This window comes from Hibiscus syriacus, unplaced genomic scaffold (genome assembly GCF_006381635.1).
Source record: "Hibiscus syriacus cultivar Baekdansim isolate YM2019G1 unplaced genomic scaffold, ASM638163v2 tig00001478_pilon, whole genome shotgun sequence".
In the NCBI taxonomy this organism is placed as follows: domain Eukaryota; kingdom Viridiplantae; phylum Streptophyta; class Magnoliopsida; order Malvales; family Malvaceae; genus Hibiscus; species Hibiscus syriacus.
The window spans coordinates 4563247-4634198 of NW_024061874.1; the positions used below are offsets into that span (position 1 = coordinate 4563247).

The following is a 70952-nucleotide window of genomic DNA, read 5'->3' on the forward strand; positions in this document are numbered from 1 at the left end:
TAAATTTAAATTTTTTATTTTCGCAATTAAAGACAACCGATAAATTAATTGGTACCGAAAGGGCGGTTCAAGGGTGCTAATCCTTCCTTGACCATAACCAACACTCGAACTCGACACGTTTCTAGTACAATGCAGATCAGGTAAGATGGTGTCCGACCCACCTAAATTCATTTTAAATGGTCGGTGGCGACTCTAACCCAATTATTCAAGTCGAAGTCCAATTTCGGGGCCCAACCGAAAGACGGTTGCGAAAGTTTGGCGACTTCACTTGGGACAGGTAAGTGAATCAAGCCGAAATTAATTTCCGGTTGTCTTTTTGAGCGAAAATTACAAATTTAAGTTTTAATTTATTTATTCGATTCTAATTATTCATCTTTGATTATTTTTCAAATAAATAGTTGTACTGACTTTTTTTCAATGATTTTATATTTTCAAAATTTTCATCTGAGGCTCTATACCCGAGCTCCAAACCCTTTTTAAGTGAGGGTGAAAACGACGCCTTCGTGAGAATTTATTCTCCGTGCATGCCTAGCAAGTAGCCTTCAGGATTCATATATCTTATGTCTTCGTGCGAATTTATTCACCGTGCGGGCATAAGGGAATGTTTCCTCTCGAGTTTAACTTAGTCCACACAAGCTTGTAATGGGTTTAAGACTAAGGGTCTGGCAAGCCTAAGGGGGCACCAACAAGGAGAACTCGGGTACCGTTTTTAGAACCTAAACTGGGAGACTACAGAGAATTAGAGCCCACCCTAAAACCTCATTTCAAACCCTAGGATGCTTGAATTATTTCCTGCTTTACTTTCAGTTCAAAGCATGCGAACTAGACAAATATACGGTTAGGATTTGTTTGAAATTAGCATGCGGGATAGAGAGCATGTCTGGGTAGGAATTAAAGCATGTGGGGTAGATATCATGTGGGGTAGGAATTTTTATTTTTCATTATTATTTTTTCTATTATCCTTATCTTACTAACATTTTTCCTTTAATTTTTATTTTTTTACTTTATTTATTATTATTTTTTTATTTTTGCATCATTCAAATGTGGTGTTGATCCACCAAAAACATGTTTGTTAAACGTGAATAATCTATATTAATGGACAAAGGGGTTATAATACAAGAGATGAAAAACTTAGAAGTCCAACTATGGTCAAAGAATACTCAGGATGGACTGGATTTCCACCAAGCACGTCAAAAGTCAATTTTTCCAAAAAGGGATGGCAAAAGTTGTAGGGGCAAGACAAGAAAAATGTTACTGACCCTGAGAGTCATTTTCGAAGACTACGAGAACAAGATGATGAAACCCTAGCTGAGTTAGATGGCATTGCTGACGAATTCAAGAAACAAACAAATGAACTTCAGATAGCTCCTATCGATGGAGGACTCCAATGGCGCTTTCGTTAGGAACAAGCTTAGTAGAGAGTGAAAGTCAGAGATACAGTCATTCGAGACTTTTTTGGGGCAAGCAGCTCGTCACTTGCACAGTTTAGCCAAAGGAGCCAGAACGGTTCGACAGGATATTCAACCGGTGACAAAAAGACGGAAGACGAATCAACTTGTCAGAGGCTGTTCGGGATCTATACCATCAAAATATTTTTTGTCTCTTAAGATGTAACACTTTTGTCCCAATAAGGATTATTTATAATAACAGGCACATTTTTGGATCAATGCCTCGAACATTGCATGCATTATGCATTTTTTGCATTTTGTTATTTTCATTTCTTTACATTCGCATTAACTAACATAAGCATGTCTCCTTAAAAAAGGAATAAATATAGGATATACCACCTCAAGCATTTGACACACCTCATCCACATAACACTCGTTCAAACATAAAAGAGCGAGAATTTTATGATGAAAGCAAGGACACTCACAGAGTAGAAATTTGTACGTCTAAGGGTATTTCAAAAGAAGCCATGACAAGTAAAGCAATTGAGAAATGGGGAGCAAGTGCAAATGAAGGTCCTAATCTAACTAATGGGGCATCCTAACGAGGCTTTATTCCATTTTGTAGCATCCTGTTTGATTTTGTTTTTTATAACTTTATCATATATTTTTTTTTGTAACTTGCTTTTGAACTCTCATATTTTACTTTTTAAGGATATTTCAATGAATTTATGTTGAGCATTGAATCAAATTTATATTTTGGAATTCTTTGAATATCAACTGAATTAAAAAACTCTGTAAATGATCGGAGTTACAGATCTTTGACATCGTGACCTTTGATTTTACCCCAAAAGACACACCCGAACACCATACCCTTTTTCTTGCAAGAACCGATATAGCCTTCTCCTCTCATAAAAGAATGAAAAGAGGCATGGTATTTAGATGTGTATAAGTGCGGACAACATGGGGCATCTTTTGCATATAACAATTAATATACTTTTTATTTAAGACGTTCAGTGATAATAATGATCTTTACAGATGGAATAGTCGAGTAGGTGAATCTAGTTTAGGTCATTTGCTTGGAAATTGAACTCTAAAGATGAAATTGTTGACTTTCAACAAACACCTAGACTATAACAGGTTCTTATTGACAATCTTAAGTAAATTCGTAAAGTTGAGCTATTCCACTAAGGCAATTGGTTATAGAGGAAACTCGAAAGCCCTGGCTTTATGAATAGATTGCGTTCAAACCATGACATTACTCGGACACTTGGAAACTCGGTGTTTGATCCACTGCTATTGTCAGGCCAAAGACTTTGTGATGAGATGAACCCTTCAGTTAACCTGATAAAGGTGATTATAATATATATACAATGATATTAAGTTGTCCCTCTAAAGCAATTGGTTAAACGCCCCAGCTTTATGGATTCAGCTAGCCAGATAACGGGAAATTAAATCAAATTTATCTAAGCGAGAAATTTTCAGTAATGATGGACTAAGGGAGTTAAGAAACACCTGTTATAGTCAATTTCACACGAGCACTCAAGAGTTTCATTTTTAGACCGATATTTATACACTTCCTTTGTTAGAGGAGCTTACAAAACTTGAACAAATGGAATATTTTAGAGAACCGAAATAGAAGGTCTAGTAATTGATTATGCTAATTGCGTTATTTTGTCCGCATCCAATTAAAATGAGAAACCAAGAAATAGGGTCATGTTGCGGTATGCAAAAAGAACGAAAAAGAAAAACATTTTGGTGGCCAAAATCTTAGAAAATAAGAAGCCAACCTGAAACCAACTCACCCATCTGAATAATTGTCAAAGAGCTATAACTCTGAAAGCATTAAAAGAGTATTGATTCCTTTGATATACTTTGAACTCATGTTTATGATTTGATTCGATTGCAAGCTTGAATTAAGGGGAACGTTTTACAAAATTCTTACATTTTTATATCTTTTTTCTTCCCTTCTAAAATAAGATAAAGGAGAAAAAAATTTCAAACAGGACTGTCTCAAATGTGAAAAGTCTTGGAAGCTGTTGAGGCTCATTTTACCTCCATTAAAAAAAGAACAAACAATGCTCTTGAAAACTATCAGTTCGAGAGACCAGATAGAACTTGTGACATCGTCAACATCTTGAAAAGAAAATGGGGCATGATCGATTCCAAGGATCTAGGTCGGCAGGCAAAGTACAAGACTCCGTCCAATATTAATTCATGTTGCATGCATCTTAGACATACTTAAGAGCATCGCATTGATCATATTAGCATACATAATTTTTTGCAGCCTTTTTGAGTCAAGTTTCAACTTCAAAACTAAAAACACTTGATTCAAAAGTTGATTGTGGTTGCTCGACCTCACAGCGAAGGGGCGACTGTCTGTCAACAAACAACTTTCCAGTTTTATTCGGAGCCAATTTCAACTTCACAGCAAAAGATATTGAACTCGAAAGAGATGCAATTTACAAGTGTGGATTTTAACTTCACAACGAAGGGCATCCAATTAAAAGCTCAATTTCACAGCGAATGAGCCATCCACGATTCCAACTTCATGAAGAAGAATATCGTGCCCGATGAAGTGATTTAGTGTCACAGCAAACATGTCATCCACAGATTTGACTTCCTTAAGTCAACGATTAGAGCTTCTAAAAAGATTTCTTTAACATGCAGGAACAAGCAAATTATCGATCACCTTTGAGATTGCTTCTCTCGAAACAAGGGGTCGTCTCGCTTGAGACTAATTTACTCAAAACAAAGTTTTGTCTCTCTTGAGAAAGTTTCTCTTTAAAAAACAATTGTCTCTCTTGAGACAGTTTCCTTTTAAACAAATTTTGTCTCTCTCGAGACAGTTTCCCTTGAAACAAAGTTTTGTCTCTCTTGAGATAGTTTCTCTTGAAACAAATTTTGTCTCTCTTGAGACAGTTTCCTTTGAAATAAATTTTGTCTCTCTTGAGACAGTTTCCCTTGAAATAAAATCTTTGAATCTGTTTTCCTTGGAACAAATTTTGTCTCCCTTGAGACAATTTCTTTTAGAACTAAGTTTTGTCTCTCTTAAGACAGTTTCTCTTAAAACAAATTTTGTCTCTCTTGAGACAGTTTCCCTTGAAACAAAGTTTTGTCTCTCTTGAGACAGTTTCTCTTGAAACACCAATCTTTGAATATGTTTTTCTTGAAACAAAATTTTGCCTCCCTTGAGACAGTTTCTCTTGAAACACAAAAAGAAACCTTTGAAATTGTTTCCCTTGAAACACAAAAAAAACCTTTGAAAATGTTTCTCTTGAAACACAAAACCTTTGAGATTGTTTCCCTTGAAACAAATTTTGTCTCCCTTAAGACAGTTTCTCTTGAAACAAAAAATCTTTGAATTTATTTCCCTTAAAACAAAATTTTGTTTCCCTTGAGACCGTTTCTCATGAAAAAACAAATATATTTGAGATCGTTTCCCTTTAAACGAATTCTATCTCGTTTGAGACAACTTCTCTTGAAGCATCATTTGAACCGTGTCATTCAACTCAAAGGCAAATCAAATTTACAGCATAGTTCAAGGCAAGAAGAGATATCTGTCAATAAAAATTATCGAGTTTGATTCCATTCAGCTCGATGACACATTAATCACACTACTGTTCGGTTACAGTCGAGGTTCTCAAGTTGAGAAGAATACCTAGGTTAGCCGTGCCTTAGTGACAATAAATCATTTTTCTGACAGCATAGCTTAAGTCGAGAAAAGCTATTTGTCAACGAAGACCTTTCGAGTTCGGTTTCATTCAGCTCGAGGGCCTATCAACCACATGGTGGAAGAATTATTTTCCAGTCGAATTTTCAAACCAAGGTATTTAAACCGAGAAAAAGACAGAAACGGACTACGATGAGAAGCCACATTCCGATTCAAATTTCGGACTACGGTTTTAATTCCATATCATTTCAAGATTGACTCAACTTCGTGACGGAGGAGCCATCCGCAACTCAAAATCCGACAGGGAGTTATTCTTCAACTCCACCGAACGAAAATTTATGTCTTTTTATGTAATACCCCAAAAATTGAGATAATAACCAAAATGAAAATTTTGAAAGTTTGATGGTCAAAGTAATAAATTGGGAAAAGTTTGAGGAAATTAAGTGATAAATTTCCTAAAAAGAATTTTATTCCATAAATAGATGGTTTACTCTTGAGAGTGGAGTTTTATGGAAATCATATTTTTGGAATTTGAATTTTAGTAAAGAAAAACTAGAAGGGGTTAAAGCCGGTAAGGAAATCGGTATTTCAGATCAAATTGGAATTTTACAAAAATTGGAAGGATGTTATAAAATTATTGGAAATATTATTTTAATATTTTGGATCAGAGAAATTTGGTCTGGAAATGTGCAAATTTTAAGGTTTAACCGAAACAGTGGAATTTAGTGACTAAATCGTAAATTTTAAAAATTCAAGGGGAATTTCAGAATTAAAAGTCAAAATAATTCAGCTTTGACTTTGAAATATGATAAGGATGAGTTGTCATGGTTTTATGGTGAATATGGAGATTCATTAATGGCAAAAATGGAATTTCCTATTGAATTGAATAAAATGATTCTATTATATTATATTAAGACATGTGCTAGATTAATTTAATATTAGAGTATTATGATGGGGGAGCATTTTCAGCTCATGTTCTTCTCCCAAATCAGCCGTGGGTTCCTATTAAGGTAAGAGAAAAATTCCAACTCAAATTTTCAAGCAATTTACTTAGGATTTTGAGTAAGTTGTAGATAGGAAATTGTTATACGCGAAAAACTCTATCTTTTGGTACCAATATTGCATGGTAATCTTGTTGGTGTTCAAAGATCCCAAATTTAAGGGTTTGTGTTCATATAAAGGATCATGAAATTGATGATGGATTTTGATGTTTGTGAGGTAGTAGATTCATATATCAAACATGAAAGATGATTAGAACATGTTTAATCTTTTTAGAACTTGTTCTTTAAATTTCGATCATGAATGGTTTGAGTGAGAAAAATTATGGAAAAATTATATATGGGTTGGAAATGATGAAGGAAGTATGCTACAAGCCTTAGAAAAATTGGGGACCATTTTGTAAGTTTTGAAAAGTTGGAGATCAATTCGTAAATTTTGGAAAATTGATGAGTTATTGTGAAAGTGTTGTATATTTGACGTACTACACTGGAAATTGTGTTTGGGAATTTAAATGGGTGTTATATGTGAAATATGACTATTTTAGAAGTTTGAAAATATTATTGATTTAAGTACAACAATTTCATAGTTGGGGTACTTAGATGTAATTATGCTTTTGTAAAAGCATTTGAATGGAAATAATTTCAATGCTGGAATTATTGGTATTAATAATTTAAGTGGTAAAATGGTGAAGGACCATTTTGTGTAAATTGGTAAAGTTGATTCCAATGTTAAAGGAATTATTAAGAGACAAGTATTTTGATAGATAATGTGTTTCAAATATATTATGGAGTTATTATGGGATATGTTTATGTTAGTAGAATACTAACATATGTATCGTTATGAAATTGTGAATATTACAGATTATGATTGATTTGCGATTTGAAGTAAGTCAAGTGGGTTTATTGTGGACAATAGTGAGACACAAATTTGGAAAATTATAAAGTGTCAAGGTGAGTGCAATACATGCATGACATTATACATGGATGTTTTATACATCATCAGGAAGACTTGCGATAAGTCGACCTTGTTTATGTTGACATGATATTTATGTCATTTATCATATATTTGATATATTCTAAATATGTCAAAGGTTGAAAATATAATGCATTGATTATGAAAATTATGATATTTTACCATGAATGTTTTTGGGTATGAACTGCCCAATGTTAAATATTGATAATATACTTTGCCATGGATGAATTAAATAAAATAGACTATATGCCCAAATAAGTCATTGAGGGACAGGGTATAGTTGGCATGCCATAGAGTATAGCAGCTGCAGGTTTATATTAGCACTATAGTGTGTAAGAACACTAAGTGCAGGTTTATGTCCAGATTAGCACTATAGCGTAAGCTTAGTGTAGGTGGTGGGCACGACCTTATGTGTATTGTCCGGATTAGTACCATGGCGTAAGCTTAGTGCAAGTTTAGCACTACGGTGCAGGTATTTTACTCGAATACCCAGGGTCCTCAACGTTTAATATTGGGCTATTGGCTATGGATTTTGGTTTATTGGTTAATAAATGGTAACCATGCAAATAAGCTTATGAGCTTACGGAATAATGGCAAGTATATTGGAAAAATAAGCTTATGAGCTTATGGTATTAAATGGTAAATATATTGGTAAAAATAAGCTTAGAGCTTATTGAACAAATGGTAAATATATTGTTAAAATAAGCTTACGAGCTTATGGAATTTAAATGGTACGTATTTTGGTAAAATAAGCTTACAAGCTTATGGGATAAATGGTAAGAGATTTTATATTATTTTGATCATGGTAAAATATTGGATATGTTAGTAAAATGATTTTATGGAAAATTGATTTTTTGACATTGAAAATCATGCATGAATTGTATTGCATTGTTAAATGTTTTAATTGTCTCACTAAGTATATACTTAGCGTGTGATGATTTTCACGCGTAGGTAAAAAGCCAGTAGTCGAACAAAGAGTTCGGAATGACATAAAAGATCGAGAAGTAGATTTCAATATCAGTAAGACATCCTAAGTTGTAATGTTAGTTTTATTAATGTCATGTAATTATAAATGTTTTATTTGTTTTGTTAAAACAAATTTCGAAACGAAATGGAATTTTATTGAATTTATATGTATTTTCGAAAGTTACTGTAGCAGTTGCTGTAGCATGAACAGTAACCACGAATTAAAAGATTTTCCAGAATGATTTTGGGGTACTGATTCCCCTTACAGAGAATCGATTCCCCCACTGTTCATCGCCACTGCACATTGTTCACTGTTCACGGGTATTGTTTACTATTCAAAAAAAATCTTTTGAATTAAATTTGTTTATAACGTAATATAAATTATATGATATGATATTTTTATAATATCAATTACCAATTAAGGAATTTAAATTCTAAATCGAGTTTTGAAATGAAAATGGTTTTTCAGAAATTCGGGTGACATCCGTAATCTGTATAGGTATAATTATACGAGTTACGGGTGTTACATTTTATCTTTGTCTTATTTTTTATTCCACGAAAAACGACAAAGAGAGACAATTGTAGACAACCATTTTTTTCGGATCTACAAAAAAATTATATTATATTATTATTTATTATTATTATTATTATTTATTATCTTTTTGGCCCCATATTCAACCTCACTATCCCACTTTCTTTATTAATTTGTGCTGCCGGGTCCGGATTCCATGGGAATCGTTGTTATTTCTTATAGACGTGCATGTGAACTTGTGGGACTCGATCCCACTAGAGTCTCTGAAGTCCTTAAAGACCGACCTTCATGGTTTAATGATTCCTGGGTCGTGGATGAATGTGGAACCATTTAACTGCTTTATATGCAGCTCTATGCGCCAACAACAAGGGGGAAGAGATAAAAAAGACAGTGGAGATCAGTTAGTGGACTCAGTGGGACCCTTCTTCTCTCCCGTCTCTGTTTTGGATTTCCTTTGCTTTTAAAACACTCTCAACCTCACTCTCATGGCTTCATGTACTCACTGACTCCTTCTCTTTTTCTCTTTTGTTCCCTGTTCTGGGTTTCCGATCAAATTTTGGTCTGATCCCCGTTGTTAAAGACATTGCAACTCTCCAGTATGTCGCCAGGATTTCTCACGCTACTCTTTTGCGACGCATCGACCTCGTGGTTGATCTCCAACTGCTTCGTCAACTACTCGAGAGCAAAGTTCAACGAGCCGGGAAACAAGAACAAAGCATGAAAAAGACAAAAAAGGGGGGCATGAACCAAAAGACAGTAAACAACAAAAATTCCAGATATTGATAAATGCTTGGACGTGGTTGCCACTTTGGAGGAAGGGGGTACTGGCGAGGCCTTTATGGCTGATTTTGAAGTCTCTGAAGGCTTATATTCACGGGCTCGCATTGAGGATAACGATTCAGTTTGTTCATGGCTGGGAGAAAATCTCATGTTGGAATATTCATGTGAAGAGGCCACTTCGCTACTGAAAAAGAATTCGGAAAACGCTAAAGCAAGCCTGAAAGTTCTTATAGCTGATTTGCAGTTCTTGGGAGATCATTGAAAGGATTCATACTGCAAGCTTAATACATGATGATGTATTAGATGAAAGTGATACGAAGAAGAAAAGAAAAAAAATGAGCGTTGAAAAGTCAAAGTCAGTATCTAAAACACAACGAGTGACAGAACATTTGCATTATAAATTCAGTTTCTCTACACGTAAATCTAGATGTAAACTTATTCTTTTTATTTTATAATTTTTTTTCTTTTCATTTAATTTTATTTAATAATCATTTATTATTTCCTATATGACATTTCTTATATTTTATGAGTAATTTCAATCGATTAAAGGTAAATAATTTGAATCAGGTTTTTAAATTTAAATTTAAATTTTTTATTTTCACAATTAAATATAACCGATAAATTAATTGGTACCGAAAGGGTGGTTCAAAGGTGTTAATCCTTCCTTGACCGTAACTGACTCCTGAACCCGACACGTTTCTGGTACAACGCAGATCAGGTAAGATGATGTCCGACCCACCTAAATTCATTTTAAATGATCGATGTCAATTCTAACCCAATTATTCAAGTTGAAGTCTAATTCCGAAGTTCAACCAAAAGACGATCGCGATACTTTCTTAGTTTGTTGTGCGTCACTGTTCAATACTTTAAACCGAGACCTCTCTCGCCACCGATCGTGGTGTATCAATTTTCTGTGGCCGTCGAGTAGTTGGACTGCGCGTGAAGAAGGTCGCACCGGTTTGGTTAGGGTGTGTCTTACCTTCTTCGGCCATGGGTGGCCACTACCGAGTACCTTCCGATCGTTTGGGCTTCCTTTGGGCAGCCGAGGTTGTCGTTCCACCAAGCCATGGTTGTTTCCATGCTGCTTGTCACCGACAGTTGTGGGGCAGCAGTAGGTGCTGCCATCATTGTTCGGCATTCCCTTTAGTTCGAATCAAACCCCACTGCCCGGTTCCTAATTCTAACCGAGAATTATTTTTAATCGTCGTTAAATTGCTTCATTAATCTGAAATTCGTTGAATCGAGATATTAAATTGGAAGTCGTGATTTTTGCAGGTTATATCGAATCGGAATCAAATCTATCGCCTCCTCCACTGTTATCGGTTAACTTTGAACCGACAATGAGTATTAGTTAATACCTTAGATTTAGCTTCAGATTTCTTATTAAAATTAGAATAGTAATTATTAATCAAATTTTATGTAGGAACCGATTCGATTTGATCCATGGTTCGGGCCGATCATGGGAAGCGCTATTGTCGTCGTTGGCTATTTGTCGAGGCGTGTCTCTATCTGGTGCTAAATTTTGTCTGTGATAATTGTTTGATTGTCTGAATTTGAGTGGAAGCATGATTGTTTTGTTATATTGTTGAATTATTTATTGGATATCATGTTGATTGAAAGTTGATTTCGAACATGATGATTATGTGACTTAATGTATATGTTGGAAATCAGAAAATTATGTTATGTGACGTGTGATATTTATCAGATTCAGATTATGCTTTGTATTTGGATTCTGGAATCAAGTAATTGCATTCTCATTCAGATCGAATAGGAATTCGGATATATATAATATTCGAGTATGTGTTATTCGAATATATGTTATTCGGATCGGATATCATATATGTGTGCTATTTGCATGTCATATTGAGTTTCGATTGATAGGGAAGTTCAGTTTTTTTCATTCGACGGGGTGAATTTCACTTCGGATTCAGTGACCTCTGCCTTTGTGGCGGACCCCACTTCTGATGTTGTTAGTAGTTAGAGTGGTTCTGGGAACCTACTCTTTAGATGATGTAAGGTGTTTAGGTGCACATTCATTGCATATTTAGTCGGATCGTGAATATTTTATTGAATTGGATTTTATGTTGATTTGTGATGTCTTGTTTGAGACTGATGCACTTTAGAGGCACACTAAGCTTTATAGTTGACACTCCATAATTTCTCTCTTTTAGATAATCGGATTAGGAGAATCGGTACTTGGAGTTGCGATATTACCCAAATTTTCTTTTATTTAGTATGACATTTTTATTTGGATTTTCTATTGTACATTTAATTAATATTTATTTTGGGACATTATTTATTATGTTTAATTATTTTGGGACATTAAACATAAATTTTGTTTTGGACATTGATGCTTGAATTTTGAATTCGATAAATATTTGATTTATGTTTTTAATTACTATTTATTTATTTCGATTACTTTAAGTGTTTGAAATCTATAAATGCGGGGGTAAATTTTCAGTGTATTTTAAATAGAGAAAATCGCCTCAGTGACCAAAATTTCCATATAATATACGATTTTAACCAACTTTTTTCGTATTTGCCAAAATGACCAACAAAATCGCAATGCGATCGCTAATTCGCAACGCGATCTCCATTATCGCAAATTCGCGTTGCATTTCGCGTTGCGATAGTTGAAAATCGCGTTGCGATGGTCTACAGTGTCGTTGCGATTTTCCCAATTCGCAATGCGAATAAGTAAATCGCAACGCGAATTGGGAAAATCGCAATGCGATACTGACTATCGCAATGCGATACTTACTATCGCAATGCGATAATACAAAATCGCAACGAGATACTGACTTTCGCAATGCGATTCTGACTTTCGCAACGCGATAATACATAATCGCAATGCGATTTTCAAAGCGCCATTAGTATCCTGGCCAAGTATTTTATTTTTAAATTCCAAACACGAATATTAATATATTGGAACACTGAACCGTCCACAGTATATCCCGTAATCGCAACTCATAACCTAAAATCACAACTCAGTCCCATCTCCATCTCTCACTCTCTCACCCATCTCCGACGAAATCCGTCCCCATCTCTGGCGAAATCCGTCTATCTCCATCTCTCAGAGCCACCCTCACAATCAGAAATGGAAAATCAACCAAAATCAACCAACGAGGGTTAGTTTTTTTAATTATTTTCTTTTTGAAATTTTTGCATTATTATTAGGTTTTTCATATTGAAATTGATGATAAGTTTACTGGTAATTTCAATAATAGATTAACCATTTCATTTAGATTGCTTATTAAATCAACCAAGAATCGCAACGCGAAATGCAAATCGCAACGCGATTTTAGTTTCGCGTTGCGATAGTCAAATTCGCGTTGCGATAGTCATTTTCGTGTTGCAATTTTCTTTTTCAGAAACTATTCTTCTTCTGCAAATTGAAACTTGAATGAATTGCATTACTTCAACCAAAAAACAAAGACAAATACGAAATTCACAGTGTTGCAAATTTAAGTTTGAAGAATAAACTACTACTCTTTATGTTTATTATTGTTTTTGGTATATCTTCACAGTGTAGTTTTTGGTATATCTAACTTAGTATGTTTATTGTTTTTGTAGAACTTTTATTCGACTCAATTGACCTTAAGAAATAAAGTCAGCCTGGCCAAAACAATTGCGTCGAAGCTTTCACCTGCACAAAGAAAAATGTTTGAGGATACATGCTTCGGGCCATGGCTGAAAGTACAACATCCCGGTGGAGATGCGATGTTGGCACACCTGTTTCTTCAAACCATGACTAGGGATCTACCAGATACTATACAACGTCGTGATGAAGAGATATGGTTTGATTTTCCACCGGCATATACGTGTTTTTGGGCGGGAGGAGTTTTGCATAATCACCGGTCTACGCTTCGGACACGATGATGTAGGTCGGTACACTAGACACATTACCCGTCCATCATGGTTATCCCGGGTTTTTCCTGAGCTGGAGAGGCCGAATCTACACGTGGAAGACCTGACGAGCTTATTGAATAAGAAAGATGGTTTTACTCGGATGGATGACGTCGATGTTGTCCGAGTATGCCTTCTAATACTTTTGCATGCCAGCTTTTTAGGTAGAGAGGCCAGACAACCTATTCCGAATGATCTAATCAAATTGGTAGAAGACCTAAATGCGTGGAACTTGTTTCCGTGGGGCTCGTATTTATGGAAAGCTACATGGAATAAGTTATCGTCTACCTTGGATGATCGAAAAGTTGCATGGCGATGGTTCCAAATACACTTTGACAGGCTTTATTTGGGCCTTAAGGTAAGAATTTTTATATATGTTTCCAAAATTATAAGTAATTATTTAACAATTACTAATGTTTGTTATTATTGTTTGTAGATTTGGATATTGAGGCCTTTCCCGCCATGAAGACATATGCAATAAAAACTTCAAATGATATTCCCAGGGCTATTTCCTGGAAGAGGAAACGGACCTTGCAATGGGAAGATTTACTATGGTATACGACAATAAATAATGTAAGTTAACATAAATACTACCATATGTTTATAAACAAGTTATTACTAGTACACGTTTAACTTTGTTTGAGCTTTATATTGTTAGGAGGCCAACACTCCTCTACAGAGGCTGACACCCACGGAAGCTGAGCTTGCCACTGATTGGTGGCAAGCTAGTAAGCGTTTTTTTGATGGAACGGTTGATGAGCAGCCTCCACTTCGGGAGCCATCACCTCGCCCAGAGCTATCACCTCACCTAGAGCCATCATCTGATCGACCCGACTATACACCTCCACAACGACAACCATCACCTATTCTGTCACATCATCGAGCCTCTTCTCCACCATCACCGCAAGATAGGCGACCGACAAAGATGCCATGACATTTATCTCCATGTTCTCCACCTCCACCTCAACGGATGAGTTAGGGGAGTTACGTGATGAGTCAATGCCTTGCGTGAGGAGGTTGATACTTTACGCAAAGATGATGGTGCATGGCGTGTTGAGGTCTACATTACGCGGTGAGGTAGCGCTCTACGTGAGATGGTAGCATCGTTGCAGAATGAGGTTCATACTCTACGCAACGAGGTAAGTTTAAGATTTTTCATACTCGTAATTCATTCGGTTGCTGCCAATACTGCTAAACTGTTTTTGTAGTATTTGTTTTTGGTTTTGTTTTTGTCTTTTGGTTGAAGTAATGCAATCCATTCAAGTTTCAATTTGCAGAAGAAGAATAGTTTACTTTCGCAACACGAAAATGACTATCGCAACGCGGAAATGGCTATCGCAATGCGAAATGAAAATCGCAACGACAAAATCGCAACGCGAAATGAAAATCGCAATGCGATTTGTGTTTCGCGTTGCAATTTTGTCGTTGCGATTTCATTTCGCATTGCGATTTTGTCGTTGCGATTTCATTTCGCATTGCGATAGCCATTTCCACGTTGCAGTCATTTTCGCGTTGCGATTTTAAGTTTGTGTTGCGAAAGTAAAACTATTCTTCTTCTGGAATATTTTATATATGTTGTCCTTTTAAATGTTTATATAAGTGCTTACTTCTGGAATGTTATCTGAGCATTTTGTGAACTATGATAGAATAATGACTTGGGTGGATACAATGCTAGTTTGAAACATATTTGTCTTTGTTTAATATCATGTCTGTTTATTTACTGATTTATGTATTAATTTTTTTTTAGCGGCCCGATAAGGTGGATGCTTTACGTCGGGTTTTCCTTGCACGACGGAGTTCACGCATCAGACGGCGTGGACGTGCTATTACGTCTCCGTTCACCCCAATGGTGCGAAGACTCCGGAAAAAGAAGCCCGACTCACCTGTCATCCTCAAGAGTCCTCTCCAATCGTTCAAGAGGCCCCTATTCTCCTCAAGAGTCCCCCCCACGTTCAAGAGGCCACTGTCATCGTTGAAGAGGTCCCTCCACCATTCCAGAGTCCGATTCACATGGGGTAATATATCGAAGTATTGTGAAACCCCCACCGGTTCCGGACATGATGGATGAGAGTTTGCTCTCGTATGAGTTACCGGCTAGTACCCTTCCGGTATCTGAAGTGGAGAGGAGACAACTACCGGAAACAATTGTGGATAATACCCTTTGGGCTAAGACCGCAGTTGATTTTTATCTACATGAGCGGAGCCAAGGGTGGTTACACTGACATAAGCAAACTCAACGATGAAATGTTTTTGTTACTGATCGGTCTTGGTGGGGTGTGCTATTAGGGTTGAAGACAGTGGCTATTTCGATGGGGAGGTAAGTCTTATATTTGTCTTATATATGATTTTGATTAATTTTTTTAAAAATTAATGTAATTCACTAATATATGTATTTTTTTGTAAAACAGCATATCGATGCGTGGGTGTCACGTCTACTAATAATAAGGCTTAGGAAAAATAAAAAAAATTCGCGATATACAATAATGCCGGCGGCTTTTCACGCAGTTCACTTGAAGAATCAACGGATGAATCATTTTCGTTGGGCAATGGACAAGCTAAACTTTATCCTGCATGGTGGGAGGTCGATAAGGTTAGTGTTTATTTTTAAATTTTTTAAATGTGTTCATAAATAAGTGCGCAAATAAATGAATATTATTATGATGTAGGTGTTTATCCCTGTTTTGAAACGTCGTCATTGGCTTCTCGTCCAACTTCAGCTCCCATCCTGAAGATAATAGTATATGACAGCATGATAAATTACATATCACTGTCTGATTTGAGAGATATTGATCAAGGGATGGAGCTCTCATTTGGCTAAATTCTTGGATGGGATTAATTATTGGACTCATTCTGGACACAAGAAGCCAAAGAAGTTCAATGTCACAGTTGTCAGAGACGAGACCGCGCCACAATAATCGCCGGGAGCCAGAGGGGATTGTGGTCCTCTCGTATGCTTGTGCTTGGCGCGTTTGCGACGGGAAGCACAGAGTTTCTACCTCCCACCGATAGAGATAGAGCTGCAGTAGGCTTGTGGTTTCGGCATTATATGGCTAGAGCAATATATATTCGAGACGCTGCCTACCTGCATTCCGCCTTATGAAAGTGTCTATTGTTAATTGGTAAGTCAAATGCAAGTTTTGTTAACTTATATACTCCTTTGGTTTGAAAATGTTGGTTAAGTACCTAGAATTCAATAATTTGCTGTTTGTAGGTTTTAGATGTGTAGGAAGTCTTGTTTGAGCAATTGTTTGGTTTCTGCAGGTTAATCCTTAAGTGAGCTGCGTGAAATGGATGTACGGGGGTCACAAAGTTGTTGATTCATTGATTCAATTATTTATGAAGAAATAAGAATTATTATTATTTTGATTGTTTAATGATTTGTAAAAAAGTGAAACAACTGAACAGATCATAGCAATGTTCAAACTCAAGTTACTAATACATGGCCTAACTGAAAATGTTAAAAGTGCACACATAAAATACATAATACAACGTTTGCATTTAAAAATCACCTAAGTTAACGTCCAAAAAGGTGAAGCCGGTTGTGATTGGGATTTTGAAGATGATTGCGATTTTCAGAATCTCGTTGCGAAAGTCAGAATCTCGTTGCGATTTTGTATTATCTCGTTGCGATAGTCAGTATCACATTGCGATTTTCCAAATTCGCATTGCGATTTACTTATTCGCATTGCGAATTAGGAAAATCGCAACGCGATACTTACTTTCGCAACGAGATAATACAGAATCGCAATGCGATTTTCAAAGTTCGCAATAGGTTTTAGTTTCGCAACACAAATTTTTTGTGTATATATCTACGCATAAGCAACAACTCATAACCTAAATCCCTAAATCGCAACTCATTCCATCTCCATCTATCACTCTCCGGCGACATCCTTCCTATATCCTTCCCCATCCGGCAACAGGTCTTAGTTTCCCAGCTCGTTTGTTTAGTAAATTAATTTACAACCATAAAATCATCTAATGTTGATCATGTTTGGATAGATTTGTGTTTTGGAGGGTCATGGGAGAATGTTCATGGTGTTTTACAATATATGCCTTTACCCATGAATCTTCAACTAAAACTGTCATTAAAAAAGTTAACTTATGAAACTCTAATGTTACGTGTTTCAAAGAAAAGAATTGAATTTAGAGCCCCTAAGTGGATTTAGGCTATCTTATCAGAATGGTAAAGTTTATTGTTAACCCAATGAAGATGTTGAACGTTCATTGCTTACATTAGTGTTTAAAATGATGATGTTACATTGTATGTTGTTGAACCTAGAAGTAGTATTGTTGGGTCAGTAGCGGGTAGTAATCAACTAAGTTTTTCTCAAAACCTACAACCTTTCTCTCATCCAAATCCCAATCAACTTTCAGCACCAAATTCGGTTTCGTATTGACCAATTAGACGATGATGAGCCAAGAGAAAAAATTGTGAGTACTAGTCAGTATTCGAAATTTGATCTTGGTCAAAACCCGGACTTTGATATTGGTCAAAACTCGGATTTTGATGATGTTTCAGAAGAAGAAACAGACCCTACGTGTAATGATTTTGATATTGGTCAATACCCGAATTTTGATGATGAAACAACCGTTGCCGAGGAAGATGTTGTTGATGATAAGATGGGAGGAAGTGAGGCTGTGAATGAACATATTGAAACATCTATTCTGTAATTCATATAATCCTGAAGAATAAAAAAAAGAAGAAAAAGTCCCCGAAGAAAAGAAAATACCACGAGAGTATAACTGGAATATGCCAGAATTACTTTAAATACCGGAAGAAGAGTTGGTAAAGAAAGTAGTTGATTGTTACACAAAAGTTATTCGTATCAAGAAAGATGATTGTTTTGATACAAAGGAAGACTTGAAGATAGCTTTGTATACGAAATGGTGGAAGATGGCTATCAACTAAAGTTAACAAAACAAGCAAAAGATCGTTTCGAAACAAGGTGTATGATTGACAAAAACTGTACGTGGCGTATGATTGCAAGGAGGATAAAAGATTGCGAAATGTTTCAAGTTAGGACTTTTATTGATAACATACATGTTCAAGAACCCCAGTTTTTCCTAACCATAGACAGGCAAACAAAAAGGTGTTGGGTGGTTTTCTGGCTGAGTTAATGTTTTTGAATGGCAGGTATATCGGGACATGAAATTATGACTGACATGATGCTCGGTTCAAGATTAGTATATCATATTCTAAGCTTGGAGAGCCAAATGTTATGCCTTGGAATTGTGAGGGGGTCGCCAGAAGCTCGTTTGCCCAACTGCCGGCTTATTGTCACAATTTAAAGCTGAAAAATCCTGGGTCGGTAACTCATATCAAAACAGATAGAGATGGACGCTTTGAGTTGTTGTTTATCACCATTGGTGCTGCGGTTAGTAAATCAATATAATTCTGTTGACTCATTTCTGTTAGTTACATGCATTCACATTTAAATAATTATATTTCTTGTGTATATTATTTTGTAGATTCGTTCGTTTATTACTTGCATGCGCCCAGTTTTAGTTGACGGAGCACATTTGAAAGGTCGATACCTTGGAGTAAACTATTAGCAGTAGCCATGGATGCTAACAATGGGATACTGCCAATAGCTTAGGGGTTGGCAAATCTGAAACCTCTGATTCATGGACATGGTTTATGGGGCATCTTAGGGATGCATAGGTCCTATTAGCAATTGACAATCATATCCGATAGGGCAACACAATTGACAACGCTGTTAGAAGGTTGTTTCCCAGATGCTTTTCATGGACTTTGTGGGTTCATTGTATAGAAATCGTCTGCTGGTATAAAAAAGCACAAATGGACATACTGGAAGGCTGTAAAAGCTTATCGGGAAGTGGATTTCAATAGCATAAAACTGTTTAAGACGTGTTTTGCCTCAGTGTGCTCAAACACTAGAAGATGTCGGGTTTGAAAGATGGTCAAGAGTACATCAACCTGGAGCAAGATATGGTTTCATGACGTCTAATAGTGTAGAATCAATCAACGCTCTAAGTCGTCATTCCCGGAAATTACCCATTACTATGTTAATGGAGTTTTTTCGAGCCTCTATTCAACAGTGGTACTACAAGAAAGAAACCATGCATGTATTATCTTTGAATTCGTTCGTGTTACACCATGGACTGAAAAAAAGATAACGAAATGTGTTGTGAAGTCAACGTCATGGAGAGTTGAACCATGTTCAAACACTTTGTTTGAAGTACTGGATAATAACTTAAATGGGCTTGTCGATCTAAATGCAAGGACGTGTAGTTGTATGAAATGGCAAACATCTGGTTATCCGTGTGGTTATATTATAAAAGTTGCTCTTCATCTAAACCAAGATGATTCAAGCACATACGCTATGGATTGCTACACTACAGAAGTATATCGACAGACTTATGCCGAGATTGTCTACCCTATTCCACATCCTTCTGAGTGGGACATACCAGATGACTTACAAACAGTTTTGCCACCAGCCATGGACAGAAGGCTACCTGGCCGACCAAAAAGTCACGATCGTATACCGTCTAAGGGTGAAGAGAAGAAGAGATCGATATGTAGTCGGTGCAAGGAAAGTGGTCATACAAGGTTGACATGTGGATCACCAGTTCCATCACAATCATCTTTTCCTCTACCAAAATATGGATCATCATCAAAATCCAAAGCTCATATGGTGTCAAGAAAAAGGCAATCAAAATCAATCATCTTTAAAATCCCAATCACAACTGGCTTCACCTTTGGGACTGTTAACTTAGGTGATTTTTAAATGTAAACGTTGTATTATGTAGATTTTATGTGTGAACTTTTAACATTTTTAGTTAGGCATGTATTAGTAACTTGAGTTTGAAAATTGCTATGATCTGTTCAGTTGTTATCACTTAATAGGCAATCATCTTAATGTCTATCGCAACGCGGAAATTACTATCGCAATGCGAAATGAAAATCGCAACGAGAGAATCGCAATGCGAAATGAAAATCGAAACGCTAATTTCGCAATGCGAAATGAAAATCGCAACGAGGGAATCGCAATGCGAAATGAAAATCGCAACGCGAATTTAATTTCGCGTTACGATTCTCTCGTTGCGATTTTCATTTCGCGTTGCGATTTTCATTTCGCATTGCGATAGTACTTTTTTGCCTTCAACATAATGCAGATTGAAATCAACAAAATCAACCATTACATTTCAATCAATTAAACAAGCACAAATAAGAATTATGTTAACATCAATTAAACAAATCAACTTTTACAAATCACCTTTTACAAATCAATTAAACAATCAAAAAATAAGCAATAATTATTAGAGAAATTAACACTTCTACTATTGAATCAACTTTTGCAGCCATACATCATTTTCATGCAGCTCACTTCTGAGATTAACCTGCATAAACCAAACATTTGTTCAATCAACACTTTCTACACATCTAAAACCTACAAACAACAAATTATTGAATTCTAGGTACTTAACCAAACATTTTCAAACCATAAGCCTATAAACATGCCAATTGTTTATGGACATTTTTATAACGCGCGGATGCAGGTAGGCAGCGTCTCGTATATATCGATCTAGCCATATAATGTCGAAACCACAAGCCTACTGCAGCTCTATCTATATCGGTGGGAGGTAGATACTTTATACTTCCTGTGATCAAACGGTCCAACGCCAAGCATACGAGAGGACCACAATCCCCTCTGGGTCCTTTCGTTTGTTGTGGTGCGGTCTCGTCTCTGATAACTGTAATATTGAGCTTCTTTGGCTTCTTGTTTCCAGAACGAGTCCAATAATTTATCGCATCCAAGAATTTAGCCAAATAAGAGCTCCATCCCTTAATAATATCTCTTAAATCAGCCAATGATATGTAATTTATCATGCTGTCATATAGTATTGCCTTAAGGGATGGGATCTGAAGCTCGACGAGAAGCCAATGGTTACGTTCCAAAACAGGGATAAACACCTGCAATCATAAGTAATAATTCATTCATTTGCGTACTTATTATGAATACCTTTAAACTCAATCTAAAATAAACACTAACCTTATCGACCTCCCATGCAGGATAAAGTTTAGCTTGTCCATTGCCCAACGCAAATGATTCATCTCGTTGATTCTTCAAGTGAACGGCGTTAAAAGACGTCGGCATAATTGTATATCGTGTATTTCTTTTATTTTCCTTAAGTTTCCTAATTATTAGAAGACGTGACACCCACGCATCGATATGCTGTTTTACAAAAAAAGACATATATTAGTAACTTACATAAATTTACAAAAAAATAATCAAATTAAAATATAAGAAAAATATAAGACTTACCCCTCCATCGAAATAGCCATTATCTTCGACCCCTAATAATACGCCCCACCAAGACCGATCAAGCAACAAATAGATATCATCATTGAGCTTGCATATGTTAGTGAAACACCCCTGGCTTCGCTCATGTAGATAAAAATCAACTGCGGTCTTAGCCCAAAGGGTGTTATCCAGAATTGTGTCCGGTAGTTGTTTCCTCTCCACTTCAGATACCGGTATGGTACTGGCCGGTAACTCATACGAGAGCCAACTTGAATCCATCATGTCCGGCACGTCAGAGGGTTTCTCAAGAATCCTACATATGACGCCATGTGAATCGGGCTCTTGAATGGTGGGAGGGACCTCTTCAACGATGACAGTGGCCTCTTGAACGGTGGGAGGGGACTCTCGAGGAATGATAGGGGCCTCTTCAACAATAGGAGTGGACTCTTGAGGGATGACAGGCGAGTCGGGCTTTTTCTTGCGGTGTCTTCGCACTATTGGGGTATACGGAGACTTAATAGCACGTGCACGCCGTCTGATGCGTGAACTCTGTCGTGCAAGAAAAACCCTACGTAAAGCATCCACCTTATCGGTCCGCTAAATAATTAAATACAAATATCAGTAAATAAACAGACATGATATTTAAACAGTGAAAACAAAGACAAATATATTTCAAATTTTCAACCAAAAGACAAAACAAAGACAAATACTAACTTCACAGTGTTAAAGAATACACAGTTTAGCAGAATTGGCAGCAATCGAATAAATTTACTTCAACCAAAAGGCAAAACAAAAAGACAAATACTAACTTCACAGTGTTAATAAACAGTTTAGCAGTATTGGCAGCAACCGAATAAATTTACTAAGCAATCTAAGTGAAATGGTTAATTTAAGTGAAATTACGAGTAAATTTATCATCAAGTTAAATATGGAAAATCTTAAACTTACCTCGTTGCGTAGAGTATGAACCTCATTCTGCAACGATACTACCATCTCACGTAGAGCGGCAACCTCACCACGTAAAGTAGACACCTCCACATGCCATGCACCATCGTTATCGAGTAGAGTACCGATCTCCTCACGCAAGGCATTGACCTCATCACGTAACTCCCTTGACTCATCCCGTGGAGGTGGAGAACAGGGAGATAGAAGTCGTGGCATCTTTTCCGGTCGCCTATCATGAGGTGATGGTTGAGAAGAGGCTCGATGATGTGACGGGATAGGTGATGGCTCTCGTTGTAGAGGTGTAGGGGTCGATCAGGTGATGGCTCTGGTGAGGTGATGGCTCTCGAAGTGGAGGAAGTGGAGGCTGCTCATCATTCGTGCCATCAAGAAAACGCTGAGCTTGCCACCAATCAGTGGCAAGCTCAGCCTCCGTGGGTGTCAGTCTAATTAATGGAATGTTGGCCTCCTAAAAATATAAAAACTCAAACAAAGTTAAACGTCTACTATTAATAACTTGTTTATATATGATAGTATTTGTGTTAACTTACATTATTTATTGTCGCATATGGTATTAAGTCTTCCCAATCCAACAGACGTTTCCTCTTCCAAGAAATAGCCCTGGGAATATCATTTGAAGTTTTTATTGCATATGTCTTCATGGCGGGAAAGGCCTCGAATATCCAAATCTACAAACAATATAATAACAAACATTAGTAATTGTTAAATAATTAATTATAATTTTGAAAACATTATATAGAAATTCTTACCTTAAAGGCCCAAACAAAGCCTAACAAAGTGTATTTCGACCCATCGCCCCGCAAACTTTTGCGGTCATCAAAGGCAGACGACATCTTAGTCCAGGTAGCTTTCCATATATACAAACCCCACGGAAACAGATTCCATGCATTTAGGTCCTCTACCAATAATATTAGCTCCTGAGGAATAGGTTGTCTGGCCTCTCTGCCTAAAAAGCCGGCATACAAAAGTAGTAGAAGGCATACTCGGACAACATCGACGTCATTCATCCGAGTAAAACCATCTTTCTTATTAAACAATTTCATCTTTCTTATTAAACAATTTCTTCTGTCGTCGACTTGTAAGTTCGGCTTCTCTATTGACTCATCAGGAAAAACCCTGGATAACCATGATGGGCGGGTGATATGACGAGTGTACCGGCCTATATCATCGTGTCCGAATCGTAGACCAGTGATTAAGCATAACTCCTTCCGCCCAAAACAAGTATACGCCGGTGAAAAATGAAACCATATCTCTTCCTCACCACGTTGTATACTGTCGGGTAGATCTCTAGTCATGGTCTGAAGCCACAAATGGGTCAAATTAGCATCTCCACCCGGATGCTGTACTCTCAGCCATTGCCCGAAGCAGGTTTCCTCAAACAATTTTCTTTGTGCAAGTGAAAGCTTCGAAGCAATTGTAGTGGCTAGGCTAACTTTATTCCTTAATGTCAATAAAGCCGAAAAAAATTTCTACAAAAACAAACATACCAAGTTAGATATACCAAAACTACACTGTGAAGATATACCAAAAACAATAAACATAAATAGTAGTTTATTCTTGAAACTAAAATTTGCAACACTGTTTTGTCTTTTGGTTGAAATGAAAATCGCAACACGAAATGACTATCGCAACGAGAGAATCGCAACGCGAAATGAAAACCGTAACACGAAATGAAAATCGCAACGAGAGAATCGCAACGCGAAATGAAAATCGCAATGCGATTTTGGTTTCGCGTTGCGATTCTCTCGTTGCGATAGTTATTTCCGCGTTGCGATTTTCATTCTCGAAACTATTCTTCTTCTGCATTACTTCAACCAAAAGACAAACAAAGACAAATACTACTTCACAGGCTAAACAGTTTAGCAGTATTGGCAGCAATCGAATGAATTTAATAAGAAATCTAAGTGAAATGGTTAATCTATTATTGAAATTACCAGTAAACTTATCATCAATCTCAATATGAAAAACCTAAAATAATGCAAAAATTTCAAAATAAAAATAAAACAAAACTAACCCTCGGAGGTTGATTTTCCATTTCTGAATGATTGTGAGGGATTTTTGACTGTGAATGGTTGTGAGGGATTTCGCCGGCGATGGGGACGGAAATCTTCGGAGATGGGGACGGATTTCGCCGTAGAGAGCGAGAGATGGAGATGGGACTGAGTGTTGTGATTTTGGGTTTGAGGTTATGAGTTGCGATTACTGTGGACGGTTCAGTTTCCGATTTATTAAGAAAAAATTCGTGTTTGGAATTTGAAAAAAACAATACGCGTTAATACGAATGGCGCTATGTAAATCGCGTTGCGAAAGTCAGAATCGCGTTGCGAAAGTCAGTATCTCGTTGCGATTTTTTTATTATCGCATTGCGATAGTCAGTATCGCATTGCGATTTTCCCAATTCGCGTTGCGATTTACTTATTCGCATTGCGATTTACTTATTTGCATTGCGAATTGGGAAAATCGCAACGACACTGTAGACCATCGCAACGCGATTTCCAACTATCGCAACGCGAAATGCAACGCGAATTTGCGATAATGGAGATCGCGTTACGAATTAGCGATCGCATTGCGATTTTATTGGTCATTTTGGCAAATCCGGAAAAAGTTGGTTAAAATCGTATACTATAAGGCATTTTTGGTCACTGAGGCAATTTTCTCTTTTAAATAAGGTTCGGGAACGATTTCGGGAAATTTAGTTAATTCTTTTAGGTCGGGTTTACTTAGGATCTGTTTTCCTTCTTTCTCGTCTATCTCCTTCGTGGCAATAGCTATGGACAGGTACACCTACTCTCACTCTTTCATCTTTCTTTTTCAACTTGTGCATGCTTCAGGGTTGTTTCATTTTCATCATCATAACAATCTGTCATTTAATAAATAGAATCTATATCGATAAAACATAGTAATGAAAATGGAAAATGACTCGGGTGTCTCTTTCTTTTCACCTAACCCTCCATTAAAGATGAAAATGAAAGCTGCCTGGTTTTGGACTTTACTCGAGACAGTGACAATTATGAATAGGAATAATGGTCCAACTAGTAGGTTTTGACTGAACACTAGCTTTCAGATTATCTGCCTACTTTTTGTATTAATGTTAAATTATGACTAACATCAATTATTACACTAAGACTGTTTAACAAGTTTGTTTTTGCAGGTTTATGACTGTTTAACAAAACCTGCAGGGTATTATACCAATGAAGCCTTGTGGAGTAGGATATTGGGCTCTCTCATTGTTCCAAATTCCACTTGCCATAGGTTTTACTGCATTGATCTTCTGTGGTAAAGAGCCTATAGCGTGCAAGGGTCCAGATAAGCAGGTACGTGGTCGATTATTAGGGTCAGTTTAGCATTATTAGGGTCCAGATTGAAAACCCTTTGTTCTTGTTTACTTGTGAAGGGGGTTAACAAGCTTATTTTCCCTCTAATGGCTCTAAGGGCTGGAGGTATGGGTGGAGTTTTTGAAATCTGGGGGTGGGGGGGGAATGGTGATAAGTCCACTTCTTCAAATTGGGGTAGCTCCTGAGGTAAAATTCCATCGATTTCTCCGTTCGAGAACACGATTAGGAATGCTTGCTTATAAAGCAATGACTTTTGTCATTTGATACACAGGTAACGGCAGTTACTTGTTCCTTCATGGTTTTCTTCTCATCCACAATGTCTGCAGTCCAGTACTTATTGTTGGGCACGGAGCAAACCAGGACCGCACTTGTATTCTCGGTCATTTGTTTCGTAACATCGCTTCTCGGACTATTGATGGTGCAGAGAGCCTTTTTGATGACTAGCTTCAGAGTTCTCGATGTTTGGGAGGACTATAGATCAGAGTTATATGGGATTCAAACTACCTTGTTGAAAATCAACTTCGTATAAACTTGTATCTCTATTTGACCTTGGAAATGAAAGAGTTGTTTGTTTACGTAGTCATCAAATGATCATTTTTTTATCGTACAACAATGAAAGAGTTAATGCTTTGTGACAAGCCCAGAATATTGAAGTTTTTCCGGTCAACCAATCAGGAACACCACATAAAAATCTAAGAATACATATTAGTAACAGTAAGCTAAAGCATAGCCTCTACGGATGATGATACAAACCCCAAGCCATTTCATTACAAATCATGATCTTTCTATTACTAAATTGGTTACTCGATATTACAAAAAAATTGCGATAAAACGCCAAGTTCAACCACAGCTCAGTTGAGAATCGGTAGGCTGCAAGGTCATCTGGCGACGGGGAACTCCAATTTCGCATGCGTTCACCCTAGCAGCAAAGCGGAGAGAGCACAATGACTCTCCTATTGAAGTAGGATCCGGTGACACGTTCACGAACATAAGAGTCTTTGAATCTCCACCGAGACAGGGCTGTTTGTTTATCAATGGAAAAATGAATTTTAAAGGTGAGAAAACATGCATCAAATTAAAGTAATGAGACTCTTCGAGAGTATTTTACCTGGAGAAGATATGTCAGCTTGGAATTCCTAAAAGGCACATGATCATCCTTCTTTGCCAAGGCGAAAATGACATCACTCAAACATGACAAGCTTTTGTTAATGGCCTGATTTCAAGGAAATAGATTAGGAATAAGGATTATGCATTCAAAGAATAATTTATGAAATAGACAAATCTTGTGGTACGTTGAACACCTGAGTCTCCTTCAATCTATCTCCAGTAGCACCACTCCTCGAAAGTCGCTCACTTCCTGCGAGATCGATAAGGTTCAAGACTCCCTGCACTTGTTGTTCGGTGCTCTGAAAGAACAAAGAAAGAAACTTCAGTATAACAGAAAGAAGAGGGCTTTTATCCATAGATTCAAAATGACATAAAAGCACTCAAATGAAAGGATATTTACCTCATTTGTTCCCGATATCCTTAATGTGAAAACCATGTGACTTCTTGATGATTGTTCATTCATTTGAGTCCTGCCCACAGACCTGCAAAGAAGAAAAGGGTGGCCCCTTGAACATCAGAACTGCTCTTTTGCATGGTCATTTTGAACAAAACTCAAGAGGCATTGCATAGTATATCAGAGACACATTTGTTCTTGGCAACTGTATAATTAGACAACTTTAGTTCTATTGCATATTAAATCAGAACTGTTTTGTTATATTTGGCAGTTGGCACCAACATTAGACAACTGTATTCTTGATGGTTAATAACATTCTATCTTTTAAAAGAAACTAATCTTTCCATAGAAAATCATTTTGGGAGACAATTCAACTCCAACATGACATTGTTGAAACATATTCAAACAAGGTAGGCTTAATGCAAGAGATACACTATAACATATTATGACAAAAACATTAAGACTCTTAAGCAATTTTACCTGCTTTGAGCAGCCTGCCGTAAAAGTGAGGAAACCTCAGTTATGCTGCTAACATCAACAATGGTCAAGTCACTGACATATGTATTACCGTTTGCATCATGTTTAATTGTGTATTGCTTTCCGGAAACCGCATTTTCGGGGCGTGTTGGATCTGAACTAAATGATCGATTATTTGATAACAGATCTCGGATGGTTTCATTATATATTTCCAACATTGAAGCCTAAGAAAATATTAGAAAAAGTGTGGTAAAAACCATGATTAACCAATATAATAAGTTGAAATCAAGTTCAAAATAAATTACCTGCATTTTGAATTTCCATCCCTGTGCTTTCAGGGTCTGACTACTTTGAAATATCTGCTCTAATGAGCGCGGTATCAAACCTTTCTGTTCCAGGACTTCTGGCCTTCCCATCATGGTATATGTCTTACCTGAACCTGTCTGTCCATAAGCAAATATACAAACCTGCCAAAAAATAAACCACCAGCAATCTATGAATGCATATTTCAATGAATATCATATAGCAATCATAGACTGGTACTAATAATTCTATAACTCGACTGACACCATAAACATTGAATAATTCAACTTCAATGAAGTAATGTCAAATACAAAAGAAATCAATTAACTTAAACACAAATCTTCCTCAATTTTGAGATACAAGAATCTTTATACGCCATATACTACATTTCTAGAATTATAAACAACTTTAAGTTTGCAAAAAAGAGAGAAAGGGCATAAAATAGTTAAATCACCTTATATCCATCAAGCGCACTCTGTACCAATTGGGATATCTCCACAAAAACATCTTGCTGTGAAGCCTCATGATTGAAAACCTTGTCAAATGTGAAAGGATACTTTTGTCCTGCCGGTGAGAAAAAAGAATAAAGCCTTTGATCTTCAACAAAAAAAATGAATAACAAAGAAAGAACATAGATGTTCATACCACTTTGTTTCAAGTCAATTCCACGACCGAGAGACTCTGTTGATGTAGGATAAGAGACAATTACACCTTCTGTTGTAGCACCATCATTCGGCAACAGAGGACGCACCCGACAAAAAACACGGATGTTCCCTTTCAGTTCCTACAAATAAAGATAATTTAACATCATTCCAAAAATATAAATAGCAGATAAAGGTGATGATGAAGCAGTAATACCAAAATAGTATTGTGCAACTTTTTCCTCAAATTCTCTCCATCCGTAAGTTTATATTCCATATCTGCCAACCGATCTTGTAGTTCGTCCACCATTCTTTTCTTTTCTAAATATTCCATTCTTGTTTCTGAAGCCGACAAATCAGTCATCTAAAATATAGTAAAAATAGAACAAGTTATAATATCAGGAACTACATTTATGCTATTTTTGCAAAAACAAGATAATGCACAAGCAATCCTGCCTAATTTCAAGCAATTGGTACCTTTAGTTTCTCATTTGCGGCAGCCAACTCTAGCTCCAGTATCTTTATTTGCTCTCTCTGAGAAGAGCATATATCCTAACGAAAGAAACTAGTATGTAACTAAGCTTCACAAAAAAGCATTTTACCACTTACGAGAAACAAAACCAACCTACCTCCAATGATTTCGATTTCGTTTTCAAGTTATTTAATTCTGCTAATGAGCTTCCGGTAATTTCTTTGTGCTTCTCAATTTCAACAGATTGTGCTTGCACTTGTGACATTTGTCGGTCACGATCATCCCTTACTTGCTGCAGTTCCCCTCGCAAGCATTTGGCTTCATTTAATATTGTTTCCTTTTTCTTGACAGCATCATCTTGTGAAACCTGAGGAGAATAAGACCTAAAATATATTGAACAGTTTTCTGATATATATACAGACCTCAATGATAAAAGAATGCAATGAATAGGTATCAATAAGTTTATAGCAAACCAGCTATAAAATAGTTCAGGTCGCATTCTTAAGTTGAGAAGAAAAACAGAAAAATTACATGTAAGATTAAATTACTTATTAGTTTAGAATCAGTTATTATGAAAAAATGGGTCTCAACTGTAAACTTGAATTGAAAGATAAAAAGCCGAACCACAACAAAGGGAGTTCTCCAAAATCCATTTAAACACTTGAAATGGAATATGGAAGGGGAAAAGGCAAAAGAAATAACTTAATAAGCTAATAGAAACTAGGCTGGTATAAAAGCTTACTCTTGACGAGGTCAATTGTTCTTGCAATGAACTACAATGGCCCCTTAAAGTGCTAAGGTTCTCTACTATTGTCAGTTTCTCCTTTTCTACTCGTTTGAGTGACTCACTAACTGTTTCAAGGTCATTGATTAATTTAGAATTGTATTGTTGAAGACTCAGGATATATTCTTGTGATCGCTTGTGTGTATTGTCAAGGGAGGCAGCCTGCAAAATTCAACAAAGTTCAGCTTGAAAATTAAACACTATCAATAATAATAGCATCAATTCTAGAAAGAAAGAGGAAAAAGCAAATATATAATAGATATTCATGCATTACCCTTTCATTAGCAGTTGCTATATCCTGCTGAGCTCTTTCAAGCTCTTCTTCCAGTGAAGCAACCAACTTTTCAGAAGCAAGCCTAGCATCATTTTCACTTTTATGGCGTTCAATGGCATCCTTGTTTTTTAAAAGAAGCATGTAAATAAAACATTAAAGAGAAACATATATTCAAGATTGGTTTAAGAGTTTAGTATCTTACCAGCTTTTCTGACACTTCCTTGGAAAGTTTCTCCTGTAGAGATGTATTGTTGTCCCTTAATTTAGAAATAATAGAATTCAGTTCTTCCTCTTTGTTTTTCTTCTCCAACTCTGTAGAACCAAAAGTTAATAAACTAAAACAAGCAGTAACTCTAATTAACCTTAGAAGCAATCCAATTACCTATATCAGTGCATCTTTTCACAGCAGATTTCAATGAATTCTTAAGCGTATCTGCTTCCAGTACATGATGCTCATCACATTGTTGAAACCACTTCACACAAAGCTTAAGCCTTTTATTGTGATCCGCTGCATGTTCGTATTTAGCCTACAGTAAACCATATAATAACGGACAGAAACAATTAACAGGAAATCAACAACAAAAGTTTAAATATAAAGTAAAATAATAAAAACTATGGTTTTACCTTGAGATCAAACTTTTTTGCTTTCGGCTTCTCGTTCAATATCGCTTCCACTTCTTCTTTGGTGAATTCATGATTCGGACATTCCTCAGGGGCAGCGACGGCTGCAGTAACCTCGGGGCAGTTGTTAACAGAAGAAAAGGGCTGTCGTGTTCGACCGGTTCCTATAGCTCCTGCTCCTCTTCCCATTGCTCCTAGTCTTCTCCGTTTATCTAATGGATTATCATCTCCAGGCTCCTTCCTCTGATTTTTTTTAATAAAAAGTCATTAAAAAATCGAAACATTAAAAAAGGAATTAAAAGGAAAAAGCTACAATTCATTTACAGTTGAAGGGCTGCGAGGAGGTCGATTCTGATTGCGGAAAGCCATAGTTGAAACTCAGTTGAAGTTTTGCTGCCAAGGGGTAGTCGGAATCGGGCAGGATTGAATCTGGGCCGTAGAAATGTGGAGTTGAAGGTCGATTTGATTTTTGTTGTAGATTTTGAAATTTGGGATCTAATTGGAACGTTAGGGATTTGGATAAGGAAATGAAGACATAGAGCGCTGAGAAATTGGGGAGGAGCCTCTATTTTTGAATTGATTTGAAATTAGATCTGGCGGGATTCCTATGAAATAAAAAATAACTACTTGCTTTTGGGAGTAATTTGGGCCGGGTTTTTTCCCGCTTCATTCAAGTATGGGCTTATTGACCAATGTTAACAGATTAAGTTTTTGATAATTTTTAACTTAAAAATTAGAGTAAAGTATATAAATGGTCACTAAACTTTTCAGATACTTGTATTTAGATCCTCTAACTTTAAAAACTTATAATATAGTCACCAAATATTTAGTTCATTTGCAATATGGCCCCCGACGTAACGGCCGTTTCACTACCGTTAGGGTAAATTATATAAATGGTCACTGAAATTTTTAGGCACTTGCATTTAGGTCCCCCAACTTTTAAAACTTGCAACATAGTCGTCAATTACATTCTAAACCCAAAATCTGAAATGCTTCAATTATATTCTAAATCTCAAATTCCAAAATACTTCAATTACATGCTCAATCCCAAATTCATAATTCATTTTCAAAATCTGACATAACAAACTAAATATGAAGCAGTAACCCTAAACCCTCAAAATATAATTGTTTCGAAAAAATTTAACCAACTATAACTGAATAATAAGTGATTATGTTGGGTTTAGGGTTATGTTGGACCTAAATACTCGATTCAGTTTATAAAATAGTTGACTCGAAATTTTTTCGATTTGAGTTTATAAAATTTAAATCAAGTTGAATTGAATTGAATTTTCGAGTTTCTGTTTAAATTTAATTATAATATTTATCATATTATAATATTATTTGATTCTAATTCAGTTCAATATATAAAATAGTTTACTCGAAAATTTTTCAATTTGAGTTTATAAAATTTAAATCAAGTCGAATTGAATTGAATTTTTGAGTTTCTGTTTAAATTTAATTATAAATATTTATAATACTATAATATTATTTGATTCTAATTTAAATATTATTTTAACAATATACAATACATATATTTCTTCATATTTTTTCCATATGTGATATACATATATCATACAGAGTCAATAGACTTGACTCAAACTTAAAAATTAATCCACTAATTACTAAAAATTTTGAGATATTCGAGTTGTATTTTACAACTCGATTTTAACTTGAATTTTTTTTAAGTTGAGTTTATGAAATTACAACTCAAAGTCAAGTTGTATCAAATTTTTTGAATCAATTCAAGTTGAAAAATAATTTTTTCGAATCGAATTGAGTATTGTTCACTTATAGTTGGTTAAATCCAACTTTTAAATCCTAAACCCAACATAATCACTTATTGTTATGGACCCAAAATGAACTAAATGTTGTTGATTATGTTGGGTTAATTGGTAGAGAAATTTAGTATTTAGGGTTATATTTTGAGGGTTTAAGGTTGCAGCTTTAAGTTCAGTTTGTTATGGCAGATTTTGAGAATGGGTTTTGAATTTGGGGTTGGGTATGTAATTGAAGTATTTTGGAATTTGAGATTTAGAATATAATTGAAGTATTTTGGAATTTAGGGTTTAGAATGTAATTAATTACTATGTTGTAAGTTTTAAAAGGTGGGGGACCTAAATGCAAGCGCCTGAAAATTTCAGTGACCATTTATATAATTTACTCTAACATTAGTGAAACGACCGTTACGTCGGAGATCATATTGCAAATGAACTAAATGTTTGGTGACTGTATTGTAAGGTTTAAAAGTTGGGGACTAAATGCAACTATCTAAAAAGTTCAGTGACCATTTATATATTTTACCCTAAAAATTAATACTCTCTTCGATTCAAATTTTTAAGATGAAAACTTTTATCAAGTTAGGTGTAAACATATTTTTTATTTTTACTTTTATTTGATAAAATAAGGATTTAATTGAAAAAATTATTCTAACAGTTATATATATATATATGTATGTATATGAAAGTTATATTATCATTTTAGCTAAGCTTGGATCATAGATTTTTTAACCTAATTTTGAACTTGACTTGAACTCAATTCATTTTTTTTAAATGACCTTTTCAAATTGGGCCTAATTAAAATCTATCGGTTTATGTCAAATTGCCATCAATATTTGCGGTCGAATAAAAAATTGAAAAAAATATAAAAAATTGATTCAGGTCATAATATTTAGGTGTTGATAGTTTATAAATTAAATAATTATGATTAGTTCAATGGAATTAAATTTTAGTTTTGTTTAACTTATAATATAAAATACATTCTATTTTAGAAATAAAGCATATGAATTAGTTGTTTCATATTTGAATATTGATGTTAAAGTGGATCAAGGAGTTGAACCACCAGTGACAATAGTTGAAGTGGACATTCAAAGTCGAAATATTGGGTAATCCACGTGGCATAACATAAACCAGGTCTTATGAAATCCAATCCAAATTACCCAATGACAATACCATCGTCAGCCACGTGTCTCGCAACAATTGGTTCGGACCATATCTAACTTATCCAAGGTACAAGATAGCAGATAAGGTGTGTGCGTGTGTGTCCCAAACCAATCTAATCACATAAACCATCACTAAACAACATAATCCCACATTTCTACTTACCTCTAGTGTTGTTGAAAATCATTTGGTTGCTTACATGGCACAAGCAATGGCATCGATGGCTGGTTTACGTGGCTCCTCACAGGTTGTGCTCGAAGGCAGCCTCCATCACGGTGGCCGTACCCGGTTGAACACTGCTGGTAACAACCGAGTGGCTGTGGCTAGGCCTGGTTTCACCGTCAGAGCCCAACAGGCACCTGCCGAGACTGAAACTGGACGAAGAGCCATGCTGGGTCTTGTTGCTGCTGGTTTGGCAACTGGCTCCTTTGTTCAAGCTGTGCTTGCAGATGCTCGAAGCATCAAGGTTGGCCCTCCTCCCCCACCCTCTGGTGGATTGCGTAAGTCCTCGATTATCCTTCCAATTCATGCACATCTTTTGATGGTTAAATGAACACTTTACTTGATTTGTGATGGTTTTAAAAAATGGATAATTGCACCAAGAGTCATCGAATTATCATTTAGAATTTAAATTAGTCTTTACTTCAAAAGGTTCTTAGTGAATTCTCAAAGCATCAGTATTATATCATTTAGACATTGCATGTTAGTTTGGATTTGAAATGGAATATATTTAACATACATGTATCAAACTGTAAACATGTACATCTAACTCATGTCATGAACAACTTGGAGGGACTAAAATGCATTTTTTTCCAATAATTTAAAAGGCTAATAGGGACTAAACCGAACTATAAACAATTGTTTATAATTTGATCTATATGCTTTAGATATGTTTTATATCTCATTTGAGTCTGAGTCTAATGTCCAACCTATTGATTAGGTAAATATAAGGACTTGATCAATAAGATTTGATATTTGAGGACTCAACTTGAACAATTTAAAGTTTGCTATCAATTTAAAATCCAGGTCATAGTATAAGAATATATAATGAAATTAACCTAAAAAATACATAAACCAAGCATGAAAATGACGAGATTTTTACCATAAGCTGTTCTAGTCTTCTAGGTGATTAATGAGATCTAAAATAGATTCATTGTATATGTGAGGTCGGCAGCCGGAACTCTGAATTCCGATGAGCCGAGAGACCTCGATTTGGCGTACAAAGATCGGTTCTTCATCCAACCACTCACTCCTGCTCAGGCAGCTCAGAGGGCAAAGGAATCAGCCAAGGACATTCTTGGTGTCAAGAGCTTGATTGACAAAAAGGCATGGCCCTATGTCATGAACGATCTTCGGCTCAAGGCCGAGTATCTCCGCTACGACCTTAAAACCGTTATCTCCTCCAAGCCCAAAGATGAGAAGAAGTCTCTCAATGAACTCACAAAGAAGCTCTTCAACACCATTGACGGAGTAAGTTTCGATGTTTTTACGGACCGATCCGTGTTATTCAACTAAATGTTATAGCTTATCATGAATGATTTCTGATATCGGTTTTGTTTTTGGTATAGCTTGACCATGCAGCCAAGATCAAGAGCACACCCGAAGCAGAGAAGTACTATGCTGAGACTGCATCAGCTTTGAACGATGTCATTGCCAAGCTTGGCTAAACACAAATTGTTGTATTTTGATGTAAGCATTGTTTATCGTTTGTAGAGACACATTCTCAGTTTTCTGCAACTACTTTGCTCACCCGAAAGATTTCGATTTAATTAACAAGAAAAGGAGAAAAAAAACCAGCCATTAACATGGTTACGTCCAAAATATCAATACAGATGATTGAAAAAGAATGTAGTATTGGCTTTGTTACAAAGCTTGGAGAAGTAAGGAAAGGCAAGTTAGGCTGCATTGGTGGTGGCGGCGGCTCGAGATCTATTTGATCGATCTTCTCGGGCTTCCGCGGTGGCTGATACGTAGTAAGCCACAGTGAAAAGTCCATGAATGAAACATAGAATTCCTCCTATCGATAAAAGATGATGATGGGATATGCCGCATGATTTCCTTGACTTCGAGTTTGACAGTGCCCCTATGATCAGCATTGTGAATCCAACTGCTAATGTTATCCTGCACACAGAGGGACATAACAAGAGACTTATGTTGTTCGAAATCTTCATTTGTATCGAAAATACCGAGTACAAATACGATACAGCAAGACGCGATCAAGAAAAAGTTATGGCACATTGCATAACTTCCAAAAATCTCTAAATACACAAAAAAACTTGGAAAAGAATTACATATATACCATGAGAAGATGAGGGAACTGACGGCTAATTGTTTATTAGCAGATGCTTTGTCCAAGTCCTCCTTCGTCCAAACGCACACGCAACCACCGAGCAAGTTCCCAACAACATGGGCGAGGCCGAGAAGTACCGATGCCGCGAGTCCGAGCTTGTAAGCCTGCAAACTGGGGTCTCTGCACTCAAAAATCCACATCCTCAAATGCTTCACCTGTTTACCAAAGAACCAAAGGATCATCCAAAAAAAGAAAGAAAATGAAGGACACAATTCTATTTACATGATAAGCCTCTAAGGCATACCTTATTTTCAGCTATTTCAGCCTCGATGCCAAGTACCCCAGCAGTAATGTCCAAAGCCATGATCAGTATACAAACCAGAAACCCATAGTTTCTTGCCACGTTTACCATAATAATCTAGCATGGAACAAAAATGAATAGGGTTGCAGACCCTTTATAAGGGCAAGTTGCAGTGTAAATGAAGAGGAGAATACGAATAAAGTAGGGAACAGGAATGCAGATTAGTAACAAATACGAAAGTGGTATAGTTTTGGATTAAAAAAAGCTTATTTTTGCTCGTACATTTTTCCTTTATTCTTTCCTTTCCTTTTTAAATTCATATTCCTTCCATGGATGACAAGAAAAGTAGAATTTTAGAAACATTGATCAATGCCTGAGATCTGTTTTAGGTCTTGGCTTAAGGTTTCAACAGCTAATGGTACCCAAATTTCATATTTCTTTAGCTGATGAATCAAACATTAAATGGCATGCATCATAACCTTTGCTGGTAGCCTGGAACTAACTTTAACGGAAGAATGACGTGCTTTACAACAATGATTCGAGACAAGTCATGTATTCGAGTTGATGGATCTTATTTTATAATGTAATTTTTTTTTAAAAATTTGAGCCTTGTTTATGAAATTCGAGTTGAATTGAATTATTCGAGTTTCTGTTTAAATTTAATTATAAATATTTATGATATCACTGTATTAATTGATTTTAATTTAAACGGTTTTTTATAACTAGATATGATATGCATATATATTTCTTAATATTTTCCCATATGCACATATATCATACAAAATGACTCGATTTGAATCTTAAAATCAATCAACTAATTATTAAAAGATTTGAGTTGCACAAGTTTTACTCACACAGTCACACTTTATTTAAAAAAAATTAAAGTTAAGCCAAATTTATAAAAAAACTATAAATCAAATTAAACTGATTTTAATTTTTTTATTTCAAATTGAATAAAAATTAATAATTTTTTAATTGAATCGAATTTTACTCTCTACCTTTTTATGAGCCCATTTGATTTTTCTTTATGAGCAAACAAGCGAAAGCCCAACCAACTAACACAAACATAAATTTTCATTTTCTTACAAGAAAACTCAAGCCTTATCCAATTAGAGGGAAAATATATAATATTACACGAAAAGTACAGGTGTTCGGTGGGTCTCGATCATGGGAGAAACTTTTCTCTAGAACCAACTCAAATCTTCACATTTTATCAAATTCCAAATAAAAACTATCTACAAATGCTTATGTTGGGAGATAAAATCCTGGGAACTCTCTCATTTCCTTTCCCAGAAACTTAGAAAAGAGAGGGTGAAAAAAATGTCGCTGTATTACAAATGGAAGAAGTTCGAGGAAGACGAGGATCGACCCGAGAAGCCTCGCCGGTTTGGGGTCACGGAAATGAGGGGACCCAATCACACTCTCTTGACCCAGAACGTCCTCCAGGTATGGAAATTCGATGAGTTGTTTTTTATGTTTTGATCGACCTCTTTGTTTGCTAAAAATTGATTCTTTTATCAGGAGATATTTGAGTCAATGGGTCAATTTGTAGATGGGTTGAAATTCTCTGGTGGTTCTCATAGCTTGATGCCGAAATCATTTCTGAAACAAGTGATTGACATGGCTCACCAGCATGATGTTTATGTTAGTACTGGTGATTGGGCTGAACATATGATTCGTAAAGGTCCTTCAGCTTTTAATGATTTTGTTGAGGTACAGTCATACAACTGAGTTTCTACTTTATACCCACATGAAAATTTTGTTGCTTTCTGATTATGGTCAGCGTTTAAAGATGATGTGAATTGCTTTCCTTTCTGATATTGTTTAATGTTTAAAAGGAGTGTAAACAAATGGGGTTTGATACAATCGAGTTGAATGTGCCATCACTTGAAGTTCCTGAAGATACTCTGTTGAGATATGTGAGATTGATTAAAAGTGGTGGCCTAAAAGCCAAGCCTCAGTTTGCTGTCAAGTTCAACGAGTCTGATATTCCCACTGGTGGAAATAGAGCATTTGGGGCCTATGTTCCTCCTCCTCCTCCTAGATCAACTGGTATGAGATCATTCCTCTAATTGCTTTTGTGTTTAATGATCCCCATTTGTGATGAGGACTTTGAATTTATTCAGGGGAGTTGAATTTGGTAGCTAATCATACTCTTTTTTATTGATTTCCATCTCTTTGACCCTTTATTTTGGGTATATGAAGATGTCATGGCAATAATGTTCAGCTTTAGTACTGGTTAGAGTGGAACCATTGAATATGGAATGTCATGTCCTCTTGCTGCTATGATTGTTTTGTCTTGAAATTTCTTTGGATGAGCAATTTTTATCAAGATTGTTAAGGTTAATTGAGAGATGCAAATTCTTCATGTGCTTCTCTATCATTTCATCAATCATTCTTCTTTAAGTTGTATTAGTTTTGAAGAGCTCGAATTTTGCATTTTTTTACCTATATTTACAGAACTTGTTGAAGATGTGGACCTATTGATCAGAAGGGCTGAAAGATGCTTAGAAGCTGGTGCAGACATGATTATGATTGATGCAGAAGATTTATGCAAACATGCTGATTCTGTACGGGCAGACATAATTGCAAAGGTTATTGGCCGTCTTGGTCTCGAGAAGACCATGTTTGAAGCTTCAAATGCTAGAGCCTCCGAGTGGTTTGTCAAGCAATATGGACCAAGGGTATACTGGATTTTCATTAAGTTTCCCTCGCAATTTCTAATGATCTTTTTGTTGTATACCGTTTGCATTCATGATTTTGAGCTTTCAGGTGAACCTCTTTGTGGATCACTCTCAGGTAATGGATTTAGAGTGTCTCAGAGGACGCAACCTGGGGAAAAACCACTCCTCGGTTCTTGGTTCTTCCTATTTTCTGTTCTGAACTAGTGAAGATTTCTGTAGAGGACGCAACCTGGGGAAAAACCACTCAGTTCTTAGGTCTTCCTATTTTCTGTTCTGAACTGGTGAAGATTTCTAGAGACGCAACTCCTTGGTGGTAGTTTGTCGAGTAAACACTGTTACAACTTACTTTTGATGCCTCATGTTTGTGCTGTGAGTGTGAAGTTAAATGGAAATGAAAAGATTATATGCTATTATTGCAATAAATTTGGAAGAATTCTTGTGTAAGAAACAATGACCATGATACTTTGTTTATGGGTCCAGTTTTACCAAATGTGCATGCATCTTTTCATCTTTCAGTTAAAGAATAACCGGCAGTCCCTTTCAAGTCCAGTTCAAAAGTAGTGTCTGCTGCCACAGCACAGTAGGTTTCCGATTTCATCGGCTTATGAATCTCTGACAGTGCCAACACAATTTCCCTCGTCGTTGGCCTTTTTCTCGAGACAGGATTTACACAAGTATAAGCCAGACCAGCCATGTGATTCAGTTGTTGAACATCAAATTTTACTTCAAGTCTAGGATCTGCAATCTGTTCCCGCCCTTCATGGTCTCCGGCACCAATAGCCACCTATTCAATGTCAAAGGCCTTTTTCATATGTGGACGCGATAGGCACAGTATCAGTTTAAGCAAAAGCTAGAATGGTTTAGACGTACAAACTCTACAATTTCCATGAGACCCTAGTCAGCATTGTTGCCGCTTATTATCTCGAACAGCAGTACACTGAAACTATAAACATTGCTTTTCCGAGTAAACGCCAATGTAGATATGTACTCGGGATCTATGTATCCGAAAGTTCTCTTCACATCAGATGAATGCAGATCACTATTCTCCTGTCTCGAAATTCCAAAGTCAGCCACCTGCGCAATTTGGCAAATATTAAACCTCAGAGATAGGGGAAATAAACTAGCAACAGAGAACTGAAATCATATCCTGGCTTTCATGGAGCCATTCAACAGTATATACGATGATTTGATGTCACGGTGCACGACCGGAGGAACAGCCTGTTATAAGTGAAGCTAAGTAACTATAAACCGGAAACCTTAAACTCTTTTAGTCTTGCAGGTTCTGAGACAAACTGAAATCAGAACTTACCCCGTAATGAAGATACTCTAAACCCCTTGCCACATCGAGCGCTATCTGAACCCTCAAATTCCTGCTCAAAGTCTGATGATTTTCAGCTGCGATTCGAACACAATGAAAATGTTTGAGGACTTGAAACTATTGAAATTGCAGGATAATACATGAACTATTTACTGTATCTTTCTTACAATATAGATGGGAGGCAAGACTTCCATTGCTTATGTAAGCATAAACAAGCATATGTCGTCCTCTTTCTGCACTATAGCCCATCAGGTTCACCAGGTTCCTATGGTGTAATCTTCCAAGCAACAGAACCTGGGAATAAAACATCAAAATATTTATACCTGCGAACTCTGCCTTCTATTTTCTCCTTAAAGGCTTAGAGAAACCGGGGAAAAATCGACCTTAAAGCACATTTCGTGACCGTCACCATTTTTAGTCTATAATTACCTCTGTAAGGAACTCCATTGCCCCTGCTTATTGGAATCATTAGCAAGCACTTTAACAGAAACATCAGTTTCCATTCGAGCTTTGGAGATGGGACCAAACGCTCCTTCACCGATAGTCGTCGTGAAATTACTAGTCGCTTTCTGTGGCTGTCTGCAAAAACATTCGAACCCAGGTTGTATGGGAAAAGAAGAAAATAAATGAAAAGAAAACCGGAGCGATTGTATTTGTTACAGTATTGGTATTAACTTTCTTGTAAGAGTACTTTGGTATGCCACATGCGGATTCCACGCTCTTCCTCCTAAGCCCTTCCAATCATTGGGGCATGTAACTCCATTCGGATGTTCTAGGGAAATCTCGACCGACGTTCAAATCCGAAAACTGCACTCAATTGTGATCCACTAACACAGATCGGAAGCTTTTCGGTTGTAGGAAGAACCTTCCCCTTATTAATGGAACGATCGAGACGCTTCCTTCGATACCTAATGAACCACATTACAGCCATGGCCGAAACAAAACCTATTCCTACTCCAATGATGATACCAAGAACTAGTCCGAATCGGAAGATTCTCATTTCTTTAAGCTTATTAAGATAACCAAACTGAAGTACCCAAGATTACGATGGACTAGTTGAACTCTTCTACCCCTTGGACAAAAAGACATGTAAAATGGGAGTAGAAGGATGTATAGATTTGATGATTTATCACAAGAAATTAACCTGTATCTTTTATGTGTTTCCTTGTTTGGATGATTCAGGGTGGTGAAATATGGAAGGAAATGAAAACTTACTAATTACCGGGGGCGAGCATAGCGAGGCCCAAAGAGACCTCGCCCCTTGTGAAATTTGTATATTTGATATAATTTTGGTCTAACAGTATTTAATTAAGTATGACCGAACTAATAAAGGATAACTCCGAGTTCTCAAAATTTTTGGTCAAATAACAATTTAGGTCATTGTAAATCTTAATATTACACAAATTAAGTGTTATCTAGTGAATTTTGAGTTTTTTTTCTTTTTATAAATTTAGGGTGAATACAAGGTAATATATGTACAAAGACTTTCAACTATTTAACAATGAATGCTCATACCTCACATAAGCAGTGCTCGAACTTAAGACCTCAAGGATAACAACAATCGCTTAATCACTGAGGTTGCTTAGTTCATGCTGAATTTTGAGTTTAAATACTTAATAAGTCTTTATATTTTTTAAATACTCTAATATTTCGACCATTGTCAATATTTAGTTTTGGTTCCTTCTCCGCTTATTACTTAATTCTTTCTTTCGTAGTGCCACCTCAACAAAAATCAAGCAGTAAAAATATTTTCAGCTTAGTTTGGTGTAACACAAAATATGTAATTAATCAGTTGCATACAATTATAGGTTAATATCTTTTTAGTTCCGTATTATAATTAAGGGTATAATATATAATATTCCTCTGATTATAGGGTGTTGCTTTATTAAATCCTTTGACTATTAAAAGTTACAAAATTATCATTTGACTATAGAATGCTTTATTAAGTCATTCAAATATTAAAAGTTACAAAATGATCATCTGAATATTTTTTATATTCCAAACTCGTCATTTTCCATTAAAAAATTAGTGGTTGTCTAAGTTTGATGTTAACATGATGACTGAGATATGATAGTCATTTGAGATTTTAAGATCATATTTTATCATATAAGTCAACATGTTAATGTTTAGCTTAGAATACCATCAATTTTTTAACAGAAAATGACGAGTTTGAAAAAAATGAATAGTCAGTCAGTTGACCATTTTGTAACTTTTAATAGTCGAGGGACCCAACAAAGTAACACTCTATAATCGGAGGACCATTTGTAACTTTTAATAATCGATGAACTTAATAAATTAGTATCCTATAATCATGGGATCATTTGTGTACTTTACCCTATAATTAAATTATCAATTTGATATTTATATATTTCTTTTTACCAATATTATAATTAATTTATTTAAAAATAAAAAATAAAAATTTTATATTAAGATTCATATATATTATTATTAAATAATCTTACATTTCAATAATAATGCTAAATTTACATGTCATATTTATTTATTTATATATAAAAAATTTTAATACGACTTGTAAATTAAAAAGAGAAAATAACTCCAGTGACAAAAAATGCCTTATAATATACGATTTTAACCAATTTTTTTTGGATTTGCCAAAATGACCAACTAAATCGCAATGCGATCGATAATTCGCAACGCGATCTCCGGTATCGCAAATCAATTTCCATATTCGCAACGCGATTCTGACTATCGTATTACAATTTTCCAAATTCGAGTTGCGATTTTCCTATTCCGCAATGCGAATACGTAAATCGCAATGCGAATACGTAAATCGCAATGCGAATACGTAAATCGCAATGCGAATACGTAAATCGCAATGCGAATACGTAAATCGCAATGCGAATACGTAAATCGCAACGCGAATCTGACTATCGCAACGAGATTATGACTATCGCAACGAGATTCTGACTATCGCAACGCGATTCTGACTATCGCAATACTGAATTTCAAATTCGCAACTCGATTTCTGAATTCGCAACAGGTTTTAGTTTCGCAACACAAATGTTTTGGGTATATAACTACACAGCAGCAACAACTCATAACCTAAATCCCTAAATCGCAACTCATTCCATCTCCATCTATCACTCTTTCCGGCGACATCCGTTCCTATATCCAATGACATCTTTCCCCATCCGGCAACAGGTTTTAGTTTTGCAGCTCGTTTGTTTAGTAAATTAATTTACAATAATGAAATCATCTAATGTTGATCATGTTTGGATAGATTTGTGTTTTGGAGGGTCATGGGAGAATGTTCATGGTGTTTTACAATATATGCCTTTACCCATGAATCTTCAACTAAAACTGTCATTAAAAAAGTTAACTTATGAAACTCTAATGTTACGTGTTGCAAATAAATTGAATTTAGAGCCCCTAAGTGAATTTAGGCTATCTTATCAGAGAAATGGTAAAGTTTATTTGTTAACCGACAATGAAGATGTTGAATGATTCATTGCTTATATTAGTGTTTCAAGTGATGATGTTACATTGTATGTTGTTGAACCTAGAAGTAGTGAAGTTGGGTCAGTAGCGGGTAGTAATCAACTAAGTTTTTCAACCCCAGTTTATGGTGCTCAAAATTTAATGATTCCACCACAATTTCATCACCAAGCAAATATTGTTTCACCACATTTCCAATACCAAACACAATCTCAAAACCCACAACCTTTCCCTAATCCAAATCCCAATCAACTTTCAGCACCAAATTCCGGTTTTCGTATTGATCAGTTAGACGATGATGAGCCAACAGAAAAAATTGTGAGTACTAGTCAGTATTCAAAATTTGATCTTGGTCAATACCCGAACTTTGATCTTGGTCAATACTCAGATTTTGATGATTTTTCAGAAAAAGAAACAGACCCTGTGTGTAATGATTTTGATATTGGTCAATACCCGAATTTTGATGATGAAACAACCGTTGCCGAGGAAAATGTTGTTGATGATAATGAGGAGGAAGTTACGACTGTAAATGAACATGTTGAACATCCATTATGTAATTCATATAACCCTGAAGAAGAAAAAGAAGAAGAAGAAATCCCCAAAGAAAAGTCCCCGAAGAAAATACCACGGGAGTATAACTGGAATATGCCAGAATTACTTCAGATACCGGAAGAAGAGTTGGTAAAGATAGCAGTTGATTATTACACAAAAATTATTCGTATCAAGAAAGATGATTGTTTTGATACAAAGGAAGACTTGAAGATAACTTTGTATACGAAATGTGTGGAAGATGGCTATCAACTAAAAGTTAACAAATCAAGCAAATATCGTTTCGAAACAAGGTGTATGATTGACAAAAACTGTACGTGGCGTATGATTGCAAAGAGGATAAAAGATTGCGAAATGTTTCAAGTTAGGATTTTTATTGATAAACATACATGTTCAAGAACCCAAATTTTTCCTCACCATAGACAGGCAAACAAAAAGGTGTTGGGTGGTTTTCTGGCTGAGTTAATGTTTTTGAATGGCAGGGTATATCGGGGACATGAAATTATGACTGACATGAATGCTCGGTTCAAGATTAGTATCTCATATTCTCAAGCTTGGAGAGCCAAATGTTATGCCTTGGAATTGTTGAGGGGGTCGCCAGAAGCATCGTTTGCCCAACTGCCGGCTTATTGTCACAATTTAAAGCTGAAAAATCCTGGGTCGGTAACTTATATAAAAACAGATAGAGATGGACGCTTTGAGTTGCTGTTTATCGCCATTGGTGCTGCGGTTAGTAAATCAATATAATTTTTTTGACTCATTTTTATTAGTTACATGCATTTCACATTTAAATGATTATATTTCTTGTGTATATGATTTTGTAGATTCGTTTGTTTATTACTTGCATGCGCCCATTTATTATAGTTGACGGAGCACATTTAAAAGGTCAATACCTTGGAGTAAACTTATTAGCAGTAGCCATGGATGCTAACAATGGGATACTGCCAATAGCTTACGGGGTTGGCAAATCTGAAACCTCTGATTCATGGACAAGGTTTATGGGGCATCTTAGGGATTGCATAGGTCATATTAGCAATCTGACAATCATATCCGATAGGGCAAACTTAATTGACAATGCTATTAGAAGGTGTTTCCCAGATGCTTTCATGGACTTTGTGGTGTTCATTTGTATAGAAATCTAAAATCAAGGTATGCTGGTATAAAAAATCATAAATGGACATACTGGAAGGCTGTAAAAGCTTATCGGGAAGTGGATTTTAATAAGCATATAAACTGTTTAAGACGTGTTTTGCCTCAGTGTGCTCAAACACTAGAAGATGTCGGGTTTGAAAGATGGTCAAGAGTACATCAACTTGGAGCAAGATATGGTTTCATGACGTCTAATAGTGCAGAATCAATCAACGCTCTAAGTCGTCATTCCCGGAAATTACCCATTACTATGTTAATGGAGTTTTTTCGAGCCTCTATTCAACAGTGGTACTACAAGAAAAGAAACCATGCAGGTATTATTTCTTTAAATTCGTAACTTATCATATATTTTACTAAGTATTATTTATTTAAATTTACAGGAACATTGGAACATCGTGTTACACCATGGACTGAAAAAAAAAGATAACGAAACGTGTTGTGAAGTCAACGTCATGGAGAGTTGAACCATGTTCAAACACTTTGTTTGAAGTACTGGATAATAACTTAAATGGGCTTGTCGATCTAAATGCAAAGACGTGTAGTTGTATGAAATGACAAACATTTGGTTATCCGTGTGGCCATGTTATAAAAGTTGCTCTTCATCTAAACCAAGATGATTCAAGCGCATACGCTATGGATTGCTACACTACAGAAGTATATCGACAGACTTATGTCGAGATTGTCTACCCTATTCCACATCCTTCTGAGTGGGACATACCAGATGACTTACAAACAGTTTTGCCACCAGCCATGGACAGAAGGCTACCTGGCCGACCAAAAAGTCACGATCGTATACCGTCTAAGGGTGAAGAGAAGAAGAGATCGACATGTAGTCGGTGCAAGGAAAGTGGTCATACAAGGTTGACATATGGATCACCAGTGCCATCACAATCATCTTTTCCTCTACCAAAATATGGATCCTCATCAAAATCGCAATCACAACCGGCTTCACTTTTTGGGACTGTTAACTTAGGTGATTTTTAAATGCAAACGTTGTATTATGTGTATATTATGTGTGAACTTTTAACATTTTCAGTTAGGCATGTATTAGTAACTTGAGTTTGAACATTGCTATGATATGTTCAGTTGTTATCACTTATTAGACATTCATTTGACTATCGCAACGCGAATATGACTATCGCAACACGGAAATGACTATCGCAACGCAGAAATGACTATCGCAACGAGAGAATCGCAATGCGAAATGAAAATCGCAACGAGAGAATCGCAATGCGAAAATGAAAATCGCAACGCGAAATCTCGTTGCGATTTTCATTTCGCATTGCGATTCTCTCGTTGCGATAGTCATTTCCGCGTTGCGATAGTCTGTTTTGCATTCAACATAATGCAGATTGAAATCAACTATTACATTTCAATCAATTAAACAAGCACAAATAATAATTATGTACACATCAATTAAACAAATCAACATTTACAAATCATCTTTTACAAATCAATTAAACAATCAAAATAATAATAATAAGAATTATTTCCTCATCAATTATTAAATCAACTTTTGCACCCATACATCCATTTCACGCATTTAATTATTGAATTCTACACTTTCTACACATCTAAAACCTACAAACAACAAATTATTGAATTCTAGCTACTTAACCAAACATTTTCAAACCAAAAAGAGTATATATGTTTAACAACACTTGCATTTGACTTACAAATTGTTTATGGACACTTTCATAACGCGGATGCAGGTAGGCAGCGTCTCGCATATATCGCTCTAGCCATAAAATACCGAAACCACAAGCCTACTGTACCTCTATCTCAATCGGTGGGAGGTAGAAACTGTGTACTTCTTGTCGTCAAACGCTCCAAGCACATGCATACGAGAGGACCACAATCCCCTCTGGCTTCCTTCGTTTGTTGTGGCGCAGTCTCGTCTCTGATAACTGTAACATTGAACTTCTTTGGCTTCTTATTTCCAGAATTAGTCCAATAATTAATTGCGTCCAAGAATTTAGCCAAATGAGAGCTCCATCCCTTAATAATATCTCTCAAATCAGACAATGATATGTAATTTATCATGTTGTCATATACTATTGTCTTTAGGGATGGGAGCTGAAGCTCGACGAGAGGCCAATGAGTACGTTCCAAAACATGATTAAACATCTGCATCGAAATGTAATAATTCAAATTGCGCACTTATTTATGAACACCTTTAAAATATTTAAACAAATAAATACTAACCTTATCGACCTCCCACCATGCAGGATAAAGTTTAGCTTGTCCATTAGCCAACACATATGATTCATGTCGTTGATTCTTCAAGTGAACTATGTGAAAAGACGTCGACATAATTGTATATCACGTTTTTTTTATATTTTTCTTCAATTTCCTTACAATTAGAAGACGTGTCACCCATGCATCAATATGTTGTTTTACAAAAAAAGACATATATTAGTGAATTACATAAATTTTTAAAAAAATTAATCAAACTGAAATATAAGAAGAAATATAAGACTTACCTCCCCATCGAAATAGCCGTTGTCTTCAACCCCTAATAATACACCCCACCAAGACCGTTCAATCAACAAATGCATATCATCGTTGAGTTTGTATATGTCAGCGTAACACCCTTGGCTCTGCTCATGTAGATAAAAATCAACTGCGGTCTTAGCCCAAAGGGTATTATCCAGAATTGTTTCCGGTAGTTGTTTCCTCTCCACTTCATCTGCCGGAATGGTACTGGCCGGTAACTTATACGAAAGCCAACAGTCATCCATCATGTCCGGCACGTGAGGGGGCTTCTCAATAATTCGATATATTACGCTGTGTGAATCGGGCTCTAGAATGTTGGGAGGGACCTCTTCAACGATGACAGTGGCCTCTTGAACGGTGGGAGGGGACTCTTGAGGGATGATAGGGGCCTCTTGAACGATAGGGGAGGCCTCTTGAATGATGATAGGTGAGTCGGTCTTTTTCTTACGAATTCTTCGCACTATTGGGGTGAACGGAGACGTAATGACACGTGCACGCCGTCTGATGCGTGAACTCCGTCTTGCAAGAAAAACCCGACGTAGAGCATCCACCTTAGCGGGCCGCTAAAAATAAATTAATACATAAATCAATAAATAAACAGATATGATATTAAACAGTGAAAACAAAGACAAATATATTTCAAACTTGCACGGTATTCTCCCAAGTCATTATTATATCATTGTTCATAAAATGCATCAGATAACATTCCAGAAGTAAGCACTTATTTAAACATTTAAAAGGATAACATATAGGTTTAATGCAGGTTCAATGACAACATAAAAAGTAGTAGTTTATTCTTGAAACTTAAATTTTCAACACTGTGAAGTTAGTATTTGTCTTTTGGTTGAAGTAATGCAATTCATTCAAGTTTCAATTTGCAGAAGAAGAATAAAATCTGAAACTTAAAATTAGCAACGCAAAAATGACTATCGCAACGTGAAAATGACTATCGCAATGCGAATTTGACTATCGCAATGCGAATTTGACTATCGCAACGAGAGAATCGCAATGCGCGAAAATGACTATCGCAACGCGAAAATGACTATCGCAATGCGAATTTGACCATCGCAACGAGAGAATCGAAATGCGATTTTCATTTCGCATTGCGATTCTTTCGTTGCGATAGTCAAATTCGCATTGCGATAGTCATTTTCGCATTGCGATAGTCATTTTCACGTTGCGATTTTGTTGTTGCGATTTTCTCGTTGCGATAGTCATTTTCGCATTGCGATAGTAAACTATTCTTCTTCTGTAAATTGAAACTTGAATGGATTGCATTACTTCAACCAAAAGACAACCAAAAACAAATACTAACTTCACAGGGTTAAAAATAAACAGTATTGGCAGCAACCGAATGAATTTACTAAGCAATCTAAGTGAAATTACGAGTAAATTTATCATCAAGTTAAATATGAAAAATATTAAACTTACCTCTTTGCGTAGAGTATAAACCTCGTTCTGCAACGATGCTACAATCTCACGTAGAGCTGCTACCTTACCACGTAAAGTAGACACCTCAACACACCATGCACCATTGTCATCACGTAAAGTACCGACCTCCTCACGCAAGGCATTGACCTCATTACGTAACTCCCCTAACTCATCCTGTGGAGGTGGAGAACAGGGAGATAAACGTCGTGACATCTTTGCCGGTCGCCTATCATGAGGTGATGGTGGAGAAGAGGCTCGATGATGTGACAGAATAGGTGATGACTCTCGTTATGGAGGTGTATATTCGGGTCGATCAGGTGATGGCTCTGGGTGAGGTGATGGCTCTCGAAGTGGTGGCTGCTCATCATCAGTGCCATCAAAAAAACGCTTACTAGCTTGCCACTAATCAGTGGCAAGCTCAGCTTCCGTGGGTGTCAACCTCTGTAATGGAGTGTTGGCCTCCTAACAATATAAAAGCTCAAACAAAGTTAAACGTGTACTAGTAATAACTTGTTTAAAAACATATGGTAGTATTTGTGTTAACTTACATTATTTATTGTAGTATACGGTAGTAAATCTTCCCATTGCTGCAAGGACCGTTTCCTCTTCCAGGAAATAGCCCTAGGAATATCATTAGAAGTTTTTAATGCATATGTCTGCATGGCGGGAAAGGCCTCAAATATCCAAATCTACAAACAATATAATAACAAACATTAGTAATTGTTAAAGAATTAATTATAATTTTGGAAACATTATATAAAAATTATTACCTTCAAGGCCCAAATAAAGCCTGACAAAGTGTATTTGGAACCATCGCCACGCAAACTTTTCCGATCATCAAAGGCAGACGACAACTTATTCCATGTAGCTTTCCATAGATACGAACCCCACGGAAACAGGTTCCATGCATTTAGGTCCTCTACCAATTTAATTAGATCATTAGGAATAGGTTGTCGGGCCTCTCTGCCTAAAAAGTCGGGTTGCAAAAGTATTAGAAGGCATACTCGGACAACATCGACGTCATCCATCCGAGTAAAACCATCTTTCTTATTCAATAATCTCGTCAAGTCTTCCACGTGTAAATTCGACAGCTCAGGAAAAACCCGGGAAAACCATGATAAGCGGGTAATATGTCTAGTGTACCGATCTACATCATCGTGTCCGAAGCGTAGACCGGTGATTAAGCAAAACTCCTCCCGCCCAAAACACGTATACGCCGGTGGAAAATCAAACCATATCTCTTCATCATGACGTTGTATGGTCTCTGGTAGATCGCTAGTCATGGTTTGAAGAAACAGATGGGTCAACATAGCATCTCCACCCGGATGTTGTACTTTCAGCCATGGCCCGAAGCAAGTATCCTCAAATATTTTTCTTTGTGCAGGTGAAAGCTTCGACGCAATTGTTTTGGCCAAGCTTACTTTATTTCTTAAGGTCAATTGAGCCGAATAAAAGTTCTTCAAAAATAATAAACATACCAAGTTAGGTATACCAAAAACTACACTGTGAAGATATAACAAGAACAATAAAAATAAAGAGTAGTAGTTTATTCTTCAAACTTAAATTTGCAACACTGTGAATTTAGTATTTGTCTTTGTTTTTTGGTTGAAGTAATGCAATTCATTCAAGTTTCAATTTGCAGAAGAAGAATAGTTTCTGAAACTTAAAACCGCAACACGAAAATGAAAATCGCAACACGAAAATGACTATCGCAACGCGAATTTGACTATCACAGCGCAAGAATCGCAACGCGAAATGAAAATCGCAACACGAAAATGACTATCACAACGCGAATTTGACTATCGCAACGCAAGAATCGCAACGCGAAATGAAAATCGCAACGACAGAATCGCATTGCGATAGTCATTCTCGGTTTCAAATACTAAAATTGAAAGAAACTTGAATGGATTGCATTACTTCAACCAAAAGACAAAACAAAGACAAATACTAACTTCACAGGGTTAAAGACTAAACAGTTTAGCAGTATTGGCAGCAATCGAATGAATTTAATAAGCAATCTAAGTGAAATGGTTAATCTATTATTGAAAACACCAGTAAACTTATCATCAATTTCAATATGAAAAACCTAATAATAATGCAAAAATTTCAAAATAAAAATAATTAAAAAAACTAACCATCGGTGGTTGATTTGGTTGATTTTCCATTTCTGACCGTGAATGATTTTGCCGGAGATGGAGACTGATATCGTCGGAGATGGGGACTGATTTCGTCGGAGATGGGGACGGATGTCGCCTTAGAGAGTGAGAGATGAAGATGAGGCTGAGTTGTAATTTAGGGTTTTAGGTTATGAGTTGCGATTACGGGATATACTGTGGATGGTTCAGTGTTCTGATATATTAATATATTCGTGTTTGGAATTTGAAAAAAAAATACGCGTTGGATACATATGGCGCTATGTAAATCGCATTGCGATAGTCAGATTCGCATTGCGATTTACGTATTCGCATTGCGAATTAGAAAAATCGCAACGCGAATTAGAAAAATCGCAACGTGAATTTGGAAAATCGCAATGCGATAGTTAGAATCGCGTTTCGAATCTGGAAACTGATTTGCGATACCGGAGATCGCGTTGCGAATTATCGATCGCATTGCGATTTAGTTGGTCATTTTGGCAAATCCAAAAAAGTTGGTTAAAATCGTATATTATAAGTCATTTTTGGTCACTGAGGTTATTTTTTCAATTAAAAATAAATATTTTTTGAAAAAAAATTAACCGTTGGATCCATTGAATAATAGTTGAAAAAGACTAGGCTCTATGATTACAACTATTTCACATTCGAAATAATATTTGGCCCAAAACATTACAGGCTTTGTTTAACCTCAAGATTTGACTGTTTAAGCTCGTAATTTAATGGCTCAAGCCCTGGTTGGATGCCTAATAAGTGATCGATCCACGAAGACGAAGAAGCTGAAGAAGCCGCGTACAACCATAGAACATACTCGAGAGAGACAGAGAGAGATTTGCTTTTGTTGTTTTTATAGTAGAGAAAACTTATTGTAAGAGGCAACCCCCTCCTCTTCTCCGTTCTTCTATATTCCCCCCTCTTTTTACCTATTCTTTCCGGCTTCAATAAATCGGGGGTTCCTCTTACTGTCTTTAATATATATTTACTTGCTTGTACAGTTTTTTAATTCATAAAGATTTCTGGAGTGAAAGAGGGCAAGCGGGGGGATTTTTTTTTATTCTTGTTCTTGGGGAGACAAAGGAATAAAGGGAGAAGATGTCAAAGAAGAAAGCTTTCAGTGGCAGTACGATGACTTTGAAAGATTTTCATGGCGGTTCTATACCATCTGATCTTCCTCTCCCTTCTTCCCCTGGCGTGTAAGTTCCCAAATTTCAAATTTCATTTAAATCTGATTCTGTTTCTTTCTTTTTGTTTATGATGTATACTTTGCTGGGTGTTATCCAAAATTTTGAAATTGTATTGTTTCTTATTAGATCTGAAAACCCTTTGGATCTTCTAGTGAAACCCTAGTTTTTTAATATTGGATTTTTTGAGTGAAGGATTGATAGGCCTACCGATCGTTCGGGTTTTGATAGAGCTACGTCGTGGGGAAACCCGGTTGGGCGGCCTGATCATCGTGCCTGGCGGAATTCGTCACCTGCGACTAGGCATTTTGATGATAAAACTCCATTTCTTACCAGCTCAGTTCATATTGGTCGTTATTTTGATGAGGATGAAAGGAAGCCGTTGGTTGGGGGTTCTGCCCCGCGTAGAATTGTTACCGATGAGAGTTTAGGGGTTCCAGCTAGCCGTCTAGAGCAGAAGCCTGAGTCTGGTCATGCTGGGAGGTTTTCAGGGCGACATGGCTCAGCTCCGGTAGCTCCATTGTCGAGTGGCTCGGGGAATCTCTACTCTAGTAAAATGTCTGAGGCTGCTGCTTTTGGCATGAGTTCTCTCAATTCTGGGGGGAATCATAGGCCGGCTACTTCTGGGCCGTATCCTAATGCATGGGCAGCTAGGAAGGAGGTGGCAGTGAGTGTTGCTAGTGCTGAACAAAGTGCTGTCTTGAAGTTGGCTCATGCTAGTGCTATTGACAAAGTGTCCTCAGGTAGATGGCAGTCAAAGCAATCTGTTCTATATCAGAAAGATGTTGATGTTAGTAAACACTCGGAAACAGAAAATGTCTTGCATCCCCAGGCTTATGATGATAAGATATACAGCAGAATGAATGCTGTGACCGGGAGGGAGTATTCTGATGTGACGTTGGCAAGGCAAGTTGAAAAAGGAATGAACATTGAAGATGGAATTCAGGGTGGTAGAAAGGCATTACCAGACTATGAGAGGAACCACACTCCTAACTATTTGGAAGTTAAAGAAAATAAATATTTAATTTATGGTGAAAGAACTCAATCAACTCGTGCAAATGTCAAATTTGGCAGTTCTAAGTCACAGCCATCGTTGACAGTGCTGTCTGAAGCATCCGAGCGGCCCAAGTTGAAGTTACTTCCTTGCACCAAGCCATTGGATAATCTAGAATCACCTTTTGTTGATGCCAATCAGGTATTTGATGTGATGCCATAGTATTCAATCATGCAGTTCTCTCCTAATTCTGATTATTTTCTTGTAAAAGGGGCAGCAGTGGCCAAGTGAATCTGTTATTGATCATACTGGAATTGGTAATAATTCATATGGATATGTGAATACTTCAAAACCTGGTTCAGCTGGCAGTGAGAATGGGAACCAGACAGTGGACCGTCCTAAACTGAATTTAAAGCCTCGTTCACAGCCCAATGAACAACTGGAGGGTAACTTTGAGAAGGAAAGGTTAGTATGTGTCTATATTTTAAATTGCTCTATATGAGTGTCTTATAGATGTGTATTTTTTTATTATATAATCATTAATTTAATGATGATTAGAGACAGGATTAAGATATTTAAGTGACAAAAATAATGCATTAGAAAATTGAAGTAATTTCTTTGGGGAAAATTTGGATAATAGACTCGTAGTACTAAATAGGGATTTGAGTTTAGCCATTACATCATGATTTGGGGCAGTAATTTAACTGTGAATCATTGATTTACATTTGATTATTTATGAAGCAAATGGCAACGGAAAACTGAATGATTTTCTTAAATTTTGTTTGTCACCTATTTGTCACATTTCCATGCACAAGTAATCTATCATTACTTAATTTGAATGATAGTTGCATCTTGTGTATCATTATCATATTTGGCTACAATCTATTCTTTGCATGCCCTATCGACATCTACCGTATTGTCGGATGAGGGTGCTTTGTTTTATTTTATTTTTCTGGAAAAAATTGTCACTTTAGGTTTATGGGTATTTATTCGCTAAGTGTTACTGATGCAGAAATGCGTTATTTGGTGGTGCTCGCCCACGAGAACTGGTGAGTGAATCTCTACTGTCTTCTTATTGGATTGTTTTAATGATTTTTCCCATCAATATCTTTTTGATGTCAACATAATTTGATTTATTATTATAGCTTCACACTTATTATTATTGTTAATGTGGTTTTCATCATAAGAGCTGACCTCGTTGCTGTTCTGTTTCAAAGGTCCTGAAGGAGAGAGGGATTGATGACAGCAGCCATGAGCCAGGCCAACATCCTGATAGGTAGTGGTTTCTTGTATCTCATACCAATGTGGAACTTCTTCCCCTTATTGCTTATCGGGTTTGTTCACCAGTTGACTTGAATTTAACGTACCATGTTTTCATTAATCGTTATTGTTATGTGAAGGGTCAAACATAATGTTCCAAGAAGTGAAAAAGTTGCTGAGCAACCTGCTGCTCGCCATGGTGAAAGAGTTGGGAATCCTCCTGTTCAGAAAACTGGAAGAAAATCCGAGAGGAACCATGTTCACAATGAAAGAGTTGATATGCAAAGGAGGAACTGGCGTAATGAAAATCGGCAGAATGAAAGGGAGACCGAAAGACAGCAGCAGCCACGGCGGCTGCAGCAGCAGGAGAGGCAACCGTCACCTGAAACCTGGCGTAAGCCTGCCGACCAGCCTAAGCCTGTCTCTCCCGTGTCTGCTGGTGCCGTGGCTGCTGGTGTGCGCTATGGAAAAGCAGCATCAGCATTGGATCTTGCTCAAGCCTTTTCCAAGCCATTCTCAGATCAGAAAACAGATGATCAACATGCCGGGCAAAGGGTTCTTCCTGGCCATGCCCAAATGCCCTTTTCTCGGCTGATGGGTCCAACTCCAAGGCCTCGAATAAACGGTTACTAAATTTTAAGAGAACCGGAGCCTGTTGTTTTACCTGTGATTGCCTAAATGATTTCAGGATGTCAGTGATTGTATTTGTGCTGTATGACCTCATGATTTCATGCTGAAGATCTGTTTTTGTTTTTTCAATTTAAAACAAATTTTAGAACAATTGGTACATCAAATCAATTGCAATGTCGTCCTTCCTTTTTCTTAAGTGATTCCCAGTTTTTGCTAGTTTTATTCCAGTTCTACATTCATCTTTGCTGCAACAACCACAGTGAGAAGTGGCTAGTTTACTCTTCTACAAAGGAATGGGATAAAAAAGCAATTACATTGCATGATGTTTGGTCTTGTGGTTTTGAGAACCATGTCCATCTCCGTGTTGATAAATACAATGGGATATAATTCCAATGACACTTTGGGATATAATGGGGACACAGTAGCTCGGTGTATATTCACCTTCTTCCATGTCTATCTTATTAGATTCTTTATATGTTTCCGGGCAGATTCCTCCGGGACTCCGTTTCCGTGCATGTAGCATTGGATCGATTTTGAAACATCGCCTCTCTTCAACTCATCCTGAAATCAAAGTGAAATGTGATCAGTTAATGGAATTCAAAGTTCATCTGATAAGAGCTCTACAGTTCGGTCGGTTTTGTACCGGTGAAGTTCCGAAATCATCTTGAAGTCGAAAACCACAGATGACCAATGTAATAACTCAGGGTAGCTTTCGAGGAATTCGAGTTCCTTCTCGTTTATCTTATTTGTTACAAATAGACTTGCTTGAGTTGCTATTAAAGTGCCTGTTATTGATATCCAGGCATTTTCCATATACTCTTCAAAAGTTGGTGTATATGCACTGTGGTACCATCTTGCCTCCAACATGTAGGATCTCAGTAAATCAACCCACTGAAGCCATAGCCAGAGCAGAAGAAGAGTTATAATAACCAGTTACAATGTCTTAAATCAGATGGAATTCATGAGAGATGATACATTACCCCCTTTTTAAGATTCGATACGACGTTGTGACCTTGCTCTTTGAGGATGTCATAAGTCATTTCGTTAACCGTGTTGTAAAGTGCAAGGAAGCATATCTTCATATAGTCCGGGAGTTGTATCATTGCCTTAATATCCTGCCTGAAACATGAAGATAATAGACAAGAGATCGATTAATCCTCTCTTGGGAAAGTAACAAGGCATGTGCAAGAGATTCTGATTTCCCGCCAACCTCTCAACAGCATCGGTGAAGAACTGAAGTTCTTCCAATGTACCATACACATCGTAAATATCGTCTATCACTGTGATTAGTGCAATGGCCTTCGTAAGTGTTTTCCGGCAGCTTCTGAACTCGGGTTTGAAAGCTATCCCCATTGTCCATAAGAAGGATTCCACCAATGTATTCATGGCAAAGCTCAATTTCTCTCCAAGACCAGTGTTCTTCCACCACCTTTTGCAATAAAATTCAAGTACATGAAAACCAATTACTAAATATTTTATTACGTGTATATATATGATTCCTTTACCTTGACATATCCTTGAGTTCTTCTTGGTGCATTGCTTGTAAAACATTGAAGTCCAACTTTTCTAGCTCTAATACAATCGGGTTCGAGTCCGATCTTCTTTCATATACATTGATGTACCATCTTGCTTCCAACCTTGGCATTCTACACTGTAATATGGCATGCCGGACTAGAAGGCGAGAATAGGATTGATGTCATCCTTCACATATCCGAGATTTTCAGACGTAAAGTGCCAAGCTGCCTCCATTATGCTTTCTCCTTCGAAACAGTAGTATGAAGCTTCATACAAGCTCAGCATTGCCATGATATCCTTACATAGAGATGGCCTGAATCTTCCTCTATCATCCCGAAAACAGTTGAAAATTTCTGCAACGGATCAAAACCAATTATTAAAAACACCCCAAACAAGAATTTCATCATAAATTACGGAATCATTCGTACCCGGAGATGAATGATATCCATATTCCTTGAGGAGCCTAAATTCCAAAGCTGCTGCATACAAATTTTCCTTTCTCATTTGATTGTCACTGTTCTGATATATGTTCAGTAACATCATGTTAATCTCATCATCAAAATGATATGCTACTCCAAGCCTCTGCAAGCTGTCGATCATCTTGAGTTGATCCAATAGCTGATCATGTTCCACAATATCGTTCAAAATAGTCTTCACTTTTCTTTTCAGCACTTCGACTTGCTTTGCATACTCATGGCCCTGGAATTTCAATCGATATGTCATCGTCTAATTCACCGACAACGACAGAACTGACGTATATATAAGTTAGTTAACGAAGACAATGATAATGATAACTATACCTTATAATCGCCGCTCAACAACTGCAGATCATCATCGTTCCAAAAGCAAGGCTGATAGTTCCCTGACCTCCTACTGGTCGATGAACCGAAAATTTTGGTACTGGCAATATATGCGACACTCCCTCTGCATCTTTGAGAGATTAATGGTGCAACCTTGGGTGTTTTACCAAAGAAAGATGGAGTTAACGAAAGAAGGGAGGAAGCCATTTAAGGATTTAAAGCTCTTAATTGAGTTGAAAAATACAACATCAATGTTGTTAATTTACAAAGGATTGTTGAACAGTGCTTTATATCAAGAGGGCTTAAGTGTGGGGACTGAGATAAGATTACAATCTAATTAGTTATTAATAATCGTAAGGATAAAGTACACAAATGGTCCTCGACTATAGAATATTGCTTTATTAAGTCCATTGATTATTAAAAGTTATAAAATGATCCTCCGACTATAGAATATTACTTTGTTGAGTCCATCGACTATTAAAAGTTATAAAATGGTCACCCAACTATTCATTATGTTCCAAACTCTTTCTTTTTTGTTAAAAAATTGACTATCGTTTGAGCTGAATGTTAACATGATGACTGAGATATGGTAGTTATTTGAGATTATCACAACCAACAAATTAACGTTCAATTCAAACAATTATCAATTTTTAACGGAAAACGATGAGTTTTGAACATAACGAATAGTCAGATGACAATTTTGTAACTTTTAATAGTCGATGGACAAAACAAATCAACACTCTATAGTCGGAGGATCATTTTGTAACTTTTAATAGTAAAAGGACTCAACAAAATATCATCCTATAGTCGGAGGATCATTTGTATACTTTAATGGTAATTAGTGATGATTTTTTAATATTAAGGGTAAACTATACAAGTGACCACTTAACTATGGTAAAAAAATCATTTTGAACACTGATGTTTCAATTTGATCAAACATACCATCAAACTATTTAAATGGTTCAATCAAGTCGCTGACCATTAACTTTTAACAGCGGATGTGACGTGACAATTAAAATTTAACCGAAAGAATGACTCATCAGTTAACTTTTTGGTATAATTATATAAAAATATATTTTATTCTTATCTTCACTTAAAAATATATGTTGAGTTAATCGATCGATGGAATCGGCCAAGAGGGGGGTGAATTGGCAATTAAAATTTTAGTGAAAGCTTTTGTAGAAAATTGAAAGTAATTGCACAGTGATTTAGAGTGGTTCGACTTTCTCAACCAAAGTCTACGTCCACTACCTTAGCTATCCACACTAAGGATTTTCCAATAAATTCACTAATTTGTTATTTCTTTTGAGGCCAAAGAGATAACCTTACAACTCCCTTAAGAATATACCCCAATTCTTGAGAACACTCTTTCTCAAAGAGAAGATTACAAATTTGCAAACTTACAAGGAAATCATCACAAGGTAGATTGTTTGCACAATTCTAGAATAAAGAAAAAACACTCAAGAATGAATACAATTGAGTACAAGAAGTGTTCTTGAAAGCAAAATGAATATTGAATGAAAAATAGTCTTGAAATACTCAAGCAATGAGTTTGATGCTTTCTCTTTGATTCTCTCTTGATTCTTGATTCTTGTTGTTGATCAATGGCTTCTAGGCTTGTTTAAATACTCCTTCAATTGATTCTGAACGTTGGGGATGATTAGTGGAGTCAATATAGCCGTTTAAGTGTGATAACAATTAATAAAATCAGTTAGGAGCGTCAGTGCATCGATGCATACACAAGGTGCATCGGTGCATCAAGTGTAAAATTCAAATATTTTGACCGTTGGACCCTTAGTGCATCGGTGCACTAAGAGTGCATCGATGCATGAAGTGCATTCGATGTTTCAAAATAGCCTGAGTGCATCGATGCATGTCTTGTGCATCGATGCATCAAATGCATTTGATGTTTTCATAGAAACCTGAGTGCATCGATGCATACAATGCATTCGATGTTCAATTTATTCATTGGTGCATCGATGCATGGATTGGTGCATCGGTGCATTTCTTTGAAAAATTGATTTTAGGCTTGATTTTGGTTCAAAATACTTTGTGAAAATTGTTTCAAAAATATATTAAGTATAAAACACAATTTTACACATTTAGTAAGGTTTGAAATTGATCTTGAAAGACTTGGAGTAATAATTTGATATTCGAGTAATTAAATCGAATATACTTAGAAAATCATTTGTAAAAATCTTAAAATTCATTTATACTTAATTTGTTATATCGAAACATCAAAATGTTTTCAACAATATATTTTATTCTTATTCTAAATTAAATATATTTTATTCTTATCTTATTTAAATATCTTAACTTAAAATATATTTTGAATATGAATTTTTTAATTTAAAATAAGTATAAAATATTTAAATATATTTAAAGTTAAAATATTTTAAATAATATATATTTTTTATGATGATAAAGATAAAATAATAAAAAATATATTTAATAAGTTAAAATAAAAATAAAAGATATATTTAAGATATAAAATATTTACATACTATAATACAAGATATATACATTTGTTGTCCATTAAATATCAAATTGCTTCCTTGGCTTAGTGGTTTGGATGTTCCCATTCCACCAAATGATCAATGGTGTTCGATTCAATTCTCTTTATCCACCCTTACAGTGTGTGTTTATTTCTTCCAAATCACCCTCTGATTGGAGGAAAATAAATCTATTAAATTAAAAATAAATTAAAATAAATTTAACCTTCCGATTAGAGACTTAAACCACATTACCTATTTGATATTAAAACGTGAAAAGTAAAATAGGTTGAAGCAAATCAAGAAAGCATGTTATTTACTAATTGAATTTGGTTATTTGCTAATGAGTAACGTGGAAATCATGTCCGGGTTGAGATGAACTCCTCCACGCTTCTTATCGTCATAAAAGAAATTACGTCATTTTATTATGATATTGGACCCAAAATAATTAATATCACACCACTACCAAACCACATGTGAGTGTGTTTCATGATAAAATAAAAGTAGAAATCTTAAAAACATGAAAAAGTTAAAAAAAAGATGATAAATTTAAATAGGGTAAATTACACGTTTGGTGACTGAATTATACTCTTTCTCTTATTTCACTCTTTGTACTTTTAATTTTTTCAGCTTACTTACTGAACTTTATAGATTGAATTTTTTTGTCACTCTGCAGTTAAATAATTAACGACATTATGACATGGTCGTATTTTAATCAAAACACGTCGTTTAATTTTTCAAGAATTCAAAATGACGTCGTTTTGGTGTAAGTTTCCATGTCATAACCATGTTAAATTATTTTACGACAGAGTAACTAAAAAAATTCAATCTACAAAGTTCGGTGAATAAGTTAAAAAAATTAAAAGTATAATAGTGAAAGAGGAGAAACAGTAAAGTTCAATTACCAAACATGTAATTTACCCATTTAAATAATTGGAAGTAGAAAAAAATAAGATTCTCGAAAAAAGTATGAGAGATTTTAAATTTCGTGTATTAAGAAAACTAAACCATCAAATAATTAAAATTTCGTATAATTATAATGTTTGAGTAATGATTATAATTATTATCGTTGAATTGAGCGTAATCAAATTATTTAACAATAATTTTATATTATTACTCAAACTGGTTAACGAGGAATAAACGAGTTCTTGAAGATAAAGTGCTGTTTATAGAGGATATATTGTATATTATAAAGATGTGATCACTGTTATGGGGAAATTGTGGATGGAAGCCAAGTGTGGTGGCAGAATCCTCGCAACTGCTTGCGTGCCATTTCTTGTACACAAATACAAAATAAGTGTATGATTTATAATTTTCTATACATATATTTTTAAAATTAACTGGTAATTTTAAATAAAGTTGGTAAATTCTTTAGTGTAATTTTCAGTTTAAATGGTCATTTGGAATGAAAGAAATAGTTTGATCTAATTAGTTAAAAAGATATAAATATATTGATAAAAATTAAGATTTAAATTTGATAAAAAGTTTATGATAAATTACACTAGTGGTCATTAGGGTACTTCGGTTATCAAAATCGGAAATTTTTATTGGAATGGTTGTCAAGAAAAAAAATCTATTTCAATCATTGAACTATTAAATTATGGGTAAACTACACATTTAATATCTAAACTATTAGTTTTGATCCATTTTAGTACTTAGACTTTAATCTTTTTCAAATTAATACCTAACATTTATTTTTCATTTCATTTTAATATCCATCGTAAAAAACTTAACACATTTACTATCTAATCTATCAGTTTTGTCCGTTTTAATACCTAAACTTTTATTTTTTTTAAAATTTAACGTTAAATTTTGAACAGGACACTACAATAAAACAAAAACTAAAGTTTTTAATGGCGGGACTGCTGAGATAATAGATGTTAGTTAGTTAGGAGTTAGTTGGTGGTTTGTTAGCAGTAGTTAGAAGCAGTTAGTTTACAATTCTTGTATAAATGCACAAACGTTGTATTATAAATTAAGGATGAATAAATGAAATAAATGAGGCATTATTCTTTTAACATGGTATCAGTTTCCAGGCCATTGTCCTTTGGGTTTTCTGTTTGACCCATTTCTTGCTAAGCCTTGTGGCTCGTTTTTATTTCTGAAGCAGTTTTCTCTCTTCTCTTTTTCCCCAAATTGCTTCTTCCTAGGGTTTTGTTCGACGATCTCCATTACTACAATGCCTCCGATGAGTGAATCAACTTTGGTTGATTTCAATCATCCTCTCTTTTTGCATCCGTCAAATACTCCTTTAATTTCTCATCAACTAGTTGGGTTGGAGAATTATAGCGTTTGGAGCAGGTCGATGAGAATTGCACTCTTGGTGAAAAACAAGCTTGGTTTTGTTGATGGTGCATGTCAGAAGGAGAATTATGATCTTGATTTACATTATCAGTGGAAGAGGTGTAATGCCATCGTACTGTCCTGGATTCTCAACGTTGTGAGTAAGGAGCTTTCGGCTGGAATCATTTTCGCTTCAAATGTGGCTTCGGTATGCAATGATTTAAAGGAGTGTTTTGATAAGGTTAATGGCTCCAGAATTTTCTTCCTTCATCGAGAAATTGCTACTATTTCTCAAGGTGATTCCAATGTTTTTACTTACTTTACTAAGTTGAAACTATTATGGGATGAGTATGTTACGCTTGTGCCGTTTTCTTCTTGTGAGTGTGCAAGTTCGCAACAAAATTCTAGGCATCTTGCCCAGCAGCAACTTCTTCAGTTCTTGATGGGGTTGAACAAAACCTATTCGTTGATTCAAAGCCAAGTCTTGTTGATGCAACCTCTTCGGTAAATAAGGCATATTCCACGATAGCTCAAGAAGAATCTCAGCGAATTCAGCTGTCTGTTATGTCTTCTACTCTTGATTCTACTGTTTTCTATTCCAAAAGTTCTGGTGTTTCTGATCGTCATTGGTTTCAAGGTATTTGTGATTATTGCAAAATCAAGGGTCATAAGCGGGATAGCTGCTATCGACTTATCGGGTTTCCACTCGATTTTAGATTTTCTAAACTCAAGAATACTCAAGTTGCAATGGCTGTTTCTGAACCTGTTGCTGCCTCTGAATCTGTTGTTGCTTCTGACCGATTGAGTTCTTTTCCTCCCATAGCACCCACTTTCACTCAGGAGCAATACAATCAGATTCTTAGTATTTTGTCTTTTGCTGCTACGGTTGATTCCGCTGTGAATCTTGCATGTATAATTGATAATTATTTACATGCTTCTCATAAATCACTTACCTAGATTTTAGACACAGGTGCTACAGACCATGTACTATCTGATTTTCAGTGCTTGCAATCTCCTATCTTGTGTTCTTCACTGTCCATTCAATTACCCAATGGTAAAACTGTCCCGATTACACATATTGGTTCTTGTTTTCTAGATTCAACCAAAAGTCTTTCTAATGTATTATATGTACCTAATTTCACTCATAATTTGCTTTCTATTTCAAAACTTACCCGTGACCTTCACTGTTTTGTTAGCTTTTATCCTGATTTTTGCATCCTGCAAGATCTTTCAAGTGGAAGGATAAATGGGATTGGTAAAGAGTATAGAGGGCTTTATTTTTTTCAATCATCAGCTTTACTTTCTGGTTTGTCATCTACACATACTTGTTCAAATGTGTTGTCTTCTGAAATTTCCTCTAGCATGCCATGTGATTCAAGTTTGTTTGATTGTGGTCATGTGTCTTCAAAGTGTATGACTACTGTTTCTAGTAATAATACAAGTATTTGGCATTCCCGTTTGGGACATGCTGCTATTTCAACTATGAGCAAGGAATTTTGTTAGATGCTTCAAGTACATGTGCGTTAATTGCATTTTGTGATTCTGAAGAAACAAAATACAGTGGCTCGTTCTTCAGCAGAAGCTGAGTACAGAAGTATGACCATGACTACAACAGAGTTGGTTTGGTTAAGTGGACTGCTGAATGAACTTGGAGTGAAACAAGATCAACCTGCTAAGCTATTATGTGACAGTAAGGCAGCATTGCAGATCGCTTCTAATCATGTTTTTCATGAAAGAACGAAGCATATCGAAATCGATTGCCACTTTGATAGAGACAAGATTCAAGAAGGGTTTATCACAGTTGAACACATACCTTCAAAGGTGCAACTTGCAGATGTCTTGACTAAAGCACTTGGTACTCTGCAGCATGAGTATTTGACAGCCAAGTTGGGGGTTACAAATATCTTTCATCCACCAACTTGAGGGGGAGTGTTGAGATAATAGATGTTAGTTAGTTAGTTAGGAGTTAGTTGGTGGTTTATTAGCAGTAGTTAGAAGCAGTTAGTTTACAATTCTTGTATAAATGCACAAACGTTGTATTATAAATTAATGATGAATAAATGAAATAAATGAGGCATTATTCTTTTAATAGGGATGTTAAAATGAAATAAAACTAAACTTCAGATATGTTTTTTAAAAAATTAAAAATTTAGGTATTAAAACATACCAAAACTGATAATTTAGATACTAAATGTATAATTTACCATTAAATTATTAGTGACTGCTGATGTTGCACATCGACATGTCTGCATCTCATTTTTCTTAATAATTTAATACATATCAATAAGATCTTGACACATGGATATATGAACGTATTGACCTAGTTATCGTTGACATGTGGTTGTACTGCCATTAATGATTTAACGGTCAAATGACTAAAATGAAAAATTTTCTTATTAACAATATTAATTTTAATGAACATTGTTTTATTTTAGTGACTAAAGTGAAAATGCACTAACAATTTAGTGACTATCAATGTATTTTACCCAAGAATTGTATGATAGTTGCCGGCCTAAAGCAGCTTCCAAAATTCAGATCCCGCACGTTTACACCATGGCTATCTTTCATCACATGATCTTATAAGTATAGGCCCTTTGCCTTTTCATTTAGCATGAAACAAAACCTCACGAATTAGCAACAAAACAACGTTGTTCCGATGGCTTTAGTTTCAAAACTTTCTTTCTCGTCCCCGAAACCTCCAATTATCATTAACAAAACCCCACGAATTATCCACATTTCCAACGTCGTCCCCCTGCATCGTCGCCTATGATACCTAAATGTATGGTTGTTCGAGATCACAGTTTGGTCCCTACACCCTCACAATACTTCGACTGCACATATGGGGATCCCATCATCACTGTGAGTTCGTTTTTCATTATTATATTTCTTCTTTTTATTATAGTTACGGTGCTGACGTGACATTTGAATCTCGAGGAACATCTTCGACCACTGGATGAGTTGCGGATCGAGCATACAAATAAATTGGATACGTTCAAGCGTATACTTGGAGAGGTTAGTGAAGATCCGTTACAAGGTTTGGCCAAGACCGATGCCATCCAACGGCTACGAATCGACCACCATTTCCAGTATGAGATTGAACAAGTTCTCCAAAGGGAGTGTGTGCTATCAGTAGATAAGAATTTTCATAACGTCGATCTTCATGAAGCTTCCCTTCGGTTCCGATTACTCAGACAGGGAGGCCACTTTGCCCCGGCAGCTGTGAAAATTAGACCAATGTGGTTTTTTTCCTGTTTTTAGTTAATGAATGTAAAACACGTGTGGAAAAAAAATACCTCAACTCTATTATTAACCATTTCAGTACACTCCATTTATATACAATTCAAATTAGCCAGTTAACATACTAACTGACTTCCAACTAACTGCTAACTAATTAACAAACTAACTAACTCTCAACTTCCCAACACTCCCCCTCAAGTTGGTAGTCCAAAGACATCTTTGACTCCCAACTTGAAAATTAAATATTCATGTTGCCGAGCTCCCAAGGCTTTGGTTAGGACATCTGCTAATTGATTTGCTGTTGAAACATAAGCTGTGCTGATCGCTCATTCTTGAATTTTTTCTCGGATAAAATGGCAGTTTATTTCTATATGCTTTGTCCTCTCATGAAAGACTGGGTTTGTTGCAATTTGCAATGCTGCCTTGCTATCACAGTAAAGTCTGGTCGGTTGAAGATCCTTTACACCAGTTCTAATAACAGACCTCTTAGCCAAACAATTTCAGCTGCCACCATCGCCATGCTTATGTACTCTGCCTCTGCTGATGACTTTGCTATTGTATTTTGTCTTTTTGATTTCCAAGAGATTAATGAATCTCCTAGTTTAACACAGAAACCAGTAACTGATCTCCTTGTCATTAAACAAGCTGCCCAGTCAGCATCACAAAAGGCTGTTAGCTGACATTCTTTTGTAGAGGACAACAAAATTCCTTGACCAGGATTCTTTTTAATATACCTCACCACTCGAAGAGCAGCTTCCAAGTGTGATCTTTTTGGTTGTTGCATAAACTGACTCAAATGGTGCACCACAAAGGTAATATCTGGTCTTGTATGAGTGAGATAAATCAATCTTCCTATCAATCTCTGGAAAACTTCTTTATCACCCTGCAACACTTCATCATCTAACTTTTCTTTACAATTTTCAATCAGACCAGAATCATAGCCAGTAGAAGTAAGTTTTAAATTCTGTTCCATAGGAGTGCAAACTGGTTTAGCACCTCATAATCCTGTTTCTTCTATTAACTCTAGTGCATACTTCCTTTGGTTCAACAAAATTCCTTCTCTAGATCTAAGTATCTCAAACCCAAGAAAATACTTAAGTTCCCCTAGATCCTTCATCCTGAAACTAGCATGCAAGATTGCTTTCAACTCTTCTATCATGGCAGCACTATTTCCAGTAATCAACAAGTCATCAACATATATAAGCATGACCACTATATTTGTTCATTCTTTTTTCGTAAAAAGTGAGTAATCAAACTTACTTTGGCTATATCCAGCAGCAACTAAGGCTTCAGTCACCTCATGTTCCACTGCCTAGATGCTTGTTTTAGGCTATAAATAGACTTCTGCAGCCTGCACACCATGTTCTCCCCATGGTTGCAGAATCCTTGAGGCAGCTCCATATATACATCCTCAAACAAATTGCCTTGAAGAAAGGCATTATGTACATCCATTTGAAACAATGGCCAACATTGTAAAGAGGCAATTGCTAAAACTGTCCGTACCGTGACAAGTTTAGCAACGGGAGAGAAGGTCTCAACAAAATCCACACCTTCACGCTGATTATACCCCTTCGCAACCAAACGTGCCTTGTAACGCTCAATCTCACCATTGGACCTAAACTTGACCTTATACACCCACTTGTATCCAATGGGAACCTTACCCGGTGGCAAAGGAACGACATACCAAGTATTGTTTAACTCTAATTCTTGAATCTCCTCTTGCATGGCAGTGACCCATAAATGATCTTTAATGGCATCATTATAACTAGTAGGTTCAATAATAGAAGTGGAAGAGAGAAAAGATTGAGTGGAAAATGGAAGATGAGAATAAGAAATATGATTTGAGATGGGATAATTGCTAGAAGTGGATGATTAGCAAGAAACATACTCATTTAACCACAACGGAGGCTTGGACACTCTGGAGGACCTCCAAACAACTGGATCAATAGGAACATTAGAAGAACAAGAAGTGACAGATGTAGGAGACACTTGATCACCAACACTAGGACTAGATTGAGACTGCTGAGATAAATTGGAAGGATTATTATGGACTAAAGACATATCTGTCACAGATAGGCCAGTGATAAAAAATTCTGAATCAGGTATAACAATTTGAGAACGAAATAGCATGGATGATAACTCAGGTGAATGAAAAGGAAAGGAATCCTCATGAAACCTTACATCTCTACTAACAAAAAAAGTCTTAGAAACAAGACTGAACATCAAATAACCCTTTTGTGTTTCTGAGTATCCCATAAAAATCGAAGGAATAACTCTAGGAAAAAATTTATCACGAGGTTTAGTTTCAGTAGCATAACCCAAGCAACCAAAGACCTTTAAATGTAACAAAGAAGGTGGCTTATGATGAAACATTTCATATGGAGATTTCCAACCAAGAACAGCAGAAGGAAGCTTATTAATTAAGTAACAAACAGCTAAAACACACTATCCCCAAAACTTAATAGGCACCCTAGACTGAAACCGAAGGGCACGAGCTACTTCTAATAAATGTTTATGCTTCCTTTCAGCTACCCCATTTTGCTGAGGAGTATCAACACAAGAGGACTGATGAACAATACCAAGAGAAGAGAAAAGAGACGCACAGTCTTTGCTGAAAAATTCAGACCCATTATCACTACGAATGATTTTTATAAAAGCTTCAAATTGAGTAAGGACCAAAGAAACAAACTTCTTTAAAGAGACAATGGCATCAGACTTTAGTTTCAGTAAATAGACCCATGTCATTCTTGTATAATCATCAACAATTGTCAGAAAAAACCTATAACCATTATGAGTAAAAATTTTGTATAGACCCCACAAGTCCATATGAATCAGATGAAAAGGAAGACTAGACCGAGATTGACTTATTGGGAAAGGCAACCGAGCTTGTTTAGCTAAAAGACAAACTGAGCAAGAATGAATAACAGAGGAATCCAATTTACAGTCACCTAATGACATATGATGCAATTTGAGAAAAGAAGCATGTCCTAAGCGAGGATGCCAAATGGAAGTTTTATTATTAATAAAGGACATACAATGAGTTTTAACATTGAAAGGTACCAAAGAAGCAAAACTAATAAAAGAACCAAAATAATGAAGAATGTACAAGCCCCCTTGTTTCTTACCAATCCCCAGCATCTTGCCACTGAAGAGATCCTGAAAGACATAAAAATCAGGATAAAACTGAACAACACAATTTAAGTCAACTGTCAGTTTGGAAACAGATAATAAATTATGAGTGAAGGAAGGGACATATAGTACATTTCGTAAACAATGAGAAGAATCAAACCAATAAGAACCAATATGTGTTATATGCATGGTTTTACCATTCGGGAGATGAACATATCGTGAGGTATATGCAACAGGGTTGCTCAAGCATTCAAAGCTAGACAACATATGGTCTGTGGCACCAGTGTCAAGAATCCAAGTAATGAAATTACGTTCAGAAGTAGGTAAACCACTATGAATTATACCTGCAAAGTTGGCAGCAACAACATCACCAGAATCATGAACAACCTTATTGAGGAGCTCCAGCAAGCGGTTATACTGGTCCATTGTAAACATCGGTGTCAACGGAGCAGTCATAGGGGAAGACTCAAAACGGGTATCACTCTGCTCAGAGTTAGCCACCATGGCAGAAGAAGACTTCTTTGCCTTTGTGAATTTGAACTCAGGAGGGAAGCCATTGAGCCGATAACACTGCTGCCGTTTATGGCCATGAATTTTGCAAAAATCACAAACTCCATTGAATCTTCCACGACGAGGATTAGAGGAATTGGAGTACATAGCCGTCGCATCAGAAAGAGGAGAAACGCCGGAGGACAAATATCTCCGTGACTCCTCCTGAACCACCATCGAATACGCCCGATTAACCGAAGCAAGAGGATCCGGAAAAAGAATCTGGCTTCGAATCGCAGAATATGTCTCATTCAGCCCCATTAGAAACTGAAACAATCGTTGTTGAAGAGCATGATTCAAGGATTGCGAGGAATCAACGCAGGTACAGGAAGATACAAGAACTAATGCACTGTATTCATCCCAAAGCAATTTCAGCCGCGAATAATAGGTGGAAACGGACGAATCACCCTGAGTAAAGAGAGCAATCTCTCGATGTAAGAAAAAAATTCGTGACCCATCAACCTTGCTGAAGCGCTCCTTCAGATCCTTCCAAACAAGTGCTGCAGTGGAAGCGAACACCAATCCCGTCGAGAGATCAGCACTTACTGTGTTCAAAATCCATGACAAAACGATTGCGTTACACCAATCTCAATGCAGTTGCAAGAGTTCAGCAAAATCACCCCGAGCACAGTCACCGTCGACGAACTCTAACTTATTCTTCGCTAGCAACGTAATACGAATCGAGCGGCTCCAGAGATTATAATTCTCAATTCCCGTTAACTGATGTGAGACCAGGACAGTCCCAGGCGTATCCGACGGATGAAGGTAGAGAGGGTGCGTGAAACCAATCGAGTCCATGGAAACAAAGAAAGAAGAGAAGATGAATCAGTGCAAAAAGAGGGGAAAATCAGAAAAGGTCGAGCCACACGAGACATTTCCTCTGATACCATGTAAAACACGTTTGGAAAAAATACCTTAACTCTATTATTAACCATTTCAGTACACTCCATTTATATACAATTCAAATTAGTCAGTTAACATACTAACTGACTTCCAACTAACTGCTAACTAATTAACAAACTAACTAACTCTCAACTTCCCAACAATGAACTGATAATGGAAATGGTTTGTGCTATAAAACAGGAGTGTTCAACAGGTTCAAGGACAAGGAAGGAAGTTTCAGACATGAACTCTACGGGGACATCAAGGAATTGATCGAATTATACGAAGCTTGACAACTAGAAATCGAAGGAGAAGATGTTCTTGATGAAGCAAGAGAATTTAGCTCCAAGAACCTGAGAAAATGGCAAAATGAAAAGGGAGACTATATT

At 36.2% G+C, this 70952-nt stretch overlaps 7 protein-coding genes and 4 pseudogenes across 10 annotated transcripts; 6 read left to right on the forward strand and 5 right to left on the reverse strand.

Moving 5' to 3' along the window:
• The first annotated feature begins 8845 nt into the window (after nt 1-8845).
• Nucleotides 8846-9569, forward strand: LOC120128159 (probable prefoldin subunit 3). Its single transcript, XM_039145916.1, has 2 exons — nt 8846-8927; nt 9304-9569. Exons 1-2 carry the CDS (start codon nt 8846-8848, stop codon nt 9567-9569), a joined length of 348 nt encoding a protein of 115 aa, XP_039001847.1.
• A 728-nt stretch (nt 9570-10297) lies between these two features.
• LOC120126682 lies at nt 10298-26290 on the forward strand (annotated as a pseudogene).
• A 184-nt stretch (nt 26291-26474) lies between these two features.
• LOC120127015 lies at nt 26475-31430 on the reverse strand (annotated as a pseudogene).
• Nucleotides 31431-33908: 2478 nt separating this feature from the next.
• LOC120127552 (oxygen-evolving enhancer protein 3, chloroplastic-like) lies at nt 33909-35520 on the forward strand. The gene is made up of 3 exons (XM_039145424.1): nt 33909-34287; nt 34962-35257; nt 35356-35520. Exons 1-3 carry the CDS (start codon nt 33987-33989, stop codon nt 35452-35454), a joined length of 696 nt encoding a protein of 231 aa, XP_039001355.1. The 5' UTR covers nt 33909-33986; the 3' UTR covers nt 35455-35520.
• A 103-nt stretch (nt 35521-35623) lies between these two features.
• Nucleotides 35624-36491, reverse strand: LOC120127562. Its single transcript, XM_039145432.1, has 3 exons — nt 36382-36491; nt 36087-36292; nt 35624-35908 (listed from the first exon to the last, which is right to left on the reverse strand). Exons 1-3 carry the CDS (start codon nt 36487-36489, stop codon nt 35683-35685), a joined length of 540 nt encoding a protein of 179 aa, XP_039001363.1. The 5' UTR covers nt 36490-36491; the 3' UTR covers nt 35624-35682.
• A 1060-nt stretch (nt 36492-37551) lies between these two features.
• Nucleotides 37552-39503, forward strand: LOC120127585 (protein HEAT-STRESS-ASSOCIATED 32-like). 3 transcript variants are annotated; one of them, XM_039145460.1, is made up of 6 exons: nt 37552-37824; nt 37900-38091; nt 38217-38430; nt 38839-39062; nt 39151-39249; nt 39328-39503. In XM_039145460.1, the coding sequence occupies exons 1-6, from the start codon at nt 37699-37701 to the stop codon at nt 39337-39339; spliced, it is 867 nt and encodes a 288-aa protein (XP_039001391.1). In that variant the 5' UTR covers nt 37552-37698; the 3' UTR covers nt 39340-39503. The 3 variants fall into 3 exon arrangements, with proteins under 3 accessions (XP_039001391.1, XP_039001382.1, XP_039001375.1); XM_039145451.1 differs by having other exon boundaries at nt 37568-37824; nt 39151-39277; nt 39358-39503; XM_039145444.1 differs by having other exon boundaries at nt 37568-37824; nt 39151-39503.
• Nucleotides 39504-39567: 64 nt separating this feature from the next.
• LOC120127574 lies at nt 39568-41394 on the reverse strand (annotated as a pseudogene).
• A 10923-nt stretch (nt 41395-52317) lies between these two features.
• Nucleotides 52318-55868, forward strand: LOC120127606. 2 transcript variants are annotated; one of them, XM_039145475.1, is made up of 6 exons: nt 52318-52804; nt 52988-53987; nt 54064-54251; nt 54799-54835; nt 55004-55062; nt 55187-55868. In XM_039145475.1, the coding sequence occupies exons 1-6, from the start codon at nt 52704-52706 to the stop codon at nt 55677-55679; spliced, it is 1878 nt and encodes a 625-aa protein (XP_039001406.1). In that variant the 5' UTR covers nt 52318-52703; the 3' UTR covers nt 55680-55868. The 2 variants fall into 2 exon arrangements, with proteins under 2 accessions (XP_039001406.1, XP_039001399.1); XM_039145468.1 differs by having other exon boundaries at nt 52320-52804; nt 54058-54251; nt 55187-55867.
• Nucleotides 55869-56129: 261 nt separating this feature from the next.
• On the reverse strand, nt 56130-57321 carry LOC120126693 ((R)-limonene synthase 1, chloroplastic-like). Its single transcript, XM_039144807.1, has 5 exons — nt 57182-57321; nt 56887-57105; nt 56657-56795; nt 56355-56567; nt 56130-56237 (listed from the first exon to the last, which is right to left on the reverse strand). The coding sequence occupies exons 1-5, from the start codon at nt 57319-57321 to the stop codon at nt 56130-56132; spliced, it is 819 nt and encodes a 272-aa protein (XP_039000738.1).
• A 26-nt stretch (nt 57322-57347) lies between these two features.
• LOC120126704 ((R)-limonene synthase 1, chloroplastic-like) lies at nt 57348-58198 on the reverse strand. Its single transcript, XM_039144816.1, has 3 exons — nt 57992-58198; nt 57620-57890; nt 57348-57544 (listed from the first exon to the last, which is right to left on the reverse strand). The coding sequence occupies exons 1-3, from the start codon at nt 58196-58198 to the stop codon at nt 57348-57350; spliced, it is 675 nt and encodes a 224-aa protein (XP_039000747.1).
• Nucleotides 58199-65422: 7224 nt separating this feature from the next.
• LOC120126714 overlaps nt 65423-70952 on the forward strand; it is a 7109-nt pseudogene continuing 1579 nt past the window's right edge.

Coding starts and splice junctions, on each gene's coding strand:
- LOC120128159 (XM_039145916.1), top strand. CDS start 8,846: ATGTGGAACCATTTAACTGCTTTATATGCAGCTCTATGCGCCAACAAC. Junction 8,928..9,303: donor AAAAAAGACAGTGGAGATCA/GTTAGTGGACTC, acceptor CAAAAATTCCAG/ATATTGATAAATGCTTGGAC.
- LOC120127552 (XM_039145424.1), top strand. CDS start 33,987: ATGGCACAAGCAATGGCATCGATGGCTGGTTTACGTGGCTCCTCACAG. Junction 34,288..34,961: donor CCCACCCTCTGGTGGATTGC/GTAAGTCCTCGA, acceptor TGAGGTCGGCAG/CCGGAACTCTGAATTCCGAT. Junction 35,258..35,355: donor TCTTCAACACCATTGACGGA/GTAAGTTTCGAT, acceptor TTTTTGGTATAG/CTTGACCATGCAGCCAAGAT.
- LOC120127562 (XM_039145432.1), bottom strand. CDS start 36,489: ATGGTAAACGTGGCAAGAAACTATGGGTTTCTGGTTTGTATACTGATC. Junction 36,293..36,381: donor CTGAAATAGCTGAAAATAAG/GTATGCCTTAGA, acceptor TTTGGTAAACAG/GTGAAGCATTTGAGGATGTG. Junction 35,909..36,086: donor AGTTCCCTCATCTTCTCATG/GTATATATGTAA, acceptor CTCTGTGTGCAG/GATAACATTAGCAGTTGGAT.
- LOC120127585 (XM_039145460.1), top strand. CDS start 37,699: ATGTCGCTGTATTACAAATGGAAGAAGTTCGAGGAAGACGAGGATCGA. Junction 37,825..37,899: donor TGACCCAGAACGTCCTCCAG/GTATGGAAATTC, acceptor TTCTTTTATCAG/GAGATATTTGAGTCAATGGG. Junction 38,092..38,216: donor CTTTTAATGATTTTGTTGAG/GTACAGTCATAC, acceptor AATGTTTAAAAG/GAGTGTAAACAAATGGGGTT.
- LOC120127606 (XM_039145468.1), top strand. CDS start 52,704: ATGTCAAAGAAGAAAGCTTTCAGTGGCAGTACGATGACTTTGAAAGAT. Junction 54,836..55,003: donor GTGCTCGCCCACGAGAACTG/GTGAGTGAATCT, acceptor TCTGTTTCAAAG/GTCCTGAAGGAGAGAGGGAT. Junction 55,063..55,186: donor CCAGGCCAACATCCTGATAG/GTAGTGGTTTCT, acceptor TGTTATGTGAAG/GGTCAAACATAATGTTCCAA.
- LOC120126693 (XM_039144807.1), bottom strand. CDS start 57,321: ATGCCAAGGTTGGAAGCAAGATGGTACATCAATGTATATGAAAGAAGA. Junction 57,106..57,181: donor GAACTCAAGGATATGTCAAG/GTAAAGGAATCA, acceptor TTATTGCAAAAG/GTGGTGGAAGAACACTGGTC. Junction 56,568..56,656: donor TATCGAATCTTAAAAAGGGG/GTAATGTATCAT, acceptor CTATGGCTTCAG/TGGGTTGATTTACTGAGATC.
- LOC120126704 (XM_039144816.1), bottom strand. CDS start 58,198: ATGGCTTCCTCCCTTCTTTCGTTAACTCCATCTTTCTTTGGTAAAACA. Junction 57,891..57,991: donor TGTTGAGCGGCGATTATAAG/GTATAGTTATCA, acceptor TTGAAATTCCAG/GGCCATGAGTATGCAAAGCA. Junction 57,545..57,619: donor TGGATATCATTCATCTCCGG/GTACGAATGATT, acceptor GATCCGTTGCAG/AAATTTTCAACTGTTTTCGG.